The sequence below is a fragment of the Notolepis coatsorum genome (assembly GCF_963971535.1).
Source record: "Notolepis coatsorum genome assembly, chromosome: 5".
In the NCBI taxonomy this organism is placed as follows: Eukaryota; Metazoa; Chordata; class Actinopteri; order Aulopiformes; family Paralepididae; genus Notolepis; species Notolepis coatsorum.
This window is the reverse complement of record NC_140169.1, coordinates 194,330,568-194,402,656: the sequence shown is the minus strand read 5'-3', so window position 1 is coordinate 194,402,656 and position 72,089 is coordinate 194,330,568. Positions and strand designations below refer to the sequence as shown.

General features: G+C 45.8%; 1 protein-coding gene across 1 annotated transcript; it reads left to right on the top strand.

Annotated features, from left to right (window-relative positions):
* Positions 1-21,988: 21,988 nt before the first annotated feature.
* Positions 21,989-70,509, top strand: LOC311228501 (E3 SUMO-protein ligase ZBED1-like; the record flags this gene model as incomplete). The annotated part of the gene is made up of 5 exons (XM_084314405.1): positions 21,989-22,487; positions 23,066-23,573; positions 23,814-24,000; positions 24,183-24,477; positions 70,307-70,509. 5 exons carry the CDS (start codon positions 21,989-21,991, stop codon positions 70,507-70,509), a joined length of 1,692 nt encoding a protein of 563 aa, XP_084170531.1.
* Between the last annotated feature and the right edge of the window lie 1,580 nt (positions 70,510-72,089).

Sequence of the window (72,089 nt, the reverse complement as noted above, 5' to 3'; positions counted from 1 at the left end):
CTGGGGGCCTACAAATACATTCTTTCATGGGGCCCAGAATCTGGAGCTACACCCCTGCAGGTGACACAGAGAGCAGCCAGAAGAATGTTCTGAGTTCATATATGTTGTGTTTCAGAACTGAGAACACTACTATAGAATAAAGATCATTAGGATCTAAAGAATTAAACAAACGTTCTGTGGCTCCACAACATCAGTTTCTCATTAATTGTTAATGGAGCAGCTCCAAACGTGGTAACACTTTATAATAACACTCAGTTATAAGACCTTTATAAGGTATTTGTAGATAATGAACAAATCATTTATATACATTCGTAAATTATTATTAAATCATTTATAACCATATTTGTATAACATTTACAAATTAGTTCTACATTATTTATAACTCATTATAAACATTGTTTGTACTTGATTTGTTCAGCATTAAATAATGTTGTTTAATGTGTAATAACACATTTGTAGATGCTTTGAAAAATGGATATGAAAAAACGACTATACTGTACCTCCATTTATTTGTTCATGTTCAACAAATGATTTGTTAAGACATTCCTAAAACATCTATGAATCATTTGCAGATGCTATTGTGTGCCCTAATCTGAAGTGAAGCCTATCATTAACAAATGTCTAATACAGTTAATTATTTGTTTACTTTTTCATCACCTGTTTCATCAAATGTTGTAAACAGCTTTCGGATACACCCTTCTTTGTGACATCAAACAGTGACAGAATTAGGACTATAGATAAATGCAATTTTATTAACATATAAAATACATTCGAGTTCGTTGGTTGACTTTTTTTATTACATTGGATGCCATTTTGTCACAGGAAAGATTTGCCTATAGGATGGAACCCAGGTAGGTAATTTCTTCTTTCCTTGTGACAATATTGTCACCCACAGTCACTAGACAGGCCTTGGACTACAACCCGCAGGGGAAGAGGAAAGCCGGTAGGCCGAGAAACACCTGGAGACATTCCACACTCCAAGACCTAAAGAACATTGGAGTGAGCTGGAAAGAAGCAAAGGCCCTGGCCCAGAAGAGAGTGAGATGGAGAGCTCTGGTGGACGCCCTATGCCCTCCAACGGGGTAAAGAGGATTAAGTCAAGTCAAGTAAGTCAAGTAACTGAAAAGCCGTCGGTCTTGCTGAGTTTGTTATTTGAACCGAAGAGAATGGACTCTGTTTTGCCCATGTGTAATGAAAGTTTGTTATCAGCGAGCCATATGCAGATTTTGCCTAGTTCCGAGCTGAGGGTTTTTTCAACCTGTAACTTAGTATTTGACATTTGTTAATGATGAATAGGCTTCACTTTAGATTAGGGCACACAATAGCATCTGCAAATGATTTATAGATGTTTTATGAATGTCTTAACAAATCATTTGTTGAACATGAAGAAATAAATGGAGGTACAGTATAGTAGTTTTTTCATATCCATTTTTTAAAGCATCTACAAATGTGTTACTACACATTAACACTTTGAATGCCGACGACGACTATTCTCGTTTTATCATGCCCCCCGTTGAGTGCCGACGACGAGAAATGTCGTTTGATTTTTTTATTAGCGATCTAAATTTTTCTGATCATATTTCATCAACCGAGTCTCCCGGTGGTACAGCAGCCCCTCCAGGAGCTCCGATGGGAAAAAAACGCCCCCTATCGTCTATCCCTGTGTAACTGCAGGTCAGTCGATTAGATTGACCTGGGATCTGTAGATCTGTAGAGGTGGAGCCAACTGGCTCCATTGTGCTGGCGAGCCGTCTGATGATGAGGGATCTGATCGCAAGTTGGAATGCAGCCTGGAATATATATTTACAGCAGCCAATAATCAATCAATAAGCGTGATCGATATTTGGAATGGCAATCAGGAATTGGAATAATCTTTTTGGAGCACATCTGATCTAAGGTAAGGAGTCTATGTTACCAGTCTTGGGGTAATCGGAGCTGTATTCACTGAGATAACAGCGTGTCCCTATGTGTGTGTGTGTGTGTGTGTGTGTGTGTGTGTGTGTGTGATCTTGAGGAAATGGATAATAGATTTTTCAGCCCGCCTCTATAGCGTGCATAAGTACACATATACTATCGATAATATAGCGTTTATTTGAAAACGATTCATAAATAGGCCGACAAATGACAGCGTGTCTAGTGTATTCGAGAATATTCCAATAAATGCCGTTTATGGGGGAATCTTTCTATTTTCCCGGAAATTTTCGAGAGAACGATAGCTTTTCGAAATGCTATAAAAAGGATATGAACCGATTAAAAAAAACAATCCGTTTCGACAATGTTGACTGCAAACAAGTCATTGATAAGCAACGGGCAGATTGGACACACGTTTTTAACGCTAACATTGAAGTGGATGATGGCATTCAACCGGGTAAAAAGGTAAACAAGGTCGGCACTGATAGTGTTAAACAACATTATTTAATGATGAACAAATCAAGTACAAACAATGTTGATAATGAGTTATAAATAATGTAGAACTAATTTGTAAATGTTATACAAATATAGTTATAAATGATTTAATAATAATTTACGAATGTATATAAATGGTTTGTCCATGATTAGTTCATTATCTACAAATACCTTATAAAGGTCTTATAACTGAGTGTTATTATAAAGTGTTACCCTAGACCAGTGGCGGCTGGGGGGGGGGGGGGGGGGGGGGCGCTATACCAAACATTTTGCAAACATGTACCGAGGTACCACAATATCACACACACACACACACATACAAACACACGCATGCACGCATTGGCGAAACCACACACTGAGTATAGCCTACTGTGCACGTCAGAGCTTCGGCGAAACCACAAGGTACGAATATTTAAGTAGGTACAGTACAACTATCACCATTGCCATCAATCAATATATGATCAGTCAATGCAGCCACGTTTCCAATAGCACCTTCTCTCTCTCTCTCTCTCTCTCTCTCTCTCTCTCTCTCTCTCTCTCTCTCTCTCTCTCTCTCTCTCTCTCTCTCTCAACTCGGCAGCAGCATATCACTGTAATATCTTTTTGCACGCTCCCACATGCATGCCCGTATTCAGATCCGTACAATAATAATCACAGCGGTATATATTGTCATTTGAAACAAGTTACCAATGCATTGTCCCGTGGGATTATGCCCCCCCGCGGCAAAATTAATTAGTATCCCCCTCTATCTCTCTATCTCTCTCTTTCTCTCTCTCTCACACACACAGCATTAAGTACCTCATGTGGAATCCCAACCCATGCACTACACAAATTAGATGAAACTGCAAAAGATCAGACCTAATATACAGTATATACCAAGAATAACTTCAGTATGAGTACAGCATATTTTCCATATTGTTAAAAGAGCCAAGGCTGGCTTGCGTAAATTAAACATAATGACTTACCATCACAAGAGTTGAAGGGGGCGACATATTCAGCTGTCCACAAGCCTTAATCCAATTTTCTTTTTAAATCCACTTAAAAAGAAACCCCAGTAACAGTCCATGGGCATGTTGTATCTGTACCTGTCGTTTTAAAAAGCAGGAATGGAAAACAAAATACGGCATTTACATGACTGCATCCAGCTAGATATATAGCTTCTTGTTAGCCAACACTTCCTACCGAACCAGCTAGAAAACGACAGAGTATTATTGTCTTCCTCTGTCTGTTGATTGTTTCTGAATTGAGATATCAGGCTGATAAGGTCGAAACTCTTTCACTCTTGAGTTTTTCTTGCAGTGTTCACTTCATCTCTCAAAAGGTATTGTTTTGAGGGATTTACCTGAATTTTCGAGGTTGGAATTTTCTTTCCATCATCCATGGTAGCTAGTAAGCTAGCAAACTCTCCGTTCTGTGTGACGAGGGAGTGACGAACACACCAGTGACCCTGCTTGCTTTGAGCGCTAGAAAGCAGCGCCCCCACAGATCATTTTATGACCCTTGATAGGCTACATTTATTAGCTTGATTCATTTACATTGGCCACTTGCGCGCAGTGACGCCGAGTCAGTGTGCGTTAAGACAAGCGCCCAAGTTTGGAGGTAGGTAGATTTCTGAGAGTGACGTCAATCACAAACGAGGGGGGAGAATAACATGCACAAAACAATGATTTATACTTGCTATATTAACGTAATAGTAATTATTATTCATTAAACATGTTTATTTTATTTTTAGGGCTTCAAAATATCTAAAATAAAAAACACAAGTTCTTCTTCTCCTTCTCTCTCAACCAGGGGGGGCGGCACCCCAGCGCCCCCTATCGGCCGGCCGCCACTGCCCTAGACTTTATATTTGATGACATCACAAGTTTGACTCTTACTTCTCTGGTTTATGGCTTTGAGGGAGAGTAGCTCATGTTCACAGATATGGATTGAACTGTCTTAGGCTGTGGAAATAACATATTCAAATGTATTTATTTGAGCAGTGTTCCACTTTAAAAGTCAACCGAATACCTGAAACTAGCTCATCCGGGACAAGGTTAATTGAATGTCTGAAACAAACACGTTCCTCAACCTTTACCCTTAATGAAGGATGGGATGAGGATCACGTTTCCACGGCGACCAACAGAGAAGAAAACGGATCCCTCACATCTGTCCAGCTTCCTCCTTTGTTGTTGTATCCTAATGGCCTGCCTTGCTGTAGCCCACATCCTCACTGTGACGGGGTGCTGCTTACTAATGAATCCACTCTCCTACCATTTCAAACATCCTTTACACACTGCATTCCTCCACCCGTTTATACAGCTGGGGCTCACTGGCCTCCACGTGAACACGTAGCGCCTCTCGCAAGGGATTCGCACCCGCAACCCACCCTGATTGCAAAAAGGCAGACTGGCTGGTCTCTGCTCACTGTCTTGCTCGCCAGCACGCCCGCAGCTCCTGAGCAAAGAACATTAATAATAATTACATTTCCAGCTTCATCTTCCTCTTCCATTCAAAACAGGTCACAACCTCTTCATACAGTATATATTCACTTAATCATGAACTGAATCTGTCGTTACAGAACAGAGATTTATTGGACTTTCAGAGTTATGAATAATGTGCACTAACTGGTCATTGTTTATTTTCAGTTGTAAGGAGACTAGTGGGCAGCCAGCTCCTGTCTACAGGATTGTTTAAAAAAAAATTATCATAGTAAAGACAGGAACATGTGCAGAGAGAAATATGACAGCATGAAATGAGCAAGGGTCTGAGAGCAGGCATGGAAATGAACCAGGATCTGAACCCAGGCATGGAAATGAACAAGGATCTGAGCCCAGGCCTGATAATGAGCCAGGATCTGAGAGCAGGCATGGAAATTAACCAGGATCTGAACCCAGGCATGGAAATGAACCAGGATCTGAGCCCAGGCCTGATAATGAGCCAGGATCTGAACCCAGGCATGGAAGTGAACCAGGATCTGAACCCAGGCATGGAAGTGAACCAGGGTCTGAGCCCAGGCATGGAAATGAACCAGGATCTGAACCCAGGCATGGAAACGAACCATGATCTGAACCCAAGCACGATAATGAGCCAGGATCTGAGCCCAGGAATGAGAATGAGCCAGGATCTGAACCCATGCATGAGCCAGAATCTGAACCTGGGCCTGAGCAGTACATAGCCAGTCTCCCAGGTAGGCACAGGTAGAAATCAACTCTTGTGTAGTTGAGTTAGGATTAGACTATTACAGCCCTCTATTGATTCATCAACAAGGGCAGCACTGAAGTGGCAGCAGGCAGCAGCCTAATGGTTAGAACTGGGCTCTCCAGGTTACAGCCCACAGGCCACACCTGGCTCTCCGAAGAGTGGCAATAGTGTTGACAGAATTGGCTATGGGGCGACAATAATATACTCATGAGGCATGGTTTATTATTTACATTGGTTCATAGTACAGCAGCACATGAGGTCTCCTCTCCGTGAGAGGTAGATGGGGAAGAGACAGAAGGGGGAGTCGGCATCAGCTTTTATACTCTACCTGGCGGTAACATTAAGCTCCGCCTATAGCACCCTCCAGTGGAAACAGTTATGTACAGTCAGTGGAAACAGTTATGTACAGTTAGACAGTTACTTGCAATCCTACATATAACCTCTAACTTTAACACTCCCACTTAGGGTTGTCTAGCACACTGTATAACTTCTTGAAAAACTATTTACAAAGAAAATAATACAGTTCAGAACATCAAAAAGGAATATGGCAGTCAATATTTACACACCAAACATGACCTCTGCAAATCTTTTCAATTTCAGTTTGGAAGCAGGTTTTGTCATAGCGTCTGCTACCATGTCGTCTGTTGGACAATAAATCAGTGTCATTCTTTCTTCTCTGATGACAGATCTGATGAAATGATATTTTATATCGACATGTTTACATCTCTGTCGGCACACAGGGTTTCTAGCAATCGCAATGGTTCCCTGGTTGTCCTCGTAAACAACAGTCTTCTTATATACATAGGTATCCATTCCTTCGAGCAGTTGTTCTAGATAAATACATTCCTGTATTGTCATAGCTAGAGCCATATATTCGGCTTCACAAGTTGATAGTGCCACTGTCGGCTGCTTCTTTGTTTTCCATGAAACCAGTGAGCTGTTTGAGTTCAAACTCACACAATATCCTGTGGTACTTCTTCTATCTGTGGTGTCAGCTGCCCAGTCTGCATCACTGTAGGCTTTAAGCCCTAAGCCCTTGCTGCTCTTTCTGAAACACAGCTGTTTATCTGCTGTACCTTTGAGATAACGAAAAACATGTTTTACCGTAATCCAGTGCTCCTCTGTGGGATCAGCAAAATGCTGTGACAATTTACTCACTACAAAACATAGGTCAGGGCGAGTACATGTTGTCAAATAAATGAGGCTACCCACAGCTTCTCTGTACATTTTTACATCTGTCAGTTTCTGAGCATCCTCCTGGTAGTCTAGTTTTTGATCACATGGTGTTTCCCTTGATCTACATTCTTGCATGTTTCAGAATCTTTTCCACATATCTCTTCTGGGATATTTTTACACAATTGGCAGACTGTTCAAAGTCCATGCCTAGAAAATATTTCAACCTTCCAAGGTCTTTCATTTTGAATCTGGTGGAGAGCATACCTTTCACCTGTTCTAGGTTTCTAGTGTTGTCTGCTGCGATGATCAAATCATCCACCCAAATGACGATTATCACTTTTCCTGACTCTTTGCGCCATTCTCTCTCTGCCACGCCGTTCTGGTGTGGGGAATATGGACATGACGTCTCGTGTCTTATCTTGTTCCTTCTCAACAGTGATTGGAATTCTCTATTTGTGAACTCGGTTACGTTGTCGGACCTCAAGCATCTTATGTTACCATAAGGGGCTACGTCTGCCAGGAATTTCTCCGTGGCCTGGAGTGTGTCACTCTTTGCTTTGAGAAAGTAAACAAACACTGCCCCTGTACACACATCTGTAAAATACTGTACATATCTAAAGCCTCCTATGGACTCGTTTCTTACTGGACCGGCTAGATCTGTGTTAACTAGCGCAAGTGGTACGTTTACTTTTTCTGTGGGATTTCTGTTTCTCGATTAAGTAAACTTCCCCTTTATGCACACTACACATTCTCTGTCAGGTCTACGCTTTTCACCTTCAATGTGCATGCCTTCTGTCACTGCTTGCAGTTTCAGTAAATCCTCATAATTACAATGACCCATAATCTCATGCCATGTCTGAATATCGTGACTGACAGTCACGTTACACATATCATTATTATTACACTTGTCGTTGTCATTACACTCTGTTTGTAGATAATACATTCTCTGGTACACCTCTATGTTAAATCGCGTACCGTTAGGCTCTACAAGAACATTTTTACCTTCATTGAAGAACACTTTGGCACTGTTCGCAGTAGCAGATCTTACAGAGAATAGTTCTTGTGGGAACGAGGGTACGTAGAGAGCGTTCTTTAACGTCACTGTACGCCGGCGCCCCTCACTGTCTATGAGGCATACCTGTGCGTCTCCTCTCTCTTGCGCCAACCCGTAGGTGCGCTTCCCGTCTGCCAGTTCCATGCTGTGTTTCTCCGGGTGGAAAGTGTTGTCAAGGTTCTTGAACCGACTCCTGTCGTTGATGACGTGGGACGACGCACCTGTGTCCACGATCAGTCCCTTCCTTTGGGCCTGCTGCAGCTGCGTTGGCCTGGTGACGTACGCTGTCTGCCCCCCGAGGATGAAGCCCTCTTGTCCCGCTACTCTCCGGGCGTCGCCTCGATTCGTCTCACGTCGACCGTCGCCGCCATCTTGTCCACTGCCGCCATCTTGTCCACAGCCGCCATCTTGTCCATGGCCGCCATCTTGTCCATGCGCGTATCGCGCGCTCTGGTCGCGTTTCTTCATGCACGCTCTGTCTGTGTGCCTCGTGGATTTGCAGAAGCTACACCAGACAGTCTTTGTGCAGTTACCTTTCCGATGGCCTTTTTCTCCGCATCACCAACATGCCAGCTCTGTCGTGGGCCTGATCTTCTCCCTCGGCGTCGCTCGGGCCTTCAGCACCCTCTCTCCCGCCTCCGCGGCGGCTGGGTGGATATCTTCTGAGGCCTCGAAATTTCGTAACTTGGCCTTGAACTTTCCCTGCGTCATGTCCGCTGAACCGTGTGTTACCAGGAGTGTGAACGGTTTGTACAGCTCTGGTAGTCCCCTCATCACCATCGCCATCATTAGCCCATCGCTTGGTGCTTCTCCTGCACTCTTCAATGCCATAATGATCTGCTCAGCTCTGATGACGTATTCGGTCACAGTCTCGGTGTGCCCCTTCTTCAGTGCTGTTAGTGTTATGTAGAGGGCCACGACTCTGGGTCTTCCTTGCCCAATATAATGTTCTCTCAACACTCCCAGGCTTTCTCTGCCTTTGTCTTTAGTGTCGCAGAATATCAGCCCCAAGCTTGTGTCGTCGAGCAGTGGTGCTAACTCACAGTATGCATCTGCATTATGCTTGTCATCCAAGGCTTGTGCTTCCGCCGTCAGGTCTCCCGTGGGGGCCGTCAAGATCGTCGTCTTCAGTCCTACACCGTGCATGCAGCATAACATGCGCTCTTCCCAGAGCTCATAGCTTCCATTGAATGAGGGCCATTTGCTCCTTCCTTTTGTCGCCACGACTTTGAAGACGGGGTTCTCCCCCTCGCCTCCGTTGGGCTCAGCAGGCTCTGTCTCCCCCGGTGCTGCCTCCCCGGGGCTCTGCACGCTGCTCTCCGGGCGGGTCCGCTTGCTCTCCAGCAGCAGCGTGTCGGTGGGGTCGGTGCCCCTTGACGTGCAGGATCGTCGTGTTGGATTCCATGTTGCTCTTTTGATGGTGGGCGTAGCTTTAGCTCTTGTTCGTATAGCCTTTAGCCACGCGGTGCTCCCGGCGCTAAACTAGCCTATACTTCAGCTAAACTTGCTACCCTTATTATTTCGCCCCTGCGTGATCTGGGCCCATAACCTGTTGACAGAATTGGCTATGGGGCGACAATAATATACTCATGAGGCATGGTTTCTACCTTGAGCCCTTAATCGGCGTGGTTTATTATTTACATTGGTTCATAGTACAGCAGCACATGAGGTCTCCTCTCCGTGAGAGGTAGATTGATTGATTGATTGATTGAATTGATTGAAAATTGTATTAACAGATTGCAGAATGGGTACAGTACAGTACAGCTCAATACATACAATTGTTAAGGGGATGCAGACCAGAGAAAGACTTTCGTCTTGTTTACATCAGGGTCCCCCATTTTCAATTCATCATAACATATATGACATACATGACATACATATAGACAGTACTGCTACATCTATAAATTTATGACATACCAGATTTGCAAATACAGTACTGTTTGTGATACGAAAAGAGTCCAGAAAAGAGAGTATATACATTTGACATAGAAACTGTACATTGGAGGAGGTTTGGGGGGGAGGTTTGGTAGGAGGAGTGGGTGGGGGACACTGTACAACTGAACAAGCAAAACTGTACATTGGAATATTGACAAGACCATACTTGGTCATTTACTGTACATTGGGGGGGGGGGGGGGGGGTTGTGTTAGGACATTTACAGGGGCCAGTTTAGAATTGCAGTCTCCCGTAGGTGTTTTTTGAGAGTGTTTTTGAAAGTGGGTAGTGATTCACATTCCTTTACAGCTTTGGGTAGGGCGTTCCACATTGATGTGGCATAATTGCGAAAAGTGTTTAGTCCCTTGTTTGAGCCGAATCTGGGTTTAACATGATTTGTGGAGCTCCCTCTGATGTTGTGATCGTGGTATTCACTGACCTTTGGGAAGTATTTTGACATGTACATGGGTACCTTGGTCGTGTAGTGTATCTTGTAGACCAGGCCATTGCAAGTTGCTGTACTCTGTCGTCTACTCTAAGCCATCCTAGATTGTCAAAGTGGGCAGGGGTGAGGTGGGTTCTAGGAGTAAGGTCAAGCAGTAGTCTGACCAGTTTGTTTTGAGATGTTTGTAATTTCGTTTTTAGCGCCTTTGAGGTGCTTTGGTACCATGAGGTGCATGCATAGTCGTAGTACCCTTGAATGAGTGCTCCTGCCAGAGTCTTCAGGGTATTCTTGTTTACCAGTGAGGAGATCCGGTACAAGAATCGTGTTCGTTGGTTGACTTTTTTTATTACATTGGATGCCATTTTGTCACCGTAAAGATTTGCCTCTAGGATGGAACCCAGGTAGGTAATATCTTCTTTCCTTGTGACCATATTGTCACCCACTGTAACTGAGAAGCCGTCGGTCTTGCTGAGTTTGTTATTTGAACCGAAGAGAATGGACTCTGTTTTGCCTATGTGTAATGATAGTTTGTTATCAGCGAGCCATATGCAGATTTTGCCTAGTTCTGAGCTGAGGGTTTTTTCAACCTGTAACTTGTTCTTGTCAGAGACCAGCAGGGCTGAGTCGTCCGCAAACAGGAACAAGTTGCAGTCACAAGCTGACGACATGTCATTTGCATAAATTAGGAACAGTAGCGGACCTAGTATGCTTCCTTGTGGAACACCACAGCTCACTGTGAGGGGGGGGGATAGGGTACCGTTTACCTCCACCATCTGCTCTCTCCCCTCCAGGTAGGATTGCATCCAGCTCACTGATAAACTATCAAAACCAATTGCTTTTAGCTTGTCAATCAGAATGGTGTGATTGACAGTGTCGAAAGCCTTTTGTAGGTCCAGCATGACCATGCCGCAGTATTTGCCCGCGTCCACCTCTTGTTTGATGTGGTGGGGAAGAGACAGAAGGGGGAGTCGGCATCAGCTTTTATACTCTACCTGGCGGTAACATTAAGCTCCGCCTATAGCGCCCTCCAGTGGAAACAGTTATGTACAGTCAGTGGAAACAGTTATGTACAGTTAGACAGTTACTTGCAATCCTACATATAACCTCTAACTTTAACAAATAGAGTTGCACTTGATACATTTAGAGGCATTTAAATTATATTTGAGGAGTGATTTTGAGACAACTTGCTGGAGGTGGAGAGGAGGGGAGATGACGTTTCGACATTAGCTAATAGTTTGGTTCGACCCCCCAGATGAGAAAATCTGGGAAGGAAAGTGAACAACAAGCATTTGTTTAGACTTTTTCAAATGTACAGTAGCCAAGAGTAAAGACTCTAACCCTGTCAAAACAGCAGTCAAAGTGTATATTTTCAGCACTACGTTTGTTTACCAATGATTTGAAGTGTTATTAGCTAAATGAGCTTGTAAAAATCTTTGCGCATTGCACCGGAAAATGGACGATTTAGACGCGAGGACAGGAAACCGCCATGAAATCATTGTAGTCCTAAGAAAGAGGAGACCCAGGGCTTTCGATGGACGTCTACATTTCATAAAACTACAATACCCAACTCACACCAGCCGCAGACAATGGAAGCCCAACCATTTTTCTTTTACAAATATTGACATGAAAATCGTGTTTATATCTCACGGGTCGAACAAACCTCAACATTATTGCCATAAAATACAACAAATATTGTTTATTTATCTGTCTGTGAACGTGTCTCAATACAGTAAGAAATAGTGGAGCTATGGACATTATACAAAAGTAACTGTACTTACAGTAATTTCATTCACAGTCTTTGCTGAGAGATACATAGATGTCCCTAGATACAAATAACATGCAAATGGACCTTGTAGAAGTGGAGCAATCTTCTATTTACTTAGGTATGTATTTTTTGTTGGATTTTCAGAAAATAGGGCTATGGCTTATCAGGTTAAGAACGAAATCTGTTCTTATATCGCTTCGTGAATGAGGCCCAATATTTCTAACACTGGGAATACATTCCCTGTGGTCCATAGAGGTCCCTAGATACATACATACAAGAACATGCAAATGGAACTTGTAGAAGTGAAGCAATCTTCCATTTACTTGGGTATGTACTTTTAGGCAATTTTCTGAAAATATGGCTAGGACTTAATAGTTTAGGGATAATAGGGATATAGCTGAATTAGCACTAAACATGATCAAATTCTAGGCCAGAGTTGAACAGATGTCAACCTTGTGGTCAAATTAATTTCCGAAATCTAAAAGGGTTTGCAAAATAATAATAATGGTTTGTATGAAGCGTGAGCTGCGCATCGGGCAAAATAAACAATATGGTTGTCAGCTGTGACACACAGACACACAAATCTTCCCCTCATCAAATGTGCGCACACACACACGGCATGCACACAAACGCATTGTCTGGCAGCATCACAGACGCCAGGGCCATAAAAACACAGACATTTTGGAGAAGGACCAGGCCTGAACATCCTCAGTCATCCTCCTCGCTTGTTTTCCCTTCAGTGACGTCAGATTTCATCAAGCAGGTTCCTCTCCCTGCTGCACTAGGAATGGAAACAGCCTGGAAGGATTTGACCCCCAGCCAGGGAGAGGAAGAAGACAGCGGTCCTTGGCAGAACCTCCATAGCCAGGGAAACACCATGTCAACCATACCTTTTCCACTTCAGACAACAACAAGATCGCTAACGCTGTGGCGTCCTTGACGAAGACGGACAGGAGCACTTGGATTGGTCCCCTGGCGCGGCTCACGTTGTGCCTGTCTGCTCCCGGCTGCCCTTGGGGGGGAAGGACAACGGGATGGGTTAATCGCAGATACGAATTGCATGCATGCATCGCATGTGTGCCAATTGATGACCTCGGAGCAGGTCCTAAATTATTATTATGGATGGACATTAATTATAATAAATCAAATATTAAAAAAATTAAATAAAAAATTACATAAATTCTGGAGGCCTTCCAAATTCTGTTTTCAAGAATTCACTGTTGTGTTTGTTTCATATCTAGGTCGACACAGTGTGGCAAAAACCTTTTATAAACAGGCAAAGTGATTCTGTTAGCAACTGTTGAAATCTATAGGGCTGGAATAACCCCCTCCCCCTACTGCTTTCAGCAACAGGAACTTAAGTTATAGACTGATGAAAGGTAGAGACTTTACCTTCCTAATCACTCCTGGCCTTTCCTGTGTAGAGGTCTCCGCCTTGTGGACGGTTCCTGTACTGTCTCTGAAAGCGGCTCGGGTATCGTCCTGGTGAGGTGATCTCTGAGCAGAGACGACAGGGAGAAACAATCAAGTGTCATGATTTCTGAAGGAAGCTAACCACCCGTAACCGCACCAAGCTCCGAGCCGGGGAAGTAATGAGTCCCGCCGACGTCCCGGTGGTTTACGGGTGAGTGGACGGGAGCGAGCTTCGCTAATGGAAATGATGCACAGTGATCAGTGTTTTAATGTGTGCTCAACCGGGGGATCGGATATCATAAGGGGCTTGTCCTCTGGAGAAGGTGCGTCGGTGTGACACCACATCTGCACATCAGTAGCGTATCTTCCATGAAAACGATCTATCTTCCATCTAATCAAGGCCCGGGGAAGGAGAGGAGAAAAAAAAAATTATCCGGGTCACCGAACCGCCGATTGTAAATGGAGCCGCGTTGCCATGGTAACAGAACACAGCCGATGTAAATAATGTGATCTATCGGTGCCATCTGGAACACATTGGCCCAGAGAGGTGCCTCCCTCGCTAGCCTCTTCTCTCTCTCTGTACCAGAGGATCCATTACCCTATTTATTTGTACAGCTAAATTTTGGTCCGCGAATAGGATTATGTAGTGGAGGATTGAGAGTAGATCCTAAACAAACAGGGCTATTAAAGCTGGATTTCTGATATATCCTGAACAATAATGGATTTACAAGGCAAGAGGGTTTTTTCTCTCTCCTCTCTTCTCACAACCTCTTCGTTTTCCAGAAATTGAAACCAGACAAACCGCTCTGCTCTAAGAGAGAGGAAGGACCCTGGCCATCAGTATTTATCATAGACTCTTATATATGAGAGAGAGAGAGAGAGAGAGAGAGAGAGAGAGAGAGAGAGAGAGAGAGAGAGAGAGAGAGAGAGAGGAAGGACCCTGGCCATCAGTATTTATCATAGATACTCTTATATGAGAGAGAGAGAGAGAGAGAGAGAGAGAGAGAGAGAGAGAGAGAGAGAGAGAGAGAGAGAGAGAGAGAGAGAGAGAGAGAGAGAGAGAGAGAGAGGCAGACATGAGCACTCCGTATGTACAGTATCTTCACCAAGCCGCCTGCATCAGCGGCTGCATCGTTAATAAACTATAGATTTACATGGAATTCGTTAATCGGTTAGTCTAGGGGTCAGCAACCTTTACTATCAAAAGAGCCACTTTTCCCCCGTCCCACAAAATAAAATGCTCAGGGAGCCGCACAACCTATTTACCCTTAAAATGAAGATAACACAGTGTATAACGTTTTATATATCCCCAAGCATAGCCCACATTTAGCATAAAACGCCTGACAATTGCATACCCAAAGTAAATTGCGATTTATTATACTTTATACGTTTGTTGCATTAATGGGATTATAAAGCAACAAAAAGAAAAATGTTGACTTTTTATTGCTGTTTTGACCTGTTATAACAAAGGAAAACCTCAAACTCGTATGAAGAGGGGAAAAAATACTGGCTGTGTAGACCTATTTTTAAATAAAACACAGAAGAGCAGACAAAACACTGGTGTCTGTAGACCGACTTTGAAATAAAACCCTGAACTATTCAGGTATATTTGAGTCCTTCCCTTATTTGTGGAACATTTATAAAATAAAAAGTAGTCCACTTTGAAAAAAGACTACCATGTGTAGACCTACTTTGAAATAAAACACAGATGTCATGTACAAAGGTCTGATGACCATATAGAATATAGCTGGAGCGGGCTGTACATGAAAACCAGCCCGTCCAGTAGGTGCTTTAAGCACAGGTCCCGGCAGCCTAAATTCTTATCCCAATGCATGTTTGCTTCCGCGTTCGCGTTTTGCGCTCTGATTGGCCACTGACGTTTCTGGTCGCGCCAATCGTGTGACGGCAAGTTCTTTCGCCGGTTAAGCTTATGCACTCTTTTGAAGTTGGTTAAGGTTAGAGTTTGTCTTAGAGCAGGGCGATATCGTGTGACAACAAGTTATTTCGCCGGTTAAGCTTAGGCACTAAGACACTTAGTTAGAGTGTGGATCGTAGGGATTAGGTAGTTTGCTGCTGGTCGAGGCGGAAATGGGCGTGTCACACGATTGGGCGCACATGTCACATGACCAGAAACGTCAGTGGCAAATCAGATCACACCAGAAACGGCAGTGGCCAATCAGATTCACAAAACGCGAACGCGGAAGCAAACATGCGTTGGGTTAAGAATAGACGCGTCCCGGCAGGCAAGAAACAACACAAAACGTTTTCCAAATGGTAAATAATATTTATTGAAGCAGGGATTTAAACCCACAACAATATCCAATCAGGGAAAAGGGTAGGGGAGAACAAACAACGTATACATACAGACAAACAAACACTTAGCAAAAATATCAACATGTCATTCATAGGACACAACAACCACGGCGTTACAGGGATAAAGTTGAACTTCAGTTTGAACAGGCTGACTCTAGAGGCATGTGGCAGGGCCTCAGAACAATGACAGACTACAAAGGAACCCCCCTCAAACTGAACAGTGACATCTCCTTAGCAAATGATCTCAATTCCTTCTATGCGAGGTTTGAGGCTGTGAATAACAACACCAGCCTACAAACCACGGCAATGGGGGGGGGGGGTCTGCTGATGGAGACTCAGTGTTCAGGGTAACAGAGCATGAGGTGAGACGGATCTTTAAAAAAGTGAATATCAGGAAGGCAGCAGGACCGGACGGCATCCCCGGCCGCGTCCTAAAAGTCTGTGCCGACCAACTGGCCCCGGTATTCACTGACATCTTCAACCTGTCCTTGGAACAGGCTGTCATCCCCACCTGTCTGAAGAAGTCCACCATCATCCCTGTACCCAAAAAATCTACGCCCGCTTGCCTCAACGACTACCGCCCTGTAGCCCTCACCTCCATAGCCATGAAGTGCTTTGAGAAGCTAGTGAAGGGCTACATCTGTTCCTCCCTCCCCATCAACCTGGACCCTCTGCAATTTGCATATCGCCCCAACAGGTCCACGGAGGACGCCATAGCCCATGTGCTGCACACAGCAGCATCACATCTGGACAAGAGGCAGGGGAACTATGTGAGAATGCTGTTCATCGACTACAGCTCAGCATTCAATACCATAGTCCCCTCCAAACTCATAGCCAAGCTCAGGGACCTGGGCTTGAACTATGACCTGTGCCAGTGGGTCTTGGACTTCCTGACGGGCAGACCCCAGGTGGTAAGAGCCGGCAACTGCACCTCCTCATCCATCACGCTCAACATAGGGGCCCCCCAGGGCTGTGTTCTGAGCCCCCTCCTCTACTCCCTGTACACACATGACTGCGTAGCACAGCGGAACAACAACACCATCATCAAATTTGCTGATGACACAGTAGTGGTGGGCCTGATCTCTGCCAACGACGAAAGGGCCTACCTGGAAGAGGTAGAGAACCTCTCACAGTGGTGTCAGGAGAACTGCCTCTCCCTGAACGTCAGCAAAACAAAAGAGATGATTGTGGACTTCAGGAGGTCGGGGGTCAAGGACTACAGCCCCCTCAGCATCGACGGGGCACCGGTTGAGAGAGTGAACAGTTTCAAGTACCTCGGAGCCCACATATCCGAGGACTTGACATGGACCACACACATTGACAGTGTTGTGAAGAAGGCACGACAACGCCTCTACTTCCTCAGGCGCCTAAGGAAGTTCCAAGTCAGTCAGAAGATCCTTAGGAACTTCTACTCATGTACAATAGAGAGCATCCTGACCGGCAACATCACCTCCTGGTTTGGGAATAGCACTGCACAAGACCGTAGCAGACTACAAAGAGTGACACGTTCAGCCGAACGCACAATTGGAGGGGGGCTTCCCACCCTCCAGAACATTTACATCAAGCGGTGCAAGGGGAAGGCTAAGAGAATTATTAAGGACTCGAGCCACCCGAACAACTGCCTCTTTGAACTGCTGCGGTCAGGCAAGCGATACCGGAGTCTTAAGGCGAGCACAGAAAGACTCAGAAGAAGCTTCTACCCCCAGGCCATCAGGCTGCTAAACGAACAATAATCGCTAAACGAACAATAATCACTATGCAACAACCATCAAATGCACACAGCACACACACCCACACGCACACACTCACTCAAACAAACAACACACTGCAGCACCCACTCTCCACACTTTAGATCACACAAACACACTTACACTTTATATTTATTGATAAAGGATTTGCACTACAACTCGTACACCTACTGTGAATTGTACCTAAATTGCACCTTGTCCCATTTCTCCATTTCTGCCTTGCACTATATAGTATTGTATATTAGTACACTGCACAGTATTGTATATTGTATGGTAACTACGTCTATTCTGCATCGACCATTGTACATATGTCTAAACTGAACACTGTGACCTCTTTTTTTTACTTCTAATTTTACTATGTTTTTATTTCATACTTATCTTGTCTTGCACAGTCTCTGGAGCGCAACAGTAAGAAGCATTTTGTACAAAAGTATTCTGTACTTCTGTATGACAACTATTAAAGAAACTTGAAACTTGATCAAAGGATTAATCCACACCAAGTGGTAAATGGCACAAGGCCACACAATATCGCTCCACAGATACAGCTAGGTAAGAAGGGCAACCTCCCCACTCCACTCTGGAACGTGGCAGTGATTCAAATGAGAAGCCCCGATGTGTGTCATCTTCCAGGTTAATAACCACTCGTCTCAGACTAACTGCCCACAGGTGCAATCAGCAGGTGCAATCAGCCCAATCAGTGAGACGAGTGGCATCTGGGAAGGGGATAAAGAAAAAAGGGTTTAGAAGATGACACACATCACATACAAACAAAATAACACATATTACATAATACTAACTTGATGTTTACATGGTGTTAAAAATATGGCAATAATGATAATGAACAACCCACGCACGTGTCAACAGAAAAGGAGAAAAAACACTGGCATCTGTAGACCTACTTTGAAATAAAACCCTGAACTATGCAGCTCTATTAGAGTCCTTTCCTTATTTGTGGAAAATCTATAAAAAGAAAAAGAAAATGTTTCGTTGTTCGCTAATTTCGCACCACATATCAGCCATACAGGTAAGCCTTTTGTTGACTAAATATCTTAGTTGATGAAATATTTTTTCATTTCAGTGTCACAGTATGACATCGATCTCCAAAATAAGAAAAAAAAATGTAATATTTTTTTTTTTTTGAATTTTTGGCCAGGGAGCCGCAGCTGATTGGCTAAAGAGCCGCATGCGGCCTCGGAGCCGCAGGTTGCCGACCCCTGGGTTAGTCTATTCCACTAGATCCGCGCGATTGGGTTTAGTTCTTATTTATTTAGTAATTTGTGTGTAATGCTCACAATGGCTCATTGAGTCATGACTATAAATGTAAAATGTAATTGTTAATGATACAAATAATCTCGTATTTATCTTTATTATAATTATTTAATTCTGTGGGTGTCTGTAGAATCGAAGTGACCACAATCCCCAAGGACTTCTCCCAAATGAAGCCTTTAACCTCTTAACCTGTTCCCCCCGTGCGGTCCATCGGCGGACCGCAAATGACATCTGGTCATAAATCAATATTTTTCAGAGTGTTGTATAAAAGTAGCGATTTTTATTTCAAACATATTCAAGTATTAACATCATGAACATGTCACAACAGCATGTAGAATGTATATTATCATCAATACGTTAGTCTAGCAATAGGTTAAAAGTGTCATTAGATAGATTTAACTTTTCGATTTGGTCAATTCTATCCGCGAGAGTGACCATTTGGGATATTTTGAACCATGGGAATTGTAGTCTTTTTGCTGCCATTTTGTAGCAGAGTTCCACAGATATGGTTCTGCGTTGAACGTTTTTAAAACTACACTTCCTGGAAGAATCTATGGGGTTCAGGTTTGATTGATTGATTGAAGATTGTATTAACAGATTGCAGAATGCGTACAATACAATACAGCTCAATACACACAATTGTTAAGGGGATGCAGACCAGAGAAAGACTTTCGTCTTGTTTACATCAGGGTCCCCCATTCTCAATTCATCATAATATATGACATACATGACATACAGATACAGTACTGCTACATCTATACATTTATGACGTGCCAGATTTACAAATACAGTACTGTTTGTGATACAAGAAGAGTCTAAAAAAGAGAGTATATACATTTGACAAAGAAACTGTACATTGGAGGAGGTTGGTAAAGTAAAGGTAGGAGGTTGGTAGGTGGGGTGGGAGGGGGTTGGTTGGGTTCAGAGTTCTGGATGAATTATTTCAATAACTGTTAATATTCGGGATAATAAGCCACAAAAGGTAAAATTTTTGACAAATATTGAAAGGCTTTCAAGTTTCTCTTCCCTATTGTTAACATGTAGGAACAATTAGATCTGAAATTAGTTTCCAAACGGTTGCACTGTGGGGAAAATAAAAAAGTACAGTAGATTACAGTAGATTTCATTATCTGTTCTCATGCACGCAGTGCCGTCTGGGAGAAATGCGAGGCCCTGTGCGAGATTTAAACGCGAGGTAAAAAAAATATATTAAAAAAAATTTATATAGTAGCCTACTTTTTATTTTTTATTAATAATTTTATTTAATATTTTTTTTGCATACAGTCAACGTATTATTAAATAATAGCACTGCCCGAGGCTGGGCATACAGTCAACATATTCTTAAATAATAGCGCTGCCCGAGGCTGGGCATATGATACAGTCAACGTATTCTTAAATAATAGCGCTGCCCGAGGCTTAGTGGCAATGCACCTGTACAATCGTACACCTGGCAGTAACAGGGAAAATGCATAAAACACCCCTGGAACCTGATAAACAAGCTTAAAGCCAGGTTAATTTTTCAAGCACGACATGCAGATTTGCAGTTTTGCCTTATTTGAATCGAACTCTATAAGCTTAGTACACACGTCACAAACTGCACGAGCACAGTGTGAGCAGACCCTTGCATGATGCAACACACCGAGTGAGAGAGAGAGAGACAGAGAGAGAGCGAGAGAGCGCGAGAGAGAGAGAGCGCTCGCGAGAGAGAGAGCAAGAGAGAGAGCGAGAGAGAGAGCGCGAGAGAGAGAGAGAGCGCGAGAGAGAGCAAGAGAGAGAGCGAGAGAGAGAGAGAGAGAGAGAGAGAGAGAGAGAGAGAGAGAGAGAGAGAGAGAGAGAGAGAGAGAGAGAGAGAGAGAGAGAGAGATCCACGGCGGGAACAGAATAGATTGCATTAAAAACTCACCCTAACGCAGAATCAGGTCCAAGAGGAAGGAGACGACCGTGGAGATGACAAAGTTCACCAGTCCCATGATATTTTCCCCCCCGTTGGGATGAACTTGGGAGTCTGTTCCTAGTTTATCTGCCACACGTTAGCACTCGATAACGCTAGTTAGCTGTCCCTGCCTTTAGCTAAGCTACTAGCCGACATGGCTAGCCCGACTGAACCACACGTTAGCACTCGATAACGTTACGTAGCTAAAGCTAACTAGCTAGCTAGGTTAGCTAACACTAGTTAGCTGTCCCTGCGTTTAGCTAAGTTACTAGCCGACATGGCTAGCCTGACTGAACGTTCTAACATGCAACAACTTTCATCTTCAGTCCATCTGCCGAACGTCCTCTTCGTCTTGGCATAACCTAATCACTATACTTGGTATTGATAAGCTTACGGCACGCAGCGTTATTTCTTCTGCTCCGATGCTGCACATTTGGTTTTCAAAAGTAGGATGCTCTTGGCCAAGACATCCACTCGCTCCCGTGGATAGCGCCGAATAGACCCCGTACCTGTACCCCCTCCCCTCGTGGATAATACCGGTCTTCTTCACATCTCTCTACCGACTACAAGACCGATGCCAACCAGCTCCCCCTAGTGTTAGTCCTCCCACGATGCTTTGAAAAAAGTAAACGGGTCATTGAATGAAAGCAATAGTATGTCTGCAGAGCCGCAGAGCCCGGAATACTATTCTACAAACGTGTCTAATGTGAAATATATAAGCATGTAAGCAAAACTAGATTTTAGGTCTGTGATGGAAAGTGATTGTTGACATTCTATTTATTTATATTTTTATAAAAAAAAAAAAAAAAAACATTCTCTCTTCTCGCGAGGCCCCCCTTCGCACGAGGCCCTATGCGACCGCACTGCTCGCACACCCCTAGCGGCGGCCCTGCATGCACGCCTGGTGATACTAAATCCATCGTGCATTTGAAAGATAATATATGTATATATTAGAGCTGGGCCGTTAACGGCGTTAACGTGCTGCGTTATCGCGAGACTAGTGTCGCGCGATAATATAATTAACGCCGTTAACATTTTTTTCAGCGTTGGGTCTCGTCTGGGACATTCGCGGATGTATAACATACCAACCTGGTCGAACTACTCTGTGTGTGTGTGTGTGTGTGTGTGGGGGGAGGGGGAGGGGCGTGAAGTTCGTGAACACGTGAGCGGGGCATGCGTGAAGCTCATTACCATCAGCTGAGCTGCATGACAATGGCGGACGCTGTGAGCAGAAGAGATATCTATGGTAACATTAAGCACAGTTTGCTTCAGGGGTATTTTATTTTCAAAAAGCTTCCAGATGGAAACCTCGACAAGACGAAGGTGATTTGCACTTTGTGCAAAGCGCAAATGACCTACTGTAGGAGTTCCTCGAGTCTTAAATACCACCTGAGCAAGAAGCATCAAATTGATGTTATGAAGGAAGGTGCCGCCGCGGCCGGACCAAGCACAGCTGCACCGGGGAAAAGTGCTCGTCAAACTACACTGTTTGAGTGCAACCAAGGCAAGCCCGTCAGCACAGCTTTATCAGCCAAGCTGACTAACCTCCTAGCCCAGTGGATTGCCATCAATTGCCGGCCTATCAGCGTGGTTGAAGATGATGGACTCGAGCTTCTTCTCCGGGCGGCGACAGGCGACCCGTGTTACAAGCTACCTGCGAGGCGAACTATCATGAGGAGAATTCATGACCAACACGCCACAGAGAAAGTTGTGAAGGAAAAGAAGTTGGCCGCGGCGTCGTGTGTAGCACTGACTGGGGACCATTGGACATCGGTCAGCAACGATAATTACCTAGGCGTTACTGCACACTTCATCGATGCCAGCTGGGAACTTCACTCGTTCGCCTTGGGTACGTTTGTTATTTAATTTATTTAATTGACCACGGTTAAGTTGGTTTCAGGGGGGACCCTGATGTAAACAAGACAAACGTCTTTCTCTGGTCTGCATCCCCTTAACAATTGTGTGTATTGAGCTGTACTGTATTGTACCCATTCTGCAATCTGTTAATAACATTTTCATTAATTCATTCATTCATTCATTCATTCATTCATTCATTCAGGCTGGATACCCAGCCATCCAACCATATAACCATCCAACTGGCTGAATATTCATTCCAACCTGAAACCAACCCACCGTGGCATGTAGTATTAAATAAAATTTATAAACTTAAACAGATGTGTCCTTCAGTTATTGGTGTAAAGGTTTGGAATTATCTCCATAGCGAGCTTAAGGGATGTAATATACATTTTAAAAATTGTCAGTATGAAAGTCAAATGTGATCTGAATAGTGAGATATTTTATTTTATTTTTATTCTTTATTATTATTATCATTTAATTAGTTCTTGTTTAAACTGTGGATTGTTTTTCTTGTATATGGTATACATTTTTTACTAGCAAACTTATTCTGATCTACTTTGTCTGTACTAGGTGTGATTAAAACAGAGGAGCGCCACTTTGCAGAGGCGTGTGCCAGGCAGTTTCTGGACGTCGCTAATCAGTGGGAGATAGCCGACAAAATCACCACCATTGGGACAGACAGCGCTCCCAACATGATAGCAGCAGGGAGGATACTGCCATTCGAGCACATGCCCTGCATTGCGCACCTCATACAGAGGGCCATTGTAATGTCCCTTCGGGATAGTGGTTTTGATGGTGTCCTGGCCAAGTGTCGAAAAGTGGTCGGACATTTCAAACACAGTCCGGCCAACACAGATGAGCTGAATGTCCAGCAAGCATCCTGTGAACAAGAGCCAGAGTCACTCGTGCAAGATGTTCCAACACGTTGGAATTCCACCCTTGCAATGATCAATCGTTTGAGGCGCAACAGAGTCCCAGTGCACGCAACGCTGGCCCAGCATAAGCACAAGCTGGTCCTCCCAACAGATGCTGAATACGAGAAGCTGGCAAAGCTGGAGAAACTGCTGGAGCCATGCAGGTACTGTATGGTCTACAAAGATAGCGTGTTCTTAAATTGGCATACAACTTCTTTTAAAAGTCACTTTGTATTTAATTAAGAAATGCATGCCCTTAAATACTATAAATGATTCAGAATCAGAACTTATAAAAGTGTAATCTTAGTTAAAGTGTGTGTGTGTGTGTGTGTGTGTGTGTTTCAGAACTTTAAAAAAAGAGTGTAATCTGAGTTAAATTAATTGGCCATATTTTGTGTGTGTAGGTACATCACTGAGCTCCTTGGTGGGGACAAGTATGTATCCTGCTCTGTGGTTCTACCTGCCCTGCGCCACCTTGAGCACGCAATGAAGATCTCGGATGAGGATCCTGCCTACATTGTGCGATTCAAGAATGCCTTCACCCAGGACCTCAACCAGCGGAGGGAGAAAAGTAACCTGGAATGGCTGAAGGTATGTGAGACTGACTAGAAAATAACTGTATTGTCTGACCATTATAGACTGTTAAGCCAGTAGATTGATCAATGGATAGATGAATGAGTCATGAAGAAATATGGTGGTTGGATTTGCAAAGTTACTTTAATTTTTATTTTTTTCATCATCAATTAATTATTATTTATTTTTGTTCATCAAAGGTAGCTACTGCTGTGGATCCACGCTTTAAGGACCTCAAATGCCTGCCCAAAGCAGAGAGGGGGCCAGTGTGGGCAACACTGAGTGAGTTGGTGAAGGCAGAAGAACCTGCTCTGCAGCCCCCGAGGGAGGAGAACCCTGAGCCACCTAAAAAGAAAACACTAGTGATGGGATCAGACTCGGAGTCTGATGACGACTCACCAGTGCCCAATCTTGTGGAGAGGTACAAGGTAGAGCCAAGTGCCAGCTTGGATCAGTGTCCACTGAAGTGGTGGTCAGACCACACTGCCGCCTACGGTAAGCTGGCCCACATTGCCCTGAAGTACTTGGGGAGCCCTGCCTCAACTGTCCCATGCGAGAGACTGTTCTCTTTATCGGGCCATATTGTGCAGAAGAGGAGAGCTAGTTTGTCACCAGACAATGTCAACAAGCTGGTCTGCCTTAGTGACTGGTGGAAGAAGGAGAAATAGAGACTGATTGAGTCAAGCCATTTGTTTTGTTTTTGTTTAACCTTTATTTACCCAGGGTAGGTTCGCTGAGCACAGATGCTCTTTTTCAGCTACGCCCTGCTTCAGTCACACAGTTCCAATCACACCTGGGAGCTGCCCAGTACAACCACAGTCTGACACTGAGTAACTCCACTGGTGCAGTTGGGGGTTAAGTGCCTTGCTCAACATTTTGTCATTTAGCTGACGCTTTTGTCCAAAGAGACTTACAAGTTCTGTACGACAGGTCAGCAGGAAGGACCAGCAGCAGTACTTTCATGCACTTTTAATTCCCAAGATAAATATATGGCATTGCTTTTGTTGTTCATTTAATTGAGGGATTTGTTTAAGCTGTCTTTATGTCCGCTGATGCATAACAAAGTGCTCTTCAGTGCTGACTATTAGTTGATAAACAACACACTGCTATTCAATGCAGACTATTAGTTGATAAACAACACACTGCTATTCAATGCAGACTATTAGTTGATAAACAACACAGTGCTATTCAGTTAGCTCTTGAAACGGGCCTCCAGATGCTTAAGGCCACCCCTGGTTGGCATGTTCCTTTAACACACATTCTGTCAGATTATATTAACTGATTTCCAGTTTGGTAGTTTGTCACATCACTGGACCTGTCTGTATAGGCCCCTACATGCTCTACTCCACTGTAGTCTACAGACTGATATGTGCTCTCTACTCCACTGTAGTCTACAGACTGATTTAGCCTGCAGACCTGTCTATAATGTGCTCTCTACTCCACTGTAGTCACAACTGAGTAACAATGTTCATCAAAGAGTGCTGAAACTCTCTCTCTCTTTGAAAGTTTGAAATGCGGTACTGTTCTGTACTGATAATATTATTTATTTGTGTGAATAAAACAACACTGAGTAACTCCACTGGAGCAGTTGGGGGTTAAGTGCCTTGCTCAACATTTTGTCATTTAGCTGACGCTTTTGTCCAAAGCGACTTACAAGTTCTGTACGACAGGTCAGCAGGAAGGACCAGCAGCAGTACTTTCATGCACTTTTAATTCCCAAGATAAATATATGGCATTGCTTTTGTTGTTAATTTAATTGAGGGATTTGTTTAAGCTGTCTTTATGTCCGCTGATGCATAACAAAGTGCTCTTCAGTGCTGACTAGTAGTTTATAAACAACACACTGCTATTCAATGCAGACTATTAGTTGATAAACAACACACTGCTATTCAATGCAGACTATTAGTTGATAAACAACACAGTGCTATTCAGTTAGCTCTTGAAACGGGCCTCCAGATGCTTAAGGCCACCCCTGATTGGCATGTTCCTTTAACACACATTCTGTCAGATTATATTAACTGATTTCCAGTTTGGTAGTTTGTCACATCACTGGACCTGTCTGTATAGGCCCCTACATGCTCTACTCCACTGTAGTCTACAGACTGATATGTGCTCTCTACTCCACTGTAGTCTACAGACTGATTTAGCCTGCAGACCTGTCTATAATGTGCTCTCTACTCCACTGTAGTCACAACTGAGTAACAATGTTCATCAAAGAGTGCTGAAACTCTCTCTCTTTGAAAGTTTGAAATGCGGTACTGTTCTGTACTGATAATATTATTTATTTGTGTGAATAAAACAACACTGAGTAACTCCACTGGAGCAGTTGGGGGTTAAGTGCCTTGCTCAAGAGCACTTCAGCGGCATTTTTTTTTTCATTCAGTTAACCTCAAGTTGAACCGTTCAGTCTGCTGCTGTTCCCTTCTGTCACCACTTGGTGTCTCTGTTGCTGCTGTCTGAGAGATGGGAGAACTGCAGAAACTCAGAGGCTCCCTCTCCCTCTCTCTCTCTCCTCTCTCTCTCTCTCTCTCTTTGAAAGTTTGAAATGCGGTACTGATATTATTTATTTGTGTGAATAAAACGATTTATTAAACACAAGTACATCTTATTGAACATTATTTTGATATTTCATTACCAATTATCATAGCAAAACAGCTTTTTCAAACAGTCTGTAATGCATTTTGGAAACGGGAGATGGGCTCATGGTGTAATGGGCCACCTGGCCTGAGAAACGTAAGGAGGAAAGTAAAAGTAAGGACTTACTTCTGGTCATTATTTGGGTAGAACACACATATTTTGAATGCCTTAGGCAGACCTTTTTTTTTTTTGAGCCATTTTAATCTAGATTAATCTAGATTAATTCCAGGATTGCATATAGATTAATCTAGATTAAAAAAATTAATCTATGCCCAGCTCTAGTATATATATTAGGGGTGTAACGGTACGCGGATACGTACTGTCAGGGCCGCCTCAGGGGGTGTGCCAGCAGTGCGGTCTGTGATGAAAAAGGGCCTCGCGGGAAGGGGGGCATCGCAAAAAAAATAATAAAAAGAAATTAAATAAATATATTTTGTATTTATTATTATTATTATTATTTTTTTTATTTTTTTTTGCGAGGCCCCCCTTCCCACGAGGCCCTTTTTCATCACAGACCTAAAAATCTAGTTTAGCTTATATGCTTATATATTTCACATTAGACACGTTTGTAGAATGTGTCTGACTTGTTCCTGGCTCTGCGGCTCTGCAGCAGACATACTCACTATTGGAGCGCTGGGGCTCTGCAGCAGACATACTATTGGTTTCAACGAAGGGAGGGGTTACATGTGTACTGTCGGCCGGCGTGCGTCAGCTGCGTTTGACTATTTCGCGCGTGCAGCATTGGAGGTTATGCTTATGCCAGCCAAGACGAAGAGGACAGTCGTTCGGCAGATGGACTGAAGATGAAAGTTGTTGCATGTTAGACAGTTCAGTCAGGCTAGCCATGTCGGCTTAGCTAAAGGCAGGGACAGCTAGTTAGCTTTAGCTACGTTATAATATCGAGTGCTAACGTGTGGTTCAGTTGGGATAGCCATGTCGGCTAGTAGCTAGCTTAGCTAAAGGCTAACTAGCGTTAGCTAACCTAGAGAGAGCACGTGCAGCATTGTTATGCCAAGATGAAGAAGATGGTCGTTCGGCAGATGAACTTCGTCAACTCCACGCGGTTGTCTCCATCCTCTTGGACGTTTGGTGAGTTTTTAATGCACTCTATTCTATTCCCGCCGTGGATATATCTCTCTCTCTCTCTCTCTCTCTCTCGGGCCGGCTAGCTATCGTGGCTAAGGCTAACATTATGTTGGCTAATGTTATGTTGAACCAAGCGGGCCGGCTAGCTAACGTAGCTAACGTTATATTGAGCCAAACGGGCCGGCTAGCTAACGTAGCTAATGTTATATTGAGCCAAACAGGCCGGCTAGCTAACGTAGCTAATGTTATATTGAGCCAAGCGGGCCGGCTAGCTAACATAGCTAACGTTATATTGAGCCAAACGGGCCGGCTAGCTGTTGTAGCTAATGTTATATTGAGCCAAGCCGGCCGGCTAGCTAACGTAGCTAACGTTATATTGAGCCAAACGGGCCGGCTAGCTGTTGTAGCTAATGTTATATAGAGCCAAAGCGGGCCGGCTAGCTAACGTAGCTAACGTTATATTGAGCCAAACGGGCCGGCTAGCTGTTGTAGCTAACGGTGTGTACCTGGTGTCAGTACCTGGCTACTCTATTTGCAGTTAGCCTATTTAGCTGATGTCGGCCGTTGGCTCCTTGCTACTTTGTTTTCTCTGGTATAGACCCTCTTCTCTTTGGATTTAAGTGTTGATCTTTGTCCTTTTGGATCTATGTATATTCATGTTGCCTTTGTGAAGTTATCTTTTCCTTCTGTTTTGTTCTTCCATTAAAAGTTGAATATCCTTTAGGGGCTCATCTTAGCTGTCTTGCTTATCTCTCTCATACATGCTCTCTCTCTAACACACACACACACAGACATGCTCTCTCTCTCTAACACAAACACACATGCTCTCTCTCTCTCTCTCTTTCTAACACACATATACATGCTCTCTCTCTAACACACACACACACACAAACAGACATGCTCTCTCTCTATCTCTCTCTTTCTAACACACACAGACATGCTCTATCTATCTCTCTCTCTTCAATTCAAATGGGCTTTATTTCACATTCTTGTATTTCTCCCAGTAGGTATGGGAGTTTTGAGTTATTGTCCATGTTTTCAAAGTCTCTTTGGGTGTTTGCAATTTGTGGGAAGTATATGTCTTGGTATAGTGGGCAGGTTGTTAAGAAGTGGAGCTCGGTTTCCACCTCATCTTGTGTGCAGTGGGTCTGTCTTCGCTTGGGAGCCAGGTCTGCCTATGGCGGCCTTTCTCGATGGCTAGGCTGTGCTCGCTGAGTCTGTACCTAGTCAAGGATATTCTTAGTATTGGGTCAGTCACAGTGCTCAGGTATTCTGCCACTGTGTACTCTCTGTTTAGGGCCAAATAGCATTTCAATTTGCTCTGGTTTTGGGTTGTTTCTTTCCAATGTCTCTCTCTCTCTCTCTCTCTCTCTCTCTCTCTCTCTCTCTCTCTCTCTCTCTCTCTCTCTCTCTCTCTCTCTCTCTCTCTCTCTCTCTCTCTCTCTCTCTCTCTCTCTCTTGCTCTGGTGGAGGGTCAGGGGCATTGCCGGGTCTGTGCAGCGATAACACTGTATATTGACTGTAGAACGGGAGCTCTCTCTCGCTCTCTCTCTTGCTATATGTTGACTGTATCATGCCCAGCCTCGGGCAGCGCTATTATATAAGAATATGTTGACTGTATGATTTGACTCAATGTGGTCCTCCGGTACAGTACGCGCTGTGCACCGAGCGATTGCAACGGTATGGAACCATTTTTTGCGGAACTTAAATCCCCCCGGCCCCACGTAATTTATCAACAACACTGCGGTCTGCTGTGAGCATTATAAAACAAACGCGTGTTTAACCGACCGTGAATTTAAGTGTCAATGCTGTTTGTCATTTTAACAGCAGATACTTTCTTAAATGCCACATCATCCCGACAGAGCGGTGTTCACGGGGAGCTCTGATGGGTTCGCTTGGTGGTGTTATTAGCATTGAACAGCTAACCGAAAGCTAGCGTTAACTAACGTTAAAGGTTTAGCCATAACGTTACCTTGGCTAAAGTTGGGGCTATTCATAATCCAGCAATAATGGCTGCAGACCTGCAAGCAAAGTACAGCAAGTTGGCAAAGGAGTATTCCAACGTAAATCACATTTTCACCAGTAACGTTAGTCTTCCGGTAGCTCATGCTAGCTAACCTAGCTCACGTTAGCGTCGTCACTGAACCACCTCGCGTACACAATTAATGACATGTTGCGGACAGCCATATCGGTGACAATGTTTAGCTTTTAGTGCCAAATGATAAGAGTCTGAGGCGGAGTCTCAAAAGAGAATGAGAAAATTTAGAAATTTAGAAAAAGAGAAATTTATTGTGCAAAAATCACAACCTCTGCACTTCAACGGAGCCTTCTGGAAGCAAGTGCAGCAACGAATAATGTCCGTGTGGATCATTGGAGTAGGGTATATCTGCAGTGCTCATTGATTAATGATACTAATACAAATCTATACAATCACCTGTTAGGGTTTGAAACCGACCTCAACAGCACGGCACAGACAGGTAGTTCAGAGTTAGCCAAACACTAGGGCGTATTTATTACAGAATCAAAAATGAGCCAAATAACAAATCAGAATTAACAAAAAGGAGAATGCTTTCGGCAGAGTTGTCTGCGGCTCTGCAGATCCTCCCGGTCTAGAGGTGGGGAATCGGCGTAGGCGCCACTACCTCTGCGGCTCTGCAGATACTCCCGGATCCAACTCGTGGAGGAAACGGAGAGAGAGAGAGAGTGGTCAATAATCAATCCAACTGTACACAGAGGCAGTGCAGTTCAGTCCTCCTTAGCTGAGTCCAGTATAAATCACAAGTGACTTGATCTTCGGTGTACCAACACACAAGTTAGCTGAGTCCAGTACAAAACAAAAACGGTACTTCTTCAGTGTTATCCTAACACACAAATTAGCTGAGTCCAGTACAAAACAAAAACGGTATTTCTTCAGTGTTATCCTAACACACGAATTAGCTGAGTCCAGTACAAAACAAAAACGGTACTTCTTCAGTGTTAATCCTAACACACAAAAAACAGATAATCCAAAAGGTTTGTCTCCAAAAACTCACCAAAGCGCAAACGTGTAAAGCGGGCAACGAGGCACAGCTCCAACGGATGATCGAGATATACACCAGCGGCGACTTCCAAAGATGTCCTGGAGAAGAAGTAGACGAGGCACAACAACGGGGGGAAACAGGCAAATAGCAGTAGTATCCAAAACGACCCGACAACGATTGATAGAAGGCCTGATTATATGAAGCCTCTGGAGCGCTAATTACAAACTACAACAGGTGCGTCATGGAAATTGGTAATCGCTCCTGAAGCGTGTGGTGGGGAATGGACCAATCATCACAGTACCTTGAAGAAGCGTGTGGCGGGGAATGGGCCAATCCTCACAGTACCCCCCCCTCCACGGGAGCCACCCGGCGACCAGCCCAACCCGGCTTGTCCGGATGGGAACGATGGAAGTCGGTGATCAGGTCGGGGTCCATGATGAGCTGGCGGGAGACCCAGCTCCGTTCCTCCGGGCCGTATCCCTCCCAGTCCATCAGGTACTGGAACCCCCGACCCCGCCGTCGGACGTCCATCAGCTGACGGACCTGCCACTGGGGGTGTCCGTCCACCATCTCGGGAGGAGGCGGATCCGGAGCAGGGGGCATCAGGGGACTGAGAGAGACAGGCTTAACCCGGGACACATGGAAAACGGGGTGAATGCGCATGGACACAGGGAGCTTAAGACTCACCGCCGCGGGACTGAGCACCTTCAGAACCTCAAAAGGACAGACGAACCGGGGGTTAAGCTTCTTGGCCGAGGATCGAAGCGGAAGGTCCTTTGCGGACAGCCACACCCTCTGCCCACGCTAATACGTCGGCGCAGGGATCCGGCGCCGGTCAGCTCCACGACTGGCGCGCTCTGATGACCGGAGCAGTGCAGTCCTGGTGATCTCCCAGACCCGTCGGCACCAGTCGAGATGGTCCTGTACGGAGGGAACTGCCACCTCCGACTCCTGTGCAGGGAAAAGAGGGGGTTGGTAGCCCAGGGATACCTCAAAAGGTGAGAAGCCGGTGGCGGAACTGACCAGGGGAGGAACCGGCTCCAAGAAGCGGGTTTCTCGGCAGCCACACAACAAAGAGCAGACTCCACGCTCTGGTTCATCCTCTCCGTTTGTCCGTTAGTCTGGGGATGATAACCAGAGGAAAGACTGACCGTTGCCCCTAATCCCTTGCAAAAAGCCCGCCATACCTGGGAAGTGAACTGGGGCCCCCGGTCCGAGACGACGTCCTGGGGAAACCCATGGAGGCGGAACACGTGGCGTGTCAGGAGGTCCGCTGTCTCGGCAGCCGAGGGAAGCTTGGGAAGGGCCACGAGGTGAACCCCCTTGCTGAACCGATCCACCACGGTCAGTAGGCACGTGTTCCCTTGGGACGAAGGAAGACCCGTGACGAAGTCCAACGCCACATGGGACCAAGGGCGGCTCGGAATGGGAAGCGGCTGCAATAGCCCGGAGGGTGCCTGGTGGGAGGCCTTGCTGCGGGCGCAGACCGCGCAGGCCAGAACGAACTCCTTGACGTCGTTCCTCATGGTGGGCCTCCAGAATCGACGAGCCAGGAAGGAGAACGTGCGATTAACGCCCGGGTGGATGGCGAACCGGCTGGTATGGCCCCACTGGAGGACCCGGGACCAGACTGAGTCGGGGACGAAGAGGCGACGAACAGGTACATTGCCGGGAGCGGGATGGAAGCGTAGGGCACGCCTTACCAACCCCTCAATGCCCAAGGTGACCACTCCCACCACCCTGGCCTCTGGGAGGATGGGAGTCAGATCCTCAGTGGTTGGAGCCCCCTTGGAGTGTAACCGGGACAGGGAGTCGGCCTTCGTGTTGCGGGAAACAGGGCGAAAGGTCAGCGAGAAGTCGAACCGACTGAGGAAGCTGGCCCATCTTGCCTGCCGGCCGTTGAGGCACTTGGAAGCACGGATGTATGTCAGGTTCTTGTGGTCCATCCAAATGGTGAATGGTTCCTCGGCCCCCTCTAGCCAATGACGCCACTCCTCCAAGGCAGCCACAACCGCCAGCAGCTCCCGATTGCCGATATCATAGTTCCTCTCGGCAGGGAGGAAACTACGTGAGTAGAAGGTGCACGGATGTACCTTCTGGTCCGTTGCCGACCGCTGAGACAAGATAGCCCATAGTCCAGTATCCGAGGCGTCCACCTCTACAATGAACTGTCTCTTGGGGTCTGGGTGGAGCAAGACCGGGGCGGTGGTGAACCTCTTCTTGAGGGAACGGAACGCAGCACAAGCCGCTGGGGACCAGTCGAACGGCAGGGCGGGAGAGGTTAGCCTGGCAAGTGGTTCCACCACCTGGCTGTAGTTCCGGATGAATCTTCGGTAGAAGTTTGCGAACCCGAGGAAGCTCTGTAGCTCCTTCCGAGAGGTGGGTTCCGGCCACTCCTCCACGGCCCGGATCTTGCGAGGGTCAGCTCGGGTCAAGCCGCTCTCCACGATGAAGCCCAGGTAATCGACGGAGTTGGAGTGAAATCGGCACTTCTCTGCCTTGACGAAGAGCCGATTGTGGAGGAGGCGCTCCAGCACACGGCGGACATGCTGGATGTGTTCCTCGAGGGTCTTGGAAAAAATGAGGATGTCGTCCAGGTATACCACCACAAACAACTCCAGCATGTCACGGAGGACGTCGTTCATGAGCGCCTGGAATACTGCCGGAGCGTTGGTGAGGCCGAACGGCATTACCAGGTACTCGTAGTGGCCCCTGGGAGTCTTGAAGGCGGTCTTCCATTCATCGCCCTCTCGGATACGGACCAGATGGTAGGCACTCCGGAGGTCCAGCTTGGTAAAGACGGTAGCCTGGGTGAGAGGCTCGAAGGTGGAGTTCATGAGAGGAAGAGGATACTTGTTCTTAATGGTGATCTCGTTGAGTTGGCGATAGTCAATGCAGGGTCGAAGGTCTCCATCCTTCTTCCCAACAAAAAAGAAACCGGCCGCCACCGGGGAGGAGGAAGGCCGAATGAGGCCTGCTTCCAAGGACTCAGAGATGTACTTCTCAATCGCTGCCTTCTCAGGGACGGTCAGACTGTAGAGGTGGCTGTCGGGAAGGGGAGCCCCAGAGCGGAGGTCGATGGCACAGTCGTAAGGCCGGTGAGGCGGAAGGGCCTGAGCCCGGGACTTACTGAAAACCTCCTCGAGGTCGTGGTATTCGGGGGGTATAGTCGAGAGGTCCGGGGGCGGCTCACAAAGGGATCTCCGGGGCGAGGGACAGGACGCCGCCTGAAGACACTGGGCATGACAGGAGGAGCTCCACCCCCTGATGGTACCGGAGGACCAGGCGATGTGGGGCTCATGCAGCGCGAGCCAGGGCCGACCCAGGACTACTGGGACAAGAGGGGATCTGGTGATAAAAAACTGGAGTCTCTCAACGTGGTTACCAGCAATGGTGAGAAGGATTGGACAGGTGCGTTGAGTGATGTCAGCCAGGCGGTGCTGGTCCAACGAGAACACCTCCAAGGGTCTCACGAGGTCCTCTAGTGGAATGTTGGCCTGGGTAGCAAACTCGAAATCCAGGAAACTCTCGTCAGCACCCGAGTGTTGGTCCGCCCAGGCCAGGGTGACGCTCATCAGACGGCTAGGTGGTGCACGGGTGTGGGAACGAGAAAAACGGCTCACCAGGAGGTCCCGGCGAGCCTGGTCTTTTGGCCGGGTGGGGCAGTTGGAGATACGGTGCCCATCCCGGCCGCAGTAGAGGCAAAGGCCGGACCTGAACCTGGCCTCCCGTTCAGCCTGGCTAAGGTGTGAGCGTCCCAGCTGCATGGGTTCCTCCTCGGACACCGAACGGGAGGGGAAGGAACCACCAGTTGTGGAGGGAGCAGGACGGACCGCAGTACCGTCACGAGTGCGGGGGGGTCTGGGGGACGTCTGGGGGTCCCAGTCGGGCTCTCTCACGCCTTCTCTCCCGGAGGCGTCCGTCGATGCAAATGGCGAGGCTGAATAGGTCCTCGAGGGAATCAGGCTCTTCACGGGTCGCAAGCTGGTCCCTTACAGCGTCGTTGAGACCCCTCATGAAGGTGAGACGAAGCGCTTGATCGTTCCAACCGCTCTCCGTTGCGGCCAGTCTGAACTCCAGCATGTAGTCGGTGACCCCGCCACTGCCCTGCCGGAAGGTGCCCAACCGAGCTCCTGGGTCCTGGCCACGAGCTGGGTGGTGGAAAACCCTGCGGAGCTCTGCCACGAAGTCTGGGTAGGAAAAACAAAAATCAGCCCTCATCGACCAGGAGGTAGTAACCCACTGTGCTGCCCGGCCTGAGAGCAGGTTAGTCATGTAAGACACTCGGGCTCCCTCTAAAGTAAATCGGCTGGGTTGATGAAGAAAAACCAACTCACATTGCATGATGAATGTGGCACAATCCTCGAAGTTACCATTGAACAACCGTGGTTCGGAAAGACGGGGCTCCCGAGGTGCGGGGTCGGGAGACGCGGGGTCCGCCACGGCTGTGGGTGGTGCTCTGGCCGAGACTCCTGAAGTAGGTGGGGTTACAAGCAGGGCGTTAAATGCTTCACTCAACGTCTGTAATTGGTGAAGAATATCAGCCTGCTGATTACCCTGGGCTGTCTGCAGGGTAGCTAGAGAGCCAAGGGACTCCTGAATAGGCAGGACCTGGGCTCGGAGCTCCTGTACAGCAGCCGCAGCCGCACCTAACTGTAGGCTGTGGTCGTTGGTCAATTCGATCTGGACCGCCAATGCTGTCCTGACTCTGTCTGTGTCGGCTGAGGTCGTCATGGTCGGGTCGTAATGTTAGGGTTTGAAACCGACCTCAACAGCACGGCACAGACAGGTAGTTCAGAGTTAGCCAAACACTAGGGCGTATTTATTACAGAATCAAAAATGAGCCAAATAACAAATCAGAATTAACAAAAAGGAGAATGCTTTCGGCAGAGTTGTCTGCGGCTCTGCAGATCCTCCCGGTCTAGAGGTGGGGAATCGGCGTAGGCGCCACTACCTCTGCGGCTCTGCAGATACTCCCGGATCCAACTCGGGGAGGAAACGGAGAGAGAGAGAGAGTGGTCAATAATCAATCCAACTGTACACAGAGGCAGTGCAGTTCAGTCCTCCTTAGCTGAGTCCAGTATAAATCACAAGTGACTTGATCTTCGGTGTACCAACACACAAGTTAGCTGAGTCCAGTACAAAACAAAAACGGTACTTCTTCAGTGTTATCCTAACACACAAATTAGCTGAGTCCAGTACAAAACAAAAACGGTATTTCTTCAGTGTTATCCTAACACACGAATTAGCTGAGTCCAGTACAAAACAAAAACGGTACTTCTTCAGTGTTAATCCTAACACAAAAAACAGATAATCCAAAAGGTTTGTCTCCAAAAACTCACCAAAGCGCAAACGCGTAAAGCGGGCAACGAGGCACAGCTCCAACGGATGATCGAGATATACACCAGCGGCGACTTCCAAAGATGTCCTGGAGAAGAAGTAGACGAGGCACAACAACGGGGGGAAACAGGCAAATAGCAGTAGTATCCAAAACAACCCGACAACGATTGATAGAAGGCCTGAGTATATGAAGCCTCTGGAGCGCTAATTACAAACTACAACAGGTGCGTGATGGAAATTGGTAATCGCTCCTGAAGCGTGTGGCGGGGAATGGGCCAATCCTCACACCTTTTGTTGAATAAATACCACTACTTTCTAGTTACTACTAAAAAACAGTTTATATAAAACAGTAGCTGTATAAAAAAATAAAAATAAAATTATAATCTATATACATTTTTTTAATTTAATTTTTTTTAATGTATGCACCGGTATCGCCCCCCCCCCCCCACTGTACCGAAAAAATACCAAACCGTGACCTCAAAACCGAGGTACGTACCGAACCGTGGATTTTGTGTACAGTTACACCCCTAATATATATATATAAATGTGCGAATTGGCTATAATAAGGTAATTTATAAGCCTCCTATTCTATAATATTTCAAATTGCATTGGTCCGGATGGGAGAATTCAGTACTGTATACAGAACCTTCTGTTTAATCATCTTCCCTTTATTCATTTCCTTAGATTTTTTTTACACATGATCTCAAGAAGGTACTTGTTAACAGAATTCGGCTATAGGGCGACAATAATGTGGTCAAGAGGCATGATTTATATCTTGAGCCCAATCTGGCGTGGTTTATTTAATCACATGTTAAGCAGCAGTCACTATCGGTCTTCTCTTCCTGAGAGACATGGGGGAGAGAAGGAAATGGGAGGATACATTTTTTTTTATACTCACCACATGGTGTACCTGAGTGGCTCCGCCTAGAGCGCCATCTATTGGAAACAGATATATATGCAACTAAACAGTTACTAATGTAAACAGCCATATGTGCAGTTAGACAGTTACTAACAATCCTACACAGAATCTCTAACTTCAACACTCCCACTTAGGTTTGTATTAGCATACTGGCTGACTTCTTGGAAAAACATTTTACAAAGGAAATAATATAATCACAAAAACATCAACAGAACATGGCAGTCAATATCTACACACCAAACATGGCCTCTGCAAATCTCTCAATTTCAATTTGGAGGCAGGTTTCGTCATTGCGTCTGCTACCATGTCGTCCGTGGGACAATACATCAGTGTCATCCTTTCTTCTCTGATGACAGATCTAATGAAATGATATTTTATATCGACATGTTTACATCTCTGCCTACACACAGGGTTTCTAGCAATCGCAATGGTTCCCTGGTTGTCCTCATAAACAACAGTCTTCTTATATACATAGGTATCCATCCCTTCGAGCAGTTGTTTGATTGATTGATTGAAAACTTTATTAACAGATTGCAGAATGGGTACAATACAGTACAGCTCAATACACACAATTGATGCAGACCAGAGAAAGACTTTCGTCTTGTTTACTGTACATCAGGGTCCCCCATTTTCAATTCATCAGGACATATGACATACATGACATACAGATAGACAGTACTGCTACATCCATACATTTAGGACATACCAGATTGCAAATACAGCACTGTTTGTGATACAAAACAATGTCTGTGTGTGTGTCTGTGTGTATGTATGTATCTCTCCAAGCTGTTTTAACTGTTTCAATAGGGCAGGGGTAGGCAACCCTAGGCACGCGTGCCTGCATAGGCACGCGGGGGCATTTGCATAGGCACAGGGGGCAGCAGTACATTTTTTTTTTTTTTTTTTTTTTTGCTTTCAAATATTATAGTGAAATATTTTGCACTGTTGTCGCATTTATCTTGTTGAAATCCTCCCACAGGTTCTTTTTACTACCACATATTTAATTGATATCCTTTATTTGTTTATTATTTCAATTTAGATGGAAATACATTGCTACATCATTCAGTAACATTTGCAGAGCCTTATAACAAAAACATTATTACGGTCACCATTGTGACCAGTGGGATTAATCAACAAATTGTATTATTTATTTTTCTATTTCATTGAACATTGCACATGTTAAAAGCCATTTTTTTTACTCAAAATGTGAGTATTACCAAGTCAACTTGTGTTCTTAAAACAATGACAATAAACATAGTTTTATTAGGTTGAAATAATGTGGTTGTGTACTTATTTTTCTGTTAACTTATTATGGATTGAAAACTGAAAACCTTAATGCGCAGTAACTGAACTCAATATTTTTAAGTTCTGGTAACTTATTATTATTATTTTTTTTACAGTGTAGTCTTGCGATCAATCAAAACTTATTTACACGATATACCTCACATTCACCCTCCATTCACATCCTGGTGTTCTCCTGGTGTTCTCCATTAGGCCTGTAGGTGGAGCTATGACAGCACACGTACAGTACACAAACCGATGGTGTGTGATGTGTCCAAAAATGAATGGGCAAATGTGAGTGAAATGGTCGCACTGTATGCAGCTGTTTGTCTGCATTGCATTCCCCCCCCAACTCAGATTTAGGGTTGATACAACCATCATAATAATATTGTTAATAATAACAATAACAATAATGATGTAATAATGTAAAAATTATCATTAAAAATACCTGATTATGAGAAGAAACAAATTACGATGCATGGAATATTGTTGAGGCACACTAGTTACAACTATATTTCAAACAGGCACTCCATGTCAAAAAGGTTGCTGACCCCTGCAATAGGGTATTTCATATGTCTTAAATTAATAAATTAAGACTTATTTTTGGATATAGATCACTCACCCTTCAAAACACTCAGTATGCTAAAGTTAATGGTACACCTGTATTTATAAAGCATTTATAGGTCAACTACCATTTTTTACCATGGTTCAAACCTCACCATCACCCAATTTATATGTCACAGTATCCAGAAAATAGCACAGAGTTTGGGGAAAAGGCCTTCATGTTCGCTGCTAGCTAGGCTTGTAAAGGATTTGAAAAAAAAAATAACTTTGAATATGCAGGCCCTCAATAGCATATCTGATTTTAAAGTTCCAAATTAAGGGCATTTTAAAGAATGAGACCATTCAATGTGCTATATATTATATATATATATATTCAGTTTGCTCCACCTCAAATGTAACCCCAGGGCCCACTTTGCCTTTTGTATGTCTCAGTATGCATTATGTGTATTCTATATGATTGTTTTGCTGTCATTTGGGGCCAGGTCTAGCTAAAAAAGGGATCTATGATCTCAAATTAATACATGGTCAAATTAAATCTATACTGTATATGTATAGCATCTTTCATGCATGAATTGCAACTCTAACGTGCTACACAAGAGTAAATCAGACATAACATTTGCAAATACTATTGTTCTAAACAATGCAAGGCAAAAATATTTTTATTTCTGTATCTACTGTAGACAATATGCATTTATATCATTGTCACATGAAAACATGTTTGCAGGATATTTAGCAGAAACTATGGTAAATGTAAAAAAACATGATAACACATAATCCTATTGAATTCTGAATGTTTTGTTTAATGGTTGAGAGTCAATGATACACATAAATTATAAACATATCAAATCATGAAACAGGTCAATACATGTAAAATAGACGTTTACACAATGATAAGAAAAAGGGTAAAAACAATGTGTTTCAATACATCACGTTTACAAAATGATAAGAAAAAGGGTAAAAACAATGTGTTTCAATTAGAGCTGGGCCGTTAACGGCGTTAACGTGCTGCGTTAACGCAATACTAGTATCGCGCGATAATATAATTGACGCAGTTAATCTAAAAAAAAATAAATAAAAAAAAAGATTTTTTTGTTTACATTTTTTTTTTACCTTTATTTACCCAGGGTAGGTTCACTGAGCACAGATGCTCTTTTTCAGGAATGCCCTGCTTCACATTCACACAGTTCCATTCACACCTGGGAGCTGCCCAGTAAAACCACAGTTGACACCATTGGCCACTGAGCAACTCCACTGGAGCAGTTGATTTGCATTGGCAGGGTTTGGCCCTGTCTGGCACCCAACGGGAAAAATATTATAGGCACTATAAGTAGACACCGCTACATAAAACAAGCTGGTTTGCCTGCGTGACTGGTGGAAGAAGGAGAAATACAGATTGGACTGATTGAGTCAAGCCATGTCACATAGTTCAAGTTTGAAATGCTTCTTTCTGTTTTGTGCCTGAGAGTGTGCTAGATACTGTACTGTACTGGTAATATTATTTATTTGTGTTAACTTCTGAATAAAACAACTTATTAAACACAAGTACATCTTATTGAACATTATTTTCATATTTCATTACCAATTATCATAGCAAAACAGCTTTTTCAAACAGTCTGTAATGCATTTAGGAAACGGGAGATGGGCTCATGGTGTAATGGGCCACCTGGCCTGAGAAACATAAGGAGGAAAGAAAAAGTAAGGACTTACTTCTGGTCATTATTTGGGTAGAACACACATATTTTGAATGCCTTCGACATTTTTTTTGAGCCATTTTAATCTAGATTAAATCCAGGATTGCAGATAGATTAATCTAGATTATTTTTTTTTGTATCTATGCCCACCTCTAGTTTCAATACAGATGTATTTTAGAAGTTTAGTAAGATCAAGCCCCAAAGATCTCCTATGTCTTTTCTTTAAGCTGTTCTAAGATACAATATCCAACAAATACATTTCTGAATTACTTTACAGAACAGCGTCTAGTTAAATTTGTTTTTTCAGGTGCAATAAGAAAGCCCCTGCTACTTTATGCTCTCAATATTTTGGACCTGTATTACAAACTACAGTTACACACAGCATGAAATATTCATGACCATATGACAGTCGAAGGAAACTCAAGATATTGTATGAGGTGTTTTTAAAAGGGTGAATTAACGGTAGGTTATGTAGATAACCTAGTTATATTAGTATTGGCTGAGCGTTCCGCTCTGAGCCTTATGAGATATACTATCTCCTATGATACCTAATGTATCTCCCACGAACAAAAAATACATGCACCACACCTGTATGGGGCTCCGCCCCCATGGTGGCACCGCCCATATAGCAGTGACTCTGGTCACCACACATCCTTCCTCGCCAAAAAAACCCGTACCAGGAAAAGATTCCTCAAGAGGGAACTCAGGGCCGCGCAGAGCGGAACGCTCAGCCAATACTAATATAACTAGGTTATCTACATAACCTACCGTTATATGCCGTATTTGCTATCGCGTTCCGCTCTGAGCCTTATGAGATATGGGGAAGAGCGGACGCGAAGCCCGACAAATGTACCCCCTGAGGACCCGTAAGCCCACATCAAGGGGTGCGGGGAGCCCTGTCACCCCATCCTCCCTAATGAAGGGGGGGCGCAGTCAACTCCACCTGAATGCGAACAAGAGGGAAACTAGAACCCCTTGAACACACCGTACAGGCGGAACCACGTGTGACTCAACACACTGTGGCCCATACCCATACACTCCTGCTACCCGACCAAAGGACGGGAAGCAGGAAAGGCCACATACCCCAGAACCGCCTGGGAGACAGAACCCCCGGTCATGTCCATGAGGAAAAACCTTACAAAGGAGCCCGGGGAGGACCATGAAGCTGCAGCACCCAGGAGAGCGGCAGAGGCAGCCACCCCACGAGTGGAGTGCGCCCTGACGCCCCCAGGGGGATCCTGCCCAGACAACGTGTAGCAGAGGGTGTTACGACCCTGGCTCATGGGTACGCAACCTATGTGTAATCAACACCAAAACCCTGTGCTCTAACTCAAAAATGCTACTAAACCAAGGAACTACTAATATAACTATAAACTAATGTACTGGTAACCCAACGGACAAGGACTGTAAGAACCTGACAGCTCTCTCTCTAGGCACATACCGTGCATGTGTGTTACTGGGTCTGCCTTTGAAGCTCCCCAGCAGGTAACCAATCAGCACTAATTGGCTAATTGGCAGCCCTCACCTGCATGCCCTGGTGACACAGGAGTGACCAGGCCTCTAGTACATAACACCTCCCCCACCAAACTGGTTGCCCAAGAGGCAACCACTACACAACAACCCATAAACAAAACAAAAACCAACTGTGACCCCTTAGTTGTCAGGGCCACTACCACCACAGCGATAACGGGTACCACAAACACCGGTACTATGATCGTGAGAGGGCGTTTGCTAGCACGTTGTCCCTCCCACGATGTGGCGAATATCCAAGTTATACGCCTGGCGGAACAAACTCCATCGCATCAAACGATGGTTCGAGTTCACCATGCTGCGAAGAAAAACCAAAGGGTTATGGTCTGTATACACAACAAGGGGTAAACTGGAGGATCCAACGTAAACATCAAAATGGTTCAAGGCAAGAACCGGGTCGGCCCCTGTCGAACACGACCACCGATACCGATCTGTCAAACTTATACTGCAAACCAAAATCAACCTGAGAACTGCGCTTAACAGAACAGAACACAGCACAACAAAACCATAGATCACTGATACCACCACCCCACCCATATCCATCCCACCTGGCACTGGCAGTTCAGGATACTGCACACCGTGAACATCCAGAGTAGGCTGTACCGCCTCAGGTACAGCCCCAGTGTACCGGGAACATGGCAGTACGACAGTCACAATAACGTCTGGAGCACCATCTAAAATGGCGTCACCCAAAATAACTTTGTCCTGATCAAAATCAAAATGGCTGCCACTCAACAGACCAGGTCGCGAAGGCGGCTCCTGCTCCACAGGACACAGGTAACTAGGTTGACCATCACACCTAGTGCATGGCAGAGAATCAGTGTGGACATGTGGATCAATGTCAGAATCATCAACTGACATACTGGGACCATCCCTGCCCACAAGTGAAACATTAGGGACAATAGAGCTATTGTGGGAAGGCTGGCAGCCTAAGTCAAGCTTAATAGCCTCCCCAACTAGAACGGTGTCACATGAAACAACAGCACCTCTCATAGCATCCTTCCCACACTCCTCCTCCAATTCGTTCGTGGCCTCAGCCACCGTACAGGCTGGGAAGACCTTGAGACACTGCGCTGCCATATCATCTCCTGTCACATGCTTCTCCGGCACGCATGTCAACTCTGGTTTCACCACCGGGCCTAACACAAAACCACAATCAAGAGAATCATTATGCAGAGGTACATCCACAGTGTGCTTTCCAAAATTCTCAACAGGTACACATTTTACTTCAACAAAGAATGTGTCACTAAGTGTAATGTCCCAAGTCGAAGTATCAACAACATCACTTTTGTCCTTTGACATTTCTCGTGCCACAGCACACACAGGAAACACTCCTGGATGTTTCTGTGCCAGCTCATTAGAGACCTCAGAAACCACAGGAATGGGAGTTACAACCGGAGTAGCCAACACTTTGTCACCAGCCAAATCATTCCCTAGTATGAAGGACACCCCCTTAATGGGAATGTGAGAACATACCCCCACAACAACATTGCCTGATACTAAGGGAGAATTGAGCGTGACCTCATGCAAAGGTGCATCCACAAATCCACCTCCCAAGCCCCGAACAACGACACCGGAATGCAAAGAAGAGTTTTCTGAAAACGGCAAAACCCCCTCCAGAATGAGGGACTGAAAAGCACCGGTATCTCTCCAAATTGTTATAGCCTGTTTGGACTCTAGTGCATTAGTCAGGGAAACAAATCCATTCATCATAAACCTTGAGGAACCCTCGAGCTCTTTGTCCACACGTTTGATACTTTCCCCATCTAACGTTGGCATAGGCGTCCTGCATATGGTTTCTACCAGAGCCACGGTTCTGAAATTTTTCTGCTCAAGCACCGGGCATCCAGCAACGATATGACCAGGTTCTTTACAGTAAAAACAGATAATCCCTTCTGGGAATGCACCAGCCGAACCACCCCGCCTAGGAGGTGAAGTTAACTGACCAGCAGACACAGGTTTTGGGAAACGGCCCCCCTGAACAGGACGCCTATCCCCGGACTCAACACGGTAGTCCTCCAAAAACACGGACTTGTGTGTCAACACAAACTCATCGGCGAAGACAGCGGCGTCGCCTATCTTCGATACCCCACGCTCATTTAGATGTGTGGAAACGGTATCAGGAACACATCTTTTAAATTCCTCTAGGAGAATCAACTGCCTAAGCTGCTCTCTTGACTCTGCCTTCTGAGAAGTGCACCACCTGTCAAACAGGTTCTCCTTCTCCCTACCAAACTCAACATAAGACTGCCCCTCCTGCCTGCGATAACCTCTAAAACGCTGACGATAGGCCTCGGGGACCAACTCATAAGCCCTCAATATGGAAGCTTTAACCAGCTCATAATCAGCGCTTTGTTCAAGGGACAGAGCAGTGTAGGCTTCTTGTGCCCTACCAACCAAAACACATTGCAGCAGCAGTGTCCAGGCTCGTGCTCGAAGTCCTTCAAGTAACGCTCTTGTTCTCTCTCCTTAAGCTCACGCTCACTGTTAAACTCACGCTCCTCTCTTCTCTCCTTAAGCGCACGCTCCTCTCTCCTCTCCTCATGCTCCCGCTCCAGCTGCCTTTCCTTAAACTCCAACTCCCTAATCCTCCACTCACCCTCAGCACCAGATAATAGCGGAGATGCGCCAGACGAAGGAGGCTCCTCCACCCTCTCCTCAAGCACCTGTTCCCTAATGAGCAAAACCCTCAAAGCACCCAAGGCAGATGGTTTCAAAAGTTTCTCACTGGGAGTAAGCTCGACCTTGTAGTGCACAGCAAGCTCGAGAAGCTGTTCTTTTGAAAACCTCTCCAACATGTCATGCGAAGGGAGATCAACAAATTCCCTAACGGAAGCCATCTTTCCTGCACCAGCGCCACAACCCGTTCACCTTAGAGTCACCAAAAAGCTGCCAAAAGCACCCCAGCACACACACAATCCACCTAACGAGCCACCAAAGAAACACTAAAGAACCACTGAAGAACGACTGAAGAACCATACAGAATGCCAAAGCCACTAATATTAATCATAAAGGGACGCGGTGGCAATGTGTGCTACGGAGCGCACATTTCAAAGACGCAAAAAAAAACATAAAAGAAAAAACCACACCCACCCCAAATAGACGTGTCATACACTCAGGGTGTTAGGTGCTACCAGGTATGCTCACCAAACACTCAAACAAACAAAATAAATAGGGATGCTCGATATTGGCTTTTTTACCGATACCGATATTCCGATATTGTCCAACTCTTAATTTCCGATACCGATATCAACCGATACCGATATATGCAGGGTTTCCCACCCCAAAAAACGGAATAATTTCAGGTAACTAATCATTTCACTGGATATATATATAACAAATATTGTTATTGTTTTTTTCTTTTTTTAAACCAATACCGATATTTTCCGATATCACATTTTACTGCCGATATCGGCCGATAATATCGGTCGGCCGATAATATCGGACATCCCTAAAAATAAATCCAACAAAATATTCCAAACAGGTGCGCCTTCTAACCTGATGTGACTACATAGGCTTCTACGTCTAAACTGCAGAAAAAAACCGGCCTACCACATGTCTACCCTAAGAAACACTAATTCAAGCCCTACCACACTACCTGTGTTTCCTGGCCGCCCTAATCTACCTACCCTTAAACTAAATGCCCTGTAGACCTAACTTTCTTCAACCACACCTGCTACCAGTCAAAGATCATATACCAATCATTTCATTGACCGCCCCAGGAGTACGTGGTGCACCGGACGCTAACCAACAACCAGAAAAATATGTCCCTATCTACATGTGGTGCCTACTAAACTATATATTTTAACAGCATAAGTAGTCACATCAAATTACAAACAAATACGGCATACTCACCTGTTTGATGAAATGGCTCAGCCCCCACGTTACACCATATGTAACGAACACCACCCAAACCATAATACGATGACACCCCGTGCAACACAAAAAAAAACCACCAAACAAAGTTCTAGGGGTAAAAGATCCCGGACGAGCGCCCAACTGTTACGACCCTGGCTCATGGGTACGCAACCTATGTGTAATCAACACCAAAACCCTGTGCTCTAACTCAAAAATGCTACTAAACCAAGGAACTACTAATATAACTATAAACTAATGTACTGGTAACCCAACGGACAAGGACTGTAAGAACCTGACAGCTCTCTCTCTAGGCACAGACCGTGCATGTGTGTTACTGGGTCTGCCTTTGAAGCTCCCCAGCAGGTAACCAATCAGCACTAATTGGCTAATTGGCAGCCCTCACCTGCATGCCCTGGTGACACAGGAGTGACCAGGCCTCTAGTACATAACAGAGGGTAACACCCTCGCACAACCAATGGGACAGGCGCTGCTCCGACAGTGCCTTACCAGCACGAGCCCCACCGTAACAGACAAAAAGCTGGTCGGTAACCCTCAAATCCTGAGTACGGCTGAGGTAAATCCCCAAGCACGGACTGGACATGACAGGTGAAGGCCCGCATCTAACTCACTAGTGTGAGGAGGAGGATGAAACGCCTGAACCACAATATCCCGGGAGCGGAAGGAACTCCGGATATTCTTAGGCACGAAAGCAGGATTAGGTCGCAGAGTGACACCGCAATCGGTCCAAAAAGACAGGCACTCTGGACGTACCGAGAGAGCACAGAGCTCACCTACGCGTTTAGCGGAAGTGACAGCCAGAAGGAACGCGGTCTTGAAGGACAGCTGTCCCAACGGCGCCTGCTCGAGCGGCTCAAACGGGGCCAAGGACAACCGACCGAGGACCAATTGAAGATCCCAAGTCGGAGCCAAGGAGCGTTGCACCGGCTTAACGCGTCGAGCGCCAAGCAGGAAACGCTTCACAAGAGGGTGGCTGAACAAGACATCCCCTCAAACCCCTCATGATAGGAGGATATAGCTGCTGCATATACCCTCACCGTCGAAGCCGACAGTCTATCAAGGAGAGACTGGAGGTAACTAAGGACAGCATCCAGGGGGCAGGAGACTGAGTCCCGGCCCCCCGCCTTACACCACACTTGGAACATACGTCATCTGCCCGCGTAAGCGCGACAGTGGAGGGAGCATGCGCATTCCAGATGGTAACACCATCAGGATCAAGAACCTGCACCCCTCAACGTACCCGTCCCAACAACTGACCTAACAGATATATGGGGAAGAATCCCTGGCGGCACGGCATCGGTCCCAGACCTGCCTGGCCATGTCCAGACGTAACCCTCACCCGTCAGGATGAGGGCCGCCCCGCGACAGTACACCTGCACCCACATTCTCCCTGCCGGGGATGTGGGGAGCCCTCAGGCCGCGCAGATGGAGGACGCCCATAGCCAGCCGCCCGCCGCCTGGTGCAGACAGGGGGAGCGTACTCCTCCCTGTCTGTCGATACACGACACTGACGTCGTATCGTCCGTCCTGATCAACACCATTTGTGGACCAGAAGGACCGCTTTCAAAACCAACACATTGAACGTAGCGCAGACCGGGCAGCATGGTTTGCCAGCTGCCCCCTACTGCGTTGGCCCGACGCGTCACCAGCGAGGGAGGCGTCGGTGAAAACGTGACGTGAGACAGCGCCGTAACCGTCCTAGGACGGAACCTCCCGAGCGTGTTGACAACACGCTCTGAGATGGATGCCCATAGCCCTCCAACCGTTGACTGGGAAGAGGAATACTCTACATCCAGTCTACAGCAACCCCAGGCTGGTAGAGACCTGCCTGGTACAAGACCTGACAATCCACCTTGACCGCGAAGGACCAGAACGTCATCAGGGCAGAACACTCCGTAACCCCGGACGACGCAGAGGCCCCAGTGCGGCCTCCACGCACTTGGTGAAGATGCGGGGAGCCAGAGAAAACCGAACGGCAGCCTCTGGTACTCATGGGCTAACCCTGCAAAGGAAGCGTAGGTAAGCCCTAGGATGGAAGATCGGGGATGCGCATACGCATCCTACAGGTCTATGGAGGAGAACCAGACCCCCACCTGACAGTGTTCAACAGGTAGGAGACGATCCAAAAAATGCTGAACCTTCCCATGGGACAGGTCCAGCCTGGGTCTTACACCCCTCCCTCCCGACTTCTCGGGCAGAGAACACCGGGAGGAGAACGCCACGACGATGGCTTGCTTCGTCCACAGAGATTGGATCTCGTTGACCAGAGCTGTCACAGCTGGAGACCCCGACAATAGGGTCTGTACCAAACCTGAAAACGGGTGGGGTTGTGTAAACACAAGTCCCCGCCTCAGCGTTCTCTCCATCCACCTCGACATATGGTACTGCCGTAGTCATATGTGACGACACTCCCAACGCACCCGCCGTCACGTGGCGCAGGTCCGCTAAGAACTGTAGATAGTTGGCCCGGTCCCCCCGCTGTGCGTAGCCAAACCTGGAACCGTGCGAGGAGCGCGTTCCGTGTCGGAACACCTGACACCACCCACGAGGCAATCGCACCCAAGGGGGAACCCCGACAGAAAGGGCCGGTCTGATACGGGGGGCTTCCGATGAAAAAAGCCCCCCCACTGAACACCCCTCCAGAACATGCTGAAGGAGTTGTTCTGCAGCCGGACATGCAAGGTGTAAGGCCCCCATGGGTTCCTACACATCGTAGCCCTGCAGTGATATTACTACCACCCCAAATCATGTGAGCTGCGACCACTTGCCAATATTTCAGGAGTGGGAGGCACCAACATGATACCTGGCCTGGCGAAGGCGAGGCTGGGGAAGCCCGCACTGTGTGCCTCAAAAGGTTTCGAGCCCCCCTGCTGACAACACTTAAGTTGACAGACGTAACACCAGGCTCAACCAACACAGATCAAGGTGTGGGAGCCGCTTGACAGCACAACATTCTCACGGACAGACCCAGGCTCAGCCATAAACTGGGTGTCAGCCCCTGTCCCCATGAGAAGCGAAAAGGGGGGCCGCCCGCGCATCAACGAAGGCACACGGCCCGCAGCCAAAGGAAACAATCAGAGCCCACTTCTTCCGCTGGTGTTGGGGAAGGGAGCGATCGGAGAGCGGGCTGCTCGCGGCAGGACGGTGACGGCTTGTTTGTTCAAGCCGAACCCATCCTACATGGCCGATCCCTCGGCCGCCAAGGCTGTCGGCCTTGTGGACACCTGTCGAATCGACGCCCAGGATACCTCTGGCGGGGGAAAAACATGGCCGCCTGTCGAGGGCCCCGTCATCGCCGCTGACGAGGCCGTGCTCTCTCTTCTTCTGGCTGCGCGGTGTGAGGCGGTGTAGGGCCTAGGACAATACCGCCCGCGCTCCAGCAGAAGACCAAAAATCCCCTGCGGAGAGGGGAACCCTGAGCGGTTATAGCTTGCGGCTGGGTCAAAGCTAATAACGTCAACAACCTCGCGCGATGTGTCGACGTCGGCTGGCCCTCAAGGCCCCTCCACCAGACACCATTTTTTTAATAGAAAAAACAGCAATTTGAACACAGTTCTAATCGTTGCCAATTCCATACCGTGGCGGTACAAGCCTTAACAGCCCACCAGCCACTCGCCAGGCCGACCCACCCATGGTGTCGGCCGGGCGGGGCATTGTTTCAATATATCAAAAACAAAGGACTGATGTTAACACGGAGCACCAGTGGTGATTGCAAACAGCACCCTCCACTGTGGTGTGCACCATGAAAGGGTTAAATGAATAAAAGAGCTAAACCACAAAATACTGTAGAATGAGCAAACCCATACACACAAAGTTAAGGGGAGACGGACCAGTCCCGCCTTCATTCAACAAATTCACAACAGGACACCAGCCCTAGTTTAGCCCATTTACCAAAAAAGGTAAACAAAGCCCCCCCCCGCACTACTCCCCCAGTATACCGATTGACCGTCAGTATGAATGGTTGAGAGGAGATAAAACTGTAGCAAGACAGACCTTCTCATAGCAGAGTGACAAAACGAAACAATAGCCCCCTACACAGGGCCGCCTCAGGGGGTGGGGGGCCTCGCGTCTAAAAACGCACAGGGCCTCACATTTCTCCCAGGCGGCCCTGCCCTTATACTACTGCAGCGCGAGGCGATGTGGGACCCAAAACAACAATTGCCTGCGCACAGACACACAACATGTTTACTGTAACTGAGGGGTACAATTCCCTGACTGTATTACTAGATATGATACTTACTACCACTACCTTTGTACTTAATATTCGGCCACCCAGTACACGGCATAAATATATTATGATGAACACTGTCACGTAGATGAAACGGATCCAACACAAATGTACGAATTAGAAATAGGTCTTTATTTCTACACAGCGATGGTGTGTAGAGCAAGCACTTAATCAAATCAATCACATTTATGAATGGAAATTAGTATGCACTTTTATGGCAAGAGTATTCGTCGGTATATCAATAGAGAATGTCCAATCTCTGAAGGCGCAGGTGGTACATATACGACCTGGAATAGTTTAAGGAATAACAGCAATGATACTTTAATGATTATATACTGGACACACTAGGGGGGGTTAATCCGGTCGCTTGTAAGCCGACAGGAGTAGGAGGGGGTGGGGGGTAGAATCCGGCTGCCTCATCCGGCCAAGGGTATCCCAGGTGAATCCACTGTAGTGCCGTTCAATGCGCCGGCGATCCTTGGACCACAGATGAAAGCAGGTGGACTCTTTGTGGGCCGGCGTCATCCGGTCCACGGAGGAGAGACGTGAAGCGACCTCGTCTTGCAGAGCGTCTCCTCACCTTGCGTCCTCTCCAGGGGGGGGGGGTTCCAACACACGGCAGTGTCGGGGGTCTTTATCCATGGAATAATCAAAGTATACAAAGCATAATCCGTGCCTGGGAAGGCGGGCTGTCGTCGGTAGAATAATCCGGTATACAGGTCCACTCGCTCGTCGGCTCTGGGGCTCCTCGGGTGCAGCTTCACGTGGGGTCAACCACCCTGGATAAGCAGCCAGTTCTCTGCCCGAAACGATGGGGTACTGACTACGGTAGTATTCTCACCGCACGAAGCACTATATATTAACAGACTATTATTAGCTTAATAGACTACGTCCAACTCGACGATATAGTGCCAAATATGACTATTCAAATATTAATATACACGATGTCTCAATACCGATGGTAGGCGAACTTGGCCTTACTCCCACACGTGGCGTCGCGGGGAGGCTTTACGTCTGTGACTCTATTGGAGGGTAAGAAACTGGACTGAAAAGAAAGTCCTACTTTAGTAGCGCAGTATATATACGCACTATGAACAAATAGTCCCATTAGTGGTGCGGTAGTCAGATTCCTACGCGGAACTAGGACTTGTTCGTACATGTGGAGCGGTACGTTTGAACTGGGTCTGAGGGGTATGGCAGCCTGGCACCAAGGTCTCGACCAATAGTAGAATGGAGACTATTATGGGATGTTCAGTAGGCTAGAATGGATATTCAATGCATATTGTACAAGGAATATACAAGGGATATCAGGGAATATTAGAGAATATACAAATACAATTAAATATATATATATAAATAAATATATATATTCGGTTTAATCTGGCCCTTCACAACAGCCACCCCCTGATTGGTCCCAGACCTAATCAGTTAAACAGAGACAGATTAATCGCGTTGTCTATTTACACATAAGGGTTTGCTGTAGGGGTCAGTCAACTTCACAAAGTCATAGGGTTATAGGGTCATGGTCATCATCGATTGTGTCTGGGAGTCGAGGCAGTTCTATGAGCCTCGCCACAGGACGGGTGTAAGTGCGACCCTGGACGAGCACTTCAGCTGCTCGGACCTTGCCGTCGGCACCGGTGATCACTTTGCTTACGCGGCCGGCCGGCCACATAGCTCTGGGCAGTGATTGATCAATAATCATGACGACTGTTCCTTCTGTCAAATTGTCTCTCTCCTTTACCCACTTCTGGCGGGTCTGTAGAGACGGTAGGTAGTGCAGTAGGAAACTGCTCCAAAACTTGTCGGCTAATACTTGACTGTACCTCCACATTCGTCGGCCGTTCGCTTCTTCAGGCCGGTACATTGTCTGGGGTAATGCAGGATCTAGCCGCCCCATCAAGAGTGTGTTGGGGTCTGCGGAGATAACAGTGCTCAATCCACAGAACACAGGCTTCTTATTTTCCACCTCCTCTGGACTTGCTTCCCTCGGGATAGGCATGGGCCACTGTCCTTCCGGGAGTCTTAGGAATGCGGGGCCGTCACTGTAGACATTGCGACGGGTGAGGTCATCCAGGGGCATCCCCCGGGTGATGACGTCAGCTGGGTTCTGTTTTGTATCAACGTAGCGCCACTCTGTTTCTCCGGTTAACTCTTCGGTTAAGTCTTGAATCTCGGTGACTCTGACTCCCACGAAGACTTTGTACTTGCATGAGTCCGATTTGATCCAGGCGAGTACCGTCGTGGAATCTGACCACAGGATTGTTCTAGACACCGGTATGGTGAGCTCACGTTGGATGAGCGTGGCTAGGTGCGCTCCGGTTAGGGCTGCGCAGAGCTCTAGACGTGGGATAGATTGTTGCTTGCGTGGGGCTATTCTCGAGCGGGCGAGGACAAATGCTGTGTAGATCTCTCCCCCCTTCTCTTGGGCCCGCAAGTAGGCTACTGATCCGTATGCGACCTCTGAGGCGTCACTGAAGACGTGTAAGTCCATTTTACATGTCTCTGGCCTCACCGTGGGTGGGAAGTAGCTTCGGCGCATATTAACGCCTGGGAGTGAGTGGAGCTCCATCTCCCACTCTCTCCAGGTGGATGCAAGGTGTGCGGGAATGGGGTCGTCCCAGCCCTGGTCCTTGTCCCACAATGCTCGTACAATCATTTTTGCCCTGGTGGTGTACGGTAGAATACATCCTAGCGGGTCATATTGTCGGGCGAGTGTTGTGTACACACTCCGTCTGGTGGTCGGCGCCGCCGCCGGCCTTCCCTGCTCCGTAGTCAGGGGCTTGTGTCTGTAGTGAAGCGAATCTGTTTTGAATCGCCACACCAATCCCAGGGTCATCTCCTGGGCTTCTCCCGGGATTGTAGCCATCCAGGTCTCGCTGCTGGCTGCCTTGTCCTCGGAGGAGAGGCTGCGCAGTACTTGCGGATCGCTGCTGGCCCACTGCCTGAGATCAAAGCCGCCTTTGATCAATGAGGCGCGGAGTTTAATCAGGAGAGCCTCGGCTTCTTCCTGGGTTGAAAGGCTTTGTAGACAGTTGTCTACGTAGAAGCTGTTCTTTACGCTGTGTCGGACCTCTTCGTCCGCTGCTGGGTCCTCTGCTACATGTTTCTGTAGTGCAAATGTAGCACAGCAGGGGCTGCACGTCGTTCCGAAGGGGAGGACTTCCCATTGGTAGATGGCTGGGTGCTCATCTCCTGGCTTCTCTCTCCATAGGAACCGTAACAGGGGCTTGTCCGCCTCTACTAATCTCACCTGCAGGAACATTCCTTTAATGTCCCCGCTGATGGCCACCTTTTCCTGGCGGAAGCGGAGTAGAACGCAGAGTAGGGAGGGGCCGAGTGTGGGACCGGGTGGTAACTCTTTATTCAGATCTTGGGATCCGATCTGGTAGCTGCAGTTAAATACTATGCGGTCTTTACCGTTGTGATGGACCTTGTGGTGAGGCACGTACCACGATTCAGTGGTCTGGTCAGCCTCTTTAATGTCCATCTTTGTGACGTGTCCCGCTGTGATGAGCTTCTCAATCTCAGCGCGGTATACACTCTCTTGGGCGGGGTTCTTGGCTAAGCGCCGCTCCGTGTTCAGCAGGTACCGTTCTGTGGCGTCTGTCTTGGCGTGGAAAGTAGGCATTCCTTCTCGCCGCAGGAGTGGCGTGGCGTATCTCAACACGCCGTTGACCGGGACTCTCTTGGTCCCTGTCTCGAGGAGGTGAATGGCGTAAATGTCATCTTTAGAGCGAATGTCTTTCTTTCCGTTCTTAAAGGGCATTTGTTCCAAGGTCCATAGCCGCTCTACGTGTTGCAGGAGTGCGGTTTCTCCCTCTGTGACTCGGGAGTGGAGACATCTAGTGGCTGTACTTCGGTTGAGAGATTTGGCGAGCGGGCCTTGGAGAGTCCATCCCAAACGGGTCTCGACTGCTGCAGGACAGCCTCGGGGTCCGGTATGAACCCGGTCTATCGGGACAATGAGGTCTGCATGGTCGGAGCCTATCAACAGGGTCGGCATAGCATTGTCTATGAGCGGGATCGGTAACTTGCGCAGATGTGCATATTTCTCCATCAGCTTGGCGACGGGGTATGTGTACCGGGACAGTCCTATTTCTTGGCTGGTGAAAGCGTCTGTAATCTGGTACCGTCGCTCAGGCTGGCCGCTTGCTGCGATAGAGAATGAGACATTCTCGCCCTTTATCGTCTTCAAATCTCGTCTTATTGTCCGAATTGTCATTTGGGTTTCGCTTCCCCGCAGCCCTAGCTGGGCCGCAGCGGAGGCGAGCAGAAGGGTCTTCTCTGACCCGTCATCGAGGACGGCGTAAGTGTCCAGGACTTTATTCTGGTAGCTTAGTGTCACACTCACTACTTTTAGGAGTACTCGGGCTCCACTGCTGCTGGCGGGATCGATGTACATGACGCTCGCTTTGCTGCTGGATGGTGCGGGTGAAGGGCGCCGTCTGTTACTGTCGTGAAGTATGTCCAGATGGGCTCCATCGCACTTGGTGCACCTTTTCTTTAAGCGGCATTCGGCTGCCATGTGTGAGCGCGCACAGCGAAAACAGCGCTTGTTGGACTTTATCCATTGACTTGCTTCCTCCGCGTTCAGCTTGGGGAAGGAGTCACATTGCGCTAGCCAGTGTTCTTTCTCACAGTAGGGGCACACTATCTTCCACTTCTCCGTTCTGGAGGGGGTACTGTGGCTCCTGCTGCTCGGTACTGACTCCGATTGGTGCATCACAGTCACCGATCTTCTTCCATCATTTAGTCGTCTGGTTCCTTCTCTGGAGCCAGGGGTGCTCCGTCCGAATGTATCTAGCCGTAGGCTGCTGACTTCTCTCGCCAGGAAGTCTGCTAGATCGAGGAGGTTCGGTTCGGGGCCATTCGGGTCTCGGTGGTCCCTCTGTCGCCTAAAACGCTCCTGTCGAGCGGGCGGCAGCTTCTCCAAGATCCTTTCCACATTTGAGTTGGCGTAAAGTTCATGCCTCCCCTTCTCTCTCTGCGCTCCCAACATCCCTACCAGGGACTGCACTCTGATGGACAGGTCGTCCAGTGCTCGATTGTCTATTGCTGGGGGTAAGCGGTCGATGTGTCGGATCTCCTGGATCACGTAATCCCATATGCGCCCATACCTCTGGTCCAATGCTACCAGCGCTGCTGTGTATGGGGTGGTGGAAGTCGCGTAGGCGAGCGCTATATTATGTGCGCGGGGCACCTTTAAGTGCTTCAGTAGGATGGCGTATTTATGGCGTTCATCCAATACATCCACCAACATGGTCTCCAGACACATGCGGAGTTCCGTATACTGGGCCCGGTTCTCTTGGGTGAAGTCGGGTACCATAGGCGTGCCAATGTATGACGCTGACTGTGGATACATCGGCGAGCGTTGGGGGAGAGGCCTCCTAGGCGAGTCTCCTCCCGCTCCTTGGTATGGGCTGGTACCGGCAGTGTACCATGGCCCGCTTGTCCAGGTGCTGTTCCTCGGTGCGGGTCGTGCGTCGTGCTCACCCGTGTATAGAGTCGGGGGTCTGTAGCGCAGCTCCGCGGGAGTATAGCCTGGGCTGTACCGGACCTCCTGGTCCGGTAGAGTACTGTGCTGTCGTCGGGCGTGGTTCTCCTCCTCTTCCTCTTCGTCTTCAGTTAGGTCATCCAGTGCTTGTAGTCTCTGGTTTAGCCTCTCCACAGGATATGCTGCTCCTTCCCGGTTGCTAGGTCTCACTTGGACCGGTGGGGGGAGGTGGTCTGTGGGGGGTATAGACCTCGTCTGTTGGTCAAGTTCAGGGTTGTTTACTCGGCTAGGGGATGCCGCCCTGGAGGTGTGTCTAGACGAGTTCCTGGAGCCTCTGGCGGAGGGAGAGGGTGTTGTCCGTCTGATCAGCTGTTCTATTAGTTGCGCCTGCTGTCTGTCGCGTTCTGCGTCCCGTAGAGCACCAGCAGCTGCTCGCTGGCTGTCTGCTCGGTCTCGGGCCACATTCTCTTCTCTCTGAATGCGTCTTAGTTCTAGACGTATATGCTCTTCTTCGCTCCGCTGCTGGATCTGCAGTCGGTCGCGTTCAGCAGCGGCGTTCAGGCTGATGAGGAAGGCCTGCTGTAGGGTCCTCTCTGCCTCGCTGGGAGAAGGCGGTTGTATAGGGGAGCCTTCCCTCGGGGTACTCCTTGCGGAGCCTTGGAGCTCTATCTCCACGGTGCTCTCCCCGTCTTCTTCCGTGCCGAGTTCTCTCTCGGTAGCGTTGTATTCCTCCCGGGACTCATCGGGGACTACTTCTTCAGTACTGGCGGGGTGTGAAGTCATGTCTGGTTCCCACTGGTCCCCACCGTGAACTTGGTCAGTTACATTAGAGCCCGTGGGGGCCTCTATGGTCGGGGTAGTCTGGGCGTTGGGGTTAGACATACTTTTACTTTCTAGTTTTACCGCGTTTACTGTTAGTAGAAGACTAGGTTGTTGACTGACAGCGTAAGCCTCTAAGTACTGAGGGAGCCGTCGTTCGCGCTGCAGGCGTTGGTTAGGAGGATCGTTTCGTGGAGTGTTCATCATAGGCCATTTCAATATTAATAACACTATATTAATATTACACTAATTACCATCCGGCTCTTTGTTGTTGTTGTAACTGAGGGGTACAATTCCCTGACTGTATTACTAGATATGATACTTACTACCACTACCTTTGTACTTAATATTCGGCCACCCAGTACACGGCATAAATATATTATGATGAACACTGTCACGTAGATGAAACGGATCCAACACAAATGTACGAATTAGAAATAGGTCTTTATTTCTACACAGCGATGGTGTGTAGAGCAAGCACTTAATCAAATCAATCACATTTATGAATGGAAATTAGTATGCACTTTTATGGCAAGAGTATTCGTCGGTATATCAATAGAGAATGTCCAATCTCTGAAGGCGCAGGTGGTACATATACGACCTGGAATAGTTTAAGGAATAACAGCAATGATACTTTAATGATTATATACTGGACACACTAGGGGGGGTTAATCCGGTCGCTTGTAAGCCGACAGGAGTAGGAGGGGGTGGGGGGTAGAATCCGGCTGCCTCATCCGGCCAAGGGTATCCCAGGTGAACCCACTGTAGTGCCGTTCAATGCGCCGGCGATCCTTGGACCACAGATGAAAGCAGGTGGACTCTTTGTGGGCCGGCGTCATCCGGTCCACGGAGGAGAGACGTGAAGCGACCTCGTCTTGCAGAGCGTCTCCTCACCTTGCGTCCTCTCCAGGGGGGGGGGTTCCAACACACGGCAGTGTCGGGGGTCTTTATCCATGGAATAATCAAAGTATACAAAGCATAATCCGTGCCTGGGAAGGCGGGCTGTCGTCGGTAGAATAATCCGGTATACAGGTCCACTCGCTCGTCGGCTCTGGGGCTCCTCGGGTGCAGCTTCACGTGGGGTCAACCACCCTGGATAAGCAGCCAGTTCTCTGCCCGAAACGATGGGGTACTGACTACGGTAGTATTCTCACCGCACGAAGCACTATATATTAACAGACTATTATTAGCTTAATAGACTACGTCCAACTCGACGATATAGTGCCAAATATGACTATTCAAATATTAATATACACAATGTCTCAATACCGATGGTAGGCGAACTTGGCCTTACTCCCACACGTGGCGTCGCAGGGAGGCTTTACGTCTGTGACTCTATTGGAGGGTAAGAAACTGGACTGAAAAGAAAGTCCTACTTTAGTAGCGCAGTATATATACGCACTATGAACAAATAGTCCCATTAGTGGTGCGGTAGTCAGATTCCTACGCGGAACTAGGACTTGTTCGTACATGTGGAGCGGTACGTTTGAACTGGGTCTGAGGGGTATGGCAGCCTGGCACCAAGGTCTCGACCAATAGTAGAATGGAGACTATTATGGGATGTTCAGTAGGCTAGAATGGATATTCAATGCATATTGTACAAGGAATATACAAGGGATATCAGGGAATATTAGAGAATATACAAATACAATTAAATATATATATATAAATAAATATATATATTCGGTTTAATCTGGCCCTTCACAACATTTACCATGTCGGCTGGACCCATAGCCCCACTACCCGACGCCAACCCAGATGGGAACACCGTTCAACAAACCCCGCCGGAACACAAGGTAAAATACCTGGCTAGGCAACCTAGCCACGGCCTACCCTGTTGTCAACCCATTTACCCGAAAAAGGTAAATAGGACTCAGCAAAAAAACCCACAACAGCTACCGACTGACCTTCATTGATGAACCGGGCAAGAGGAGGGAGAGTGACAACATCTCACGGCGGAGACATTAAAACAGCATAACAGCATAGCAATTAGCAGTAGTAATAGCATGCGGCATTAGCGATAGCATGTAGCATAGCATTAGATGTTTTAGCAGCACGCCCAAGACAGCTTGGAAATCGTTCCCTGCAGAGAACGTTCACCAAACCATCCTGCCCCCGGCGCCAACACACAACATTGTTGTGTTAACAAAACAAACCAGCATTACTAACACTAATACCCATGCCTGAAGACACAGGGCCTACCTGAGTACAAGCTGGCCCGACAGCCAGTCTTGTACAGCTGAACCTCGATGTGCTGTCATCAAACGAGGAACATCAACACAGGCCCGTCGTGTCGCCGAAAACATGCGTCGAAGATGCCAGGGGCCAGCAACCTCCGGCAAGCTTTCAAACATTATGACTCTGATCTTTTCATCCTACTAGTTATCGTACGGTGCACGCATCCAAGTACGCTGGGACGAAAATAGAGGAAGGATGTGTGGTGACCAGAGTCACTGCTATATGGGCGGTGCCACCATGGGGGCGGAGCCCCATACAGGTGTGGTGCATGTATTTTTTGTTCGTGGGAGATACATTAGGTATCATAGGAGATAGTATATCTCATAAGGCTCAGAGCGGAACGCGATAGCAAATACGGCATTTAACTATTTTTACTAGATTGAGTCAATAGTCAGAAGGATCTCTGCATGTAGGAGGATAATGCTAATTTGTCAGGGGTTGACATATGTCACCCCCATGACACCTCCCTCCTTTGTAAGACAAGAAGTCTGGTGTTGTAATTACAGTGATTAGACTCGTTTGCCTGTTTTCATTTTTATCAGGATGTATGGGGATACAAAATCTATAATCTATATAATAATGAGCTGTATATGTATACCAACTGTCATGCAAGAATTGCAACTCTAATGTGCTACACAAGAGTAAAACAGACATAACATTTCCAAACAGCATTGTTCTAAACAGACCAATGCAAAAATATTTTATCTTTTTTTATCTACTATAGACAATTTGTATTTATATCAAGGTCATATGAAAACATGGATGCATCAGATTTAGCAGAAACTACTTTGGTAAATGTAAAAAATATGATATCACATAATCCTAGTGAATTCTGAATTTGTTGTTGATTGTTTGAGTATCAATGATACACTTAAAATAGACATATCAACCTAGTTTTTTTTTACCTGTTTACACAATGATAATAAAAGGGTCAAATAAAAAAGTGTTTCAATACAGATGTATTCTAGAAGTTTAGTACGACCAAGCCCCAAAGGTCTCTCTCATATGTCTGTTCTAAGATATATTATACAACAAATACATTGCTGAATTACTTTGCATAACAGCATCTAGTTAAAATAGTTTTTTAGCCACACTAAATAATAAGAAAGCCCCTGAGTACTACTTTATGCTCTCAATATTTCGATATGCATTACATCCTACAGTTACACACGATAGGAAATATTCAAACAGCTCAAAGATGACAGTTCTAAGGCAAATAAAAATGTAACTCATTCGCCATAGTTGAGTTAGTGTGTAGTATGGCTAACATGTATGAAAGTAACATAAAGCCATTATTTATTAGAGTTGTTGACGTGTAACAATACTTCACATACCAATAAAATATTTATTAATTTTGCAGAAAAAAAGCAAAATGCAGAGTATTACCAGCGGAGGTTGTTTACTCCTAGTCCGCAGATGATTGAAGGAAATTCACTTTAAGAACAATTTAGCATGAAACACCTTAAAACAAAGATGAGTTTTATTCATTATAACCATGAAAATAATACAATGTTAGGTGTTGTTGTGATTATCGTGGTCACAGATAGGAATGTAGCCAGGAGGGGTCCTTTATACATCAGTAACCCTGGACAGACTTGTGAAGTCAGAGACCATGATGTATCATTCACACTCATTTATCCAAATGTACAGGATGTGGCAGATGCGTATGCGAAATTTACCAGCACTATACAGGGTTTTACATAGGCTACTAACAAAAACATTTCATATTGTTTCAGTGATGGTCTGGTTGATAGGTCTATTGTTGACTTGTCTTATTTGTACCTGAAAGTTTTGCTTCGTTCACACAATAAAGATGCTGTTTGTGTACAAATAATGTATAATATCTAGACTGATTCACTATGCCACAGGTAGCGATACACTGTACCCCGTTACAGGGGGTATAGTGGAACGATTATATTTTTGTATGAAACACCTTAAAACAATGAGGCATTTCATTTATAATATCAAAACATGGAACTCTTATGTAGAATGATGTAAAAAGAGTTCTACTAATATATTTCACTTTAAAAACTTGTACAGAAAGATAAATATCCGACCCCGGAGCCCCGTCTGAGTGTAAACAGGTGTTGTACAGTATACCACATGAAATCCCATATGGTCTAGCGGTTAGGATTCCCTGGTTTCAACAGGGCGGCGCGGGTTCGACTCCTGCTATGGGAATTACACCTTTTCTATACATGTTTTCCTATTGATAGGTTTCTACATACCTTTGCATTAATTTATTTTAAATTGTTTAAAGTTTATGGTATTTTTGTCTTATTCATGATTTATTGTGATACATCTTCTTGAAGTGTTTAAAGAAGATGTGTTTGTCCCAAGGGGACATCAATGTGTGTTGCAGGGCCTTACAAATAAATATGATCTGATTTGATCATGGTCCTAACAAATGTTAAAATGTTTGCATGCATTACATTTAACAGACAGTGCTGACATTTTGAAGTTTTAAAGAGATCCCATTCACAGAGCTGAAGATAGTTACACAACTGGATAATATTTTTATTGTTGCTAGGAGGAACTTAAAATCATTCAAAGCAATTATTACACCTTGAGGTCGAAAAAACGCGGTTGGGTATATTATAAATTTTATTAAAGAATATTACAGATCATGCTGTAACATTTTTTATTTTTTTTTTTTTTACTTTGACCAGTCAGCTGGTTCTTTTCGCGTTTATCGCTTTTTTTGGTCAAGTATGACCGACAGAAACAGGTTGAATGGGGGTATAGATGGGGGGAAAGACACTCTGAGAAAATACGGCTAGTCCGGGAGTCGAACTCGCTACCCCAGATCCGTGACGCGCACGGTTGTCCCCGACGCCGAAATAGCGTTCGAGGTACGCGGTGAGCTACTGGAGCTCCCCTGCTGTGAAATTTTTATCAATAATATAAGCGTGCATAACATCAATAATGTGATTAATATCTAAAGTTTCTAAACACTTATGATTTTTCAGTTTAAGAGCCGTAACATCCACTATTACCATGTATAAGCATAACAGATGTGCTCTATCAAAATTACCATTCATATGATCTAAAATATTAACTAAGCCGTTTTAAAATAGAAGACTTTCATCCTTTGAGATTTTCTCTATCATATATTGCCAGTTATATAGCAAACCCTTCTCTCTCACCAGGTTCAATATATTTTAAAAAAAGCCTTAAGCGCTCACTATTGACATTCCCGGTTACAGTGTACAAGTGGGCATCGCAGACTTGATTAGCAATAGCATGTTTTAAAAGCATTGCGAGATCATAATATAACTGGTAGTCATGCTGAAGAAATTCCCCATTTCCTATTATATGCTACGATGCTGGTACTTTAAACACCTTTTAAACTGAATGAATTGTTTTCAAAGTTTCTGTCAAAGACTGGAAGAAGTGAGGTTAAGATTGTGTGGGTGATTACCCCACAACTAGGTGTTACACTACGTTTTTCCCCTGTGGGGGTCTGAACTGTCAGACTAGTCCTGTCTGTTAGGGGTGAGTGAAGATAAGTTGGGGGTGGGGGCGAATCTGCGGACGGGTCTGGGTCTGTATGACGCTATATAGGCGATCAGGGCTGGATAAAAACCTATATATTTAGAGAGTTCCCTCTTAGAGAGACCATAGAAAAATAAAATAAATGGCGAGCAGTATAGCTATACCGGTTAGCCATGTGACGGATAGAGTTGCGCATTTTAAAGCCGAGTTACTTGCACCATCCAAATTTGGTAGCGAGTTTTACAATGAGATATGGCCCCTCAGGGATGGGGTCCTCGGATTCTATTATGATGTTAAATTTGAGAGAGTTGTCTTCTACAAGACCCCCTTGGAGGATTTCCAGGGTGCTGGAAGAAGATCTGAGATAGACCTATCGGAGAGTGAATTTTGGCAGCTAAAAAAAGCTTCGTATGAGGCTATGGATGGACTGATGGGTAGAACGCTTAAGGATGGGCAGATATTCACCCTGGTAATAAGCTTGATAGACTACGGGTATGTGTATTACGGGCGGATATCTATAAAAAATACTCCGGCTTTTGGTGTAGAGACTGATCTAACCACCTTCTCAAGGTTCCTTAATACAAGTCATGAGTATTTCCTCTTCTCAGTTCTGGTATCAGCCTGGCTAGAATGTCTTCGGACATGCGGAATGGTTACTAACGAAGGGGTTAAGGTGAGGACAGACCTGGCACATCTTAGAAGAAGGCTCCTTCCAGCCGACGAACCAGAGGAGATGGAGTGGGAGTGACCCAGCGAGGGGGCGGTGGATGGGGCGTGTCAACCCTAAATCCTCCTTTAAAAAGACTTACAGTGCATATGTACCTTTAGATAGCAATCATGGTTTTGTATGTGAGACACGGGGAAGATCCTTCTAACTATGCATTGGATACACTAGCTCGCCTGTCTCCACTATACGTTCCAGACAAAGAAGTTGAGACATTACCCGTAGCCATGTATGGTTCAACTAACCCTCCTTCATTGCTAAGCCTCCTAAACACCCCTAGGACTAGTTACAGCCCTCTTTCAACGATTTGGGAGACTTCATCGCCGGATTCATCACCGCCAAACCCCGACAGGTGTATGGATGCCTTTCCTAATAGCCCAAGGAGAGCTCATACATCAGAATCTGATGTATTCCACCCTGACCCCGAAGAAATACCTATCGTTGATGTAACCAACAAAGCATCATTACAGCCACCCCCCGCCCGGGGTATGGTTCTGAGACTGTATCCTACTAGAAGAAAAACCCTCCAGTTCCCAATCGAAGTAGCTACTCTTAGAACCTTAGTGACCGCCGCGGAGCTGTCAGGACAATTGTACATTGATGGGTAATAGTGGATGTTACGGCTTTTAAACTAAAAAATCACAAGTGTTTCGAAACTTTAGATATTAACCACATTATTGATGTTATGCACGCTTATATTATTGATAAAAAAGGTTACAGCATGATCTGTAATATTCTTTAATACAATTTATAATATACCCAACCGCGTTTTTTCGACCTCAAGGTGTAATAATTGCTTTGAATGATTTTAAGTTCCTCCTAGCAACAATAAAAATATTATCCAGTTGTGTAACTATCTTCAGCTCTGTGAATGGGATCCCTTTAAAACTTCAAAATGTCAGCACTGTCTGTTAAATGTAATGCATGCAAACATTTTAACATTTGTTAGGACCATGATCAAATCAGATCATATTTATTTGTAAGGCCCTGCAACACACATTGATGTCCCCTTGGGACAAACACATCTTCTTTAAACACTTCAAGAAGATGTATCACAATAAATCATGAATAAGACAAAAATACCATAAACTTTAAACAATTTAAAATAAATGAATGCAAAGGTATGTAGAAACCTATCAATAGGAAAACATGTATAGAAAAGGTGTAATTCCCATAGCAGGAGTCGAACCCGCGCCGCCCTGTTGAAACCAGGGAATCCTAACCACTAGACCATATGGGATTTCATGTGGTATACTGTACAACACCTGTTTACACTCAGACGGGGCTCCGGGGCAGGGACGCGGGAAGGGGGGGTGCGGGGGGTGCTGCAGCACCCCCTCTCAATTATTGCAAAAAAAAAAAAAGAAAAAAAAAAAAAAATTTATGGCAGTATTTATATATTTGTATATACTGTAACTGTATAACTGTAACACTGTATATTATAAGTTTATCCTGCTCAAAGCACGTCACCATTTTAATATTGTGTGTATTGAGCCGTACTGTATTGTAGCCATTCTCCAATCTGTTAAATAAAGTTTTCATTCATTCATTACACTACTGTATGTACACAATCATACGTGTAAAACCGAGTAGATTTTCGAGTGATGACAGACTGTCACAGACTGATTGAATGACAGGTGAAACAACTAATTGTATTCACCTCCCGTCTCCCGCCGTTCCCACGCGCCACAAACCACTGAGCTACTGTGATACAGTGCTTGCGCACTCAGTCGATTTGAGCTAGTAGTCAGACTTTGCTAGCACAGAATGTCTCACTCGCCGGTCCCAGTGACAGTCCCACTAAATCTGATAAACGTCAGAGAGAGACAGAGACGACAGGTTCAGCCTCAGCATCAGGTATTGAAGAGTTAACTGAGTCTGTTCCCCTATACCCCCCCTCGGGCGCCAGGGGCTTCCACTGAGGGGTGATGCAAATAGGGATGGGGTGTTATGGCAGCTCATGATGGAAAGAGTGCGCACCGAGTCTGATCCCGAGTTGAAGAATTGGCTCCAAAAGAGAGACAACTGGATGTCCAACAACATCCAAAACGAAATCTTACAGCTGCTTGCCCATGATATTCAGCGACAAATTAGAGGCAAAGCATCCAAAAGCCCAATCTTTGGCTTGAGCGCTGACGGAACCACTGATGTCACTCACTGGAAAAGAACAATTCTCGTGTAATATACAGTTAGCCGATGACAACTTGGAAGCTCAGAACTTCTTTTGGGGTTTTTACAATGCCCGGCCCAGACACAACAGCCGAGACGCTGTTTTTGTGTATAAAATACTTTTACGCCTCGACCTGCCCATGGAGAGGCTGATAGGATACTGTTTTGACGGGGCCAGCAACATGTCTGGGGGGTACAGGCTAGACCAGGGGTTCCCAAAATGTTCAGGCCGCGACCCAAAAAAAACGGTGTCAGAGAGCCGCGACCCCCACTATTATAGGAGGTAAAAAAAATTATTTTAAATGGAAATGTATGGTTGAAACATGCAAACGTTCAAACGCACACACACTAATAAGCATTGGAGGATTTTAACCAGGGCCGGACTGGGGAAATCATTCAGGCCAGGAAATATAGCCCCAGTCAGGCCACTTTTTAAGCAGGGGGTCTGGGGGTCCCCCACCAGGAATTTTTTTGTTACAAAGACTTAATTTCCTGCATTCTGGTGCAGGCATTTTTTTTATTTGTACTGTGGTAACCTTGACTTCATAATTTCATAATTTCATAATCAAATTGTTAGACTAACCCTGAAAACTGAGAATATCTGTAGTGAGGCATTACATAGACTCTCAGAGCACAATTTGGAGAAAACCTGCAGGCCAAGCCTATAGGGTTGTTTACACAGTTGTACAAAAGCCATTCCAACCCCCACAGGAAACCAAACACCTAGACATGTGACAGTTGAGCACAGCCAGTTTGGTAGATGGGGTTTTTGGGATGGCTCTTGTGAATTGAATAGTATTAACCTAAGACGCACTGACTATACTGGGTTAATATTATATCAACACAAACACTATTAAGGCAGAAGTCACCAGACCTCATCAGTTGAACACCACCAGGCGACACCTCATGACGACATTGTTTACTCAGTCACACACCACAGAAAAACGGTGACTTGGTATAGCAGTAAAGACAGCTGCGCTAACCAAGATTAGAGGTCACAGGAAACATAATTGCATTATATTAGTTTAGAATGAAAAACAATATTGGAATAATAACAAGATTATAGTAACAAATTAGAAAATAACTTACAAAGAAGAATACCATTTTAGGAATGTCAAAACTGGAAGTAATAAAGCCATTTCCTTCAAATCACAGTTATATTATAAAGATTCAGTCTGGTAAATAAAGGTTGGTGCTGCTCCTATGATGTTTGATATCAGCCTAGAAGCAATGACTGTACTGGGGTGATATTAGAGATCTATAGGTCATTGCATGAACCATATGTGTGGGAAAGTCAAAAATGGTGCATGAAGGAATGTTAACATGAGTGATTCATTCAAAGGAGGCCACAGTCCCTCGGAAAGGAGGGGGCTACCCATGGCTGTTACAGACACATACGACCAGGAGACACCAAATGAGGACTGCCTGTGTTTAGATACTGGTGATTGGTGGAACTAGGTTAAGAAAAGTGAGGTCATGAAATCTATAAGTATTGGAACCGTAAGAATAGAGAGGCAGGCCAGCTCAGGACACCGCCACACACCGTTACCCAGGGGGTCTGAGTCTGGTCTCCACCACCACCACGACCATGGTCTACTTTGTCCCTATGTGAGTAGAAACTGTATATGGAATAATGTGATAACTAGAGTAAGATGCCTATCTTAGGCCCAGGTTTTATCATGTGGTGACAAAGAGTACTATGGTCTTATTTCATTAACATAACATGACTAAAATGTATGTACAATACTGTCTTTTGATGTAAAAAGCCAACGAGGGCTATTGTGATTTACCTGCATCAAATCCTTTTGTACAATCATGTATTATGTTTGAAGTGTCCTGTATGTAACCAATGCATTATTCCACTCGGCCCACGCTGCAATTAAATGAATATTGGACCATAGCTGCTGGTTGTCTGGCTGTACACACTTATTCTCTACTGGCTAAATTTGGGAGCTCAGATGAGGACCATGTTTTCTATCACACTGTGATCTTTCCCTTCCTCTAGTTAGCAACCTCACTACTGTGCTGTAATTAATGGATATTCATATAATATACAACAGTACCCTTTAAATGCCAGTGTTTGTGATGGCATCACAACTTATTGTTAAAAAACAGGCTAGCATATGTATGATTAGCAACAACACAGATTTTTATGGATTTTCAGTTTTTTGTAATTGATAAATACAATATTTTATTCAACTTCAGCCCTGATCATAACATCACATATTCATTTTATAATTCTAACCCTTTAAATGCCAGTGTGTGTGATGGCATATATTTGCAATATATCAAATGCAAAGTACATTTTTCTGGGGGGGATTATTACAGGCTAGCATGTGTCAATGATTAGCAGTTTTTCGTAAGGATCCCGCCTCCACCAATCACATGCGGCTCCCTTTGTGTGTGTGTGAGAGCAAGAGAGAGAGAGAGAGAGAGAGAGATAGTTCTCCAACTTGTGTGAGTTGCAGTGATCTCCTGGTTGTTCCCCACCTAGGTTATCTAACTATTGCGCTGGTGCAAATAGAAACACTGGCCTGGCCTGCTTCTAAGTTCAGTGGCCTGACCGCATTTTTTTTTTTTTTTTTTTTTTTTTTTTTAATCTGGCGACCCCCCAGCACCCCCTGCCGTTTTATAGTTCCCGCGTGCCTGCTCCGGGGTCGGATATTTATCTTTCTGTACACGTTTTTAAAGTGAAATATATTAGTAGAACTATTTTTACATCATTCTACATAAGAGTTCCATGTTTTGATATTATAAATGAAATGCCTCATTGTTTTAAGGTGTTTCATACAAAAATATAATCGTTCCACTATACCCCCTGTAACGGAGTACAGTGTATCGCTACCTGTGGCATAGTGAATCAGTCTAGATATTATACATTATTTGTACACAAACAGCATCTTTATTGTGTGAACGAAGCAAAACCTTCAGGTACAAATAAGACAAGTCAACAATAGACCTATCAACCAGACCATCACTGAAACAATATGAAATGTTTTTGTTAGTAGCCTATGTAAAACCCTGCATAGTGCTGGTAAATTTCGCATACACATCTGCCACATCCTGTACATTTGGATAAATGAATGTGAATGATACATCATGGTCTCTGACTTCACAAGTCTGTCCAGGGTTACTGATGTATAAAGGACCCCTCCTGGCTACATTCCTATCTGTGACCACAATAATCACGACAACACCTAACATTGTATTATTTTCATGGTTATAATGAATAAAACTCATCTTTGTTTTAAGGTGTTTCATGCTAAATGGTTCTTAAAGTGAATTTCCTTCAATCATCTGCAGACTAGAAGCAAACAACCTCCGCTGGTAATACTCTGCATTTTGCTTTTTTTCTGCAAAATTTATAAATATTTTATTGGTATGTGAAGTATTGTTACACGTCAACAACTCTAATAAATAATGGCTTTATGTTACTTTCATACATGTTAGCCATACTACACACTAACTCAACTATGGTGAATGAGTTACATTTTTATTTGCCTTAGAACTGTCATCTTTGAGCTGTTTGAATATTTCCTATCGTGTGTAACTGTAGGATGTAATGCACATCGAAATATTGAGAGCATAAAGTAGTACTCAGGGGCTTTCTTATTATTTAGTGTGGCTAAAAAACTATTTTAACTAGATGCTGTTATGCAAAGTAATTCAGCAATGTATTTGTTGTATAATATATCTTAGAACAGACATATGAGAGAGACCTTTGGGGCTTGGTCGTACTAAACTTCTAGAATACATCTGTATTGAAACACTTTTTTATTTGACCCTTTTATTATCATTGTGTAAACAGGTAAAAAAAACTAGGTTGATATGTCTATTTTAAGTGTATCATTGATACTCAAACAATCAACAAAAAATTCAGAATTCACTAGGATTATGTGATATCATGTTTTTTACATTTACCAAAGTAGTTTCTGCTAAATCTGATGCATCCATGTTTTCATATGACCGTCAGACCTTGATATAAATACAAATTGTCTATAGTAGATACAAAAAAAAAGATAAAAGATTTTTGCATTGGTCTGTTTAGAACAATGCTGTTTGGAAATGTTATGTCTGTTTTACTCTTGTGTAGCACATTAGAGTTGCAATTCTTGCATGACAGTTGGTATACATATACAGCTTATTATTATATAGATTATAGATTTTGTATCCCCATACATCCTGATAAAAATGAAAACAGGCAAACGAGTCTAATCACTGTAATTACAACACCAGACTGCTTGTCTTACAAAGGAGGGAGGTGTCATGGGGGTGATATATGTCAACCCCTGACAAATTAGCATTATCCTCCTACATGCAGAGATCCTTCTGACTATTGACTCAATCTAGTAAAAATAGTTAATTCGCCCTTTTAAAAACACCTCATACAATATCTTGAGTTTCCTTCGACTGTCATATGGTCATGAATATTTCATGCTGTGTGTAACTGTAGTTTGTAATACAGGTCCAAAATATTGAGAGCATAAAGTAGCAGGGGCTTTCTTATTGCACATGAAAAAACAAATTTAACTAGACGCTGTTCTGTAAAGTAATTCAGAAATGTATTTGTTGTATACTGTATCTTAGAACAGCTTAAAGAAAAGACGTAGGAGATCTTTGGGGCTTGATCTTACTAAACTTCTAAAATACATCTGTGTAACGTTCGGGAGACTATCCTCCTTAGGATTGTATCCCACTGTCTACCTGGGTCACTCCTGTTGTTATGGGTTCACCTTGTATGTCACCACTGATTGCTGTCATCACTAATTGTCTGTCACACCTGGGTGCTGTCATTGGTTGTCAGACTGCTGTCACTCATTGACAGCGTGGAATGTTGAGTATGTGACCTATTTAACATTTGCTCTATTCCTTGTCCTTTGCTAGAGCTTCACCTAATCCTACGGACGTACCTACAGCTGGACAAGCACAGACATATTGTCTTTCTCCCTGTTTATATTATACGCTTTTCCCTGTTAATAAACAGTACAGCTGTTTTGGAAGAGTAAAACATTCTCCGTCTCGTTCTTCTTCTCGACAACTTGGAAGTCACTTACCCGTTCGTAACAGAAGCTCTAGCCATCATGACTTCCAACGAGGAGATACGGGACGAGATGGTGAGCCTACGGGACCAGCTCAGGATAATCATGGAGCGGCAGATGGCAGTCGGTGTCGAGCTGGGTCGACTGGGAGATGTTTCCCTGGCTTCTCAGGAGACGGCGGAGACAGCGTTGGCGGCGGTGAACCAGGCCCGCTCTGCGGCCGCTGGGACGACATCAACGATGAGATCCGCAGCCGGAGCATCATCGATCGGCGGGGAAGGCGAGCGGGGGTATCCGGTAGATCGGGAGAACTACCGAGAGCCACGCCTGCCGGCGCCGGGTCGCTATGGAGGGGCTCCAGCCGGCTGCCGTGAGTTCATCGCCCAGTGCTCTCTCATTTTTCAACTGCAGCCGCGTACTTTCCCCAGTGATGTGGCTCGGGTAGCCTATATTATAACTCTCCTCACGGGTCGTGCTCTCTCTTGGGCCACAGCGGAGTGGGAGAGTGGGTCTGTGGTCTGCCGCGACGCGGATGCCTTCACCCTGGAGTTACGTTGTGTATTCGATACCTCCAGGGTGATTTCCATTTACGAGGCCGGCAGTCGACTTATGTCCTGCCGGCAGGGCATTCGCGCCGTAGCAGACTACGCCATTGATTTCCGCATTGTGGCTCGAGAGGCGGACTGGCATGAGGTTCCCTGCTGTGTCCACTTCTTGCATGGTCTCTCCACTTGCATGCAGGACGAGCTGGCTACGCGGGAGCTACCCGAGCGCTTGGATCTGCTGATCAACATGGCCATTCGGTTGGATAATCGTCACCGGGAGAGGGGACGCGAGAGGGAGGCTTCATCACAGGTATTCTTCCGCCCCTCTCCTAGTGTCGATCGGCCAGCATACCAGCCAATGAGAGAGCACCGGGGCGATGACGAGCCCATGCAGCTGGGAGCGTTGAACCTCTCTGAAGCGGAGAAGCAGAGGCGGGTCAACGAGAAGCGCTGTTTTCATTGTGGCCGCACGGGGCATCGCTTCGCCGCCTGTTGTGGCTTGGGAAACGCAGGAGCCCGCTAGGCCTGGGGAAGGTGCTAGCAGGTGGGCATGTCTCTCCGGTCATAGACGTTCACGACTCGCATACTTTTTTTGATGTCACTGTCAGGTGGGGGGATTCTTCTAAAACGGCCAAGGCTTTAGTGGATTCGGGGGCTGCGGGCAACTTGATTCATGTGGGGGTGGCTCTAGAATGGGGGGTTCCCTTGGAAACACTAGAGGTGCCCATCCCTGTCCGTTCGCTGGACGGCCGACCGCTTGGTTGTGGATTTATTACCCAGCTCACCGGGAAACTGTGGGTTCGGGTGGCGGGTAGCGAGGGGGAATATTTGAATTTTTTTGTTGTTATGTCTCCTCATTCTGACATTGTTTTGGCCACCCTTGGCTTGTGCTGCATAATCCTCTTATTAACTGGGCTACGGGTGAACTCTCCATGGGAAGCGGCGTCAGCGCTGACGCTGGCGTGAGTTCATCCCCCCCCCCCCCCCCCCTCTTTTGTCTCTTTCCAGGTTGACGGTGGACGTTGCAGATTTTTTATTATCCCCCAACCCCGATTTGGCAGGTGTTCCTGTGGTCTATTGTGACCAGTGATGCCACAGATTACTTGTAAAAGTAATCTGATTACTGATTACTCCTTTAAAAAGTAATCTTAGTTACTTTACTGATTACTTGATTATCAGAGTAACTTAGTTACTTTGAAAGTAACTAGGTTACGAAGTCGTCGTCCCTGCTGCTGCCACAACATAAGAATGACAAAAAAAAATTTAGTAAAATGTACTCAGTTTGAGTAAAAGGTACTAATAGGGCAGGTAGGCCTATCTATAGATCTATAGATTTCACAAAAGATAAATGGTCAATAACACCAACCAACAAACTAGATTCTTGTACCGTATCTCCTCTCTGGTAAACA